The sequence below is a fragment of the Marmota flaviventris genome, chromosome 5 (genome assembly GCF_047511675.1).
Source record: "Marmota flaviventris isolate mMarFla1 chromosome 5, mMarFla1.hap1, whole genome shotgun sequence".
Taxonomy (NCBI): domain Eukaryota; kingdom Metazoa; phylum Chordata; class Mammalia; order Rodentia; family Sciuridae; genus Marmota; species Marmota flaviventris.
Window position 1 is genome coordinate 6,051,235 of NC_092502.1, and position 72,089 is coordinate 6,123,323.

At 37.5% G+C, this 72,089-nt stretch overlaps 5 protein-coding genes across 5 annotated transcripts; all 5 read right to left on the reverse strand.

Moving 5' to 3' along the window:
* Positions 1–4,952: 4,952 nt before the first annotated feature.
* On the reverse strand, positions 4,953–5,764 carry LOC139705871 (olfactory receptor 2L13-like). The gene is made up of 2 exons (XM_071612768.1): positions 5,336–5,764; positions 4,953–5,105 (listed from the first exon to the last, which is right to left on the reverse strand). The coding sequence occupies exons 1-2, from the start codon at positions 5,762–5,764 to the stop codon at positions 4,953–4,955; spliced, it is 582 nt and encodes a 193-aa protein (XP_071468869.1).
* Positions 5,765–18,170: 12,406 nt separating this feature from the next.
* On the reverse strand, positions 18,171–18,812 carry LOC139705872 (olfactory receptor 2L13-like). Its single transcript, XM_071612769.1, has one exon. It carries the CDS (start codon positions 18,810–18,812, stop codon positions 18,171–18,173), a length of 642 nt encoding a protein of 213 aa, XP_071468870.1.
* A 17,836-nt stretch (positions 18,813–36,648) lies between these two features.
* On the reverse strand, positions 36,649–37,458 carry LOC139705874 (olfactory receptor 2L13-like). Its single transcript, XM_071612770.1, has one exon. It carries the CDS (start codon positions 37,456–37,458, stop codon positions 36,649–36,651), a length of 810 nt encoding a protein of 269 aa, XP_071468871.1.
* Positions 37,459–57,690: 20,232 nt separating this feature from the next.
* On the reverse strand, positions 57,691–58,629 carry LOC139705643 (olfactory receptor 2L13-like). The gene has a single exon (XM_071611795.1). The coding sequence runs from the start codon at positions 58,627–58,629 to the stop codon at positions 57,691–57,693; it is 939 nt and encodes a 312-aa protein (XP_071467896.1).
* A 9,807-nt stretch (positions 58,630–68,436) lies between these two features.
* Positions 68,437–69,375, reverse strand: LOC139705875 (olfactory receptor 2L13-like). The gene has a single exon (XM_071612771.1). It carries the CDS (start codon positions 69,373–69,375, stop codon positions 68,437–68,439), a length of 939 nt encoding a protein of 312 aa, XP_071468872.1.
* Between the last annotated feature and the right edge of the window lie 2,714 nt (positions 69,376–72,089).

A 72,089-nucleotide genomic window follows, 5' to 3' on the forward strand; every position in this document is an offset into this window, starting at 1 on the left:
TTTATACCTTCTTATCCAAACATATTTTCTTTTATTTTTGGATGAAACTTTCCTTAGTGAATGTGAAATGGCTTCTTTTTGTGGTTTTGATCTTCAGTTGCCTGATGAGTACAGAGGTCTGTGATAGCTTCATGCCTGTGGCATGCTTGGTGGCTAGGGAGTTTCTGTGCAAAGACACAGTGTGCCAGGCTGCGGGGAAACTTCTATGCAAAGACACAGGATACCTGACTGCTATGGCAATGTCCTTCATGAGGATGCTCTGTGTTAGAGTCTTATCAGCCTCCTCCTTGATCTCAGGCCCACAACTCCTGGGAATAAATGAACACTTGTTAGACAGCCGCAATGTTTCACTGAGCCTAAACTTGAACATAACAGTAACTTTATACAATGGAATTTCCTCAGAGCTACACAGAGCGCCTAACATTGCATATTGCAACTTAGTATGTAACTGAGGAATAAGCTGCATATTGCTGCTAAGTCTGTAACATGCCTAGTAATACAAGGAACAATATGTATTAATGATACTGATATAACCTATTGATATAAATAAAGCTAGCAGCTCAGGTGAGCAGCTTTGCTTTTGCCTTTGCACTTTGCTTCTTTCTCCTTTTATTGTCCTTACACCTGTGGCTCCCTTGGCTACAGAGGAACCATGAGCTGCTCCAAGAAGACTGCACAATGTGAGAAGAACAAGCTAATATTACTGTGTACAAACCGGTATGTAGAGCAAATGTGTAAGTCCTGCTGCTGAGCTGAACTCTGTGCTAATCCTGTCACCAGCTCAGTCCCTCAGCTTTCATGCATGCTCAGAGATGAAATGATGAAAAGCCCACATAGCACAGCACAGCTCTCACATGTCATTTCTGGGTGTGGGACACTGTGTATGTGCACAGGTCTCATGTGCCAAGGCAGCACTGGGAAGGAAAGAACAAGGGGGTAGGAGGGGAAGGGCAGTGCCAAGATACGGAGATTGATGAGAATGTGCTATGGTGGGACTATCTCTCCCCTCCTAATGCATATACCAAGATCCTCACCCTGCATTGATGGTTCTAAGAAGTAGAACCTGTGTGAGGTGAGTATAAGGTCATGAACATAGGGACTCACAAATGGAATCAGGGCCATTGAAAATTAGCTCCTAGTGAGCTTTCTCACCCTCCACCACGTGAGGACAAAGGCACCATGTTTAATCAGGATGCAGCCCTCACCAGGCACTGCATCTGCAATAATAGATTTACATTGCTTACGTGTTTCCTACCTTGAATGCACTAAGGTACAACCACAACTTGGAGGCACTAAGGTACAATTTCTGCTGTTCTTGTCAGGTGCCACCAAGCATGACACAGCATGAAGCTATCAGAGACCTCTGTACTCATCAGGCAACTGAAGATCAAAACCACAAAAAGATACTGAATTCAGCAGACGTTCTGCGTACAGGCCCTGTTCTCATTCCAGGCGGTGAATGTTGGAGGGAAGAGGAGCCTGGTCCACTGGTGTCTGACACTCCATGGTCTTGGGAAACTCATGCATCTCTCTGAACTTAATTTGTTGGAAAGCAAAATGTCAGCATTGTGCCCTGTAATATCAGTAATGCCATCACTGAAACTGAGCAAGCAAATTGAACTCTTGTAACACCCATTTAAGGTTGACCTGAGATGCCAGATGATAAATAATAAAGTCACACCTTCAGGAATTGCCCCAGTAGGTCATGCAAACAGCCTGCTGTCTTTACAACTCTATTTTTTTCCCTTAGCATCTTTTTATGGAACTGTCAACCATGACCATAAGATTGGATTTATACAGTAGCTGGTGAACCCATCCTTAAGTGATTTCCAGTTTTCTTCATGACTTGTGCAGATTCCACTTCAAACTTCTTAAGATTTTGATATGAGGTATATCTGAAAAGATCACATTTGAAACAATGCAAGAATTTTCACAGTGAAATCTAATCATTTTCAGAAATGATTAGATTAGGAAAAGTGTGGCCTTATCAGTGGATGAGGCCACTAGCTAGGTTGTAACTATAAGCAGTAGAGCATGACTGAAGCAAGTAGGTTCCTCTGTGTGTGCCTTTTGAGTTTTTTATATTGCCCTGATGAATGCAGTGTTCTCTCTCTCTCAATCTCTGTCTCTCTCTCCTTCTTGACTCCATGATGTGCTTCCTGACCTTGGAGTCAGAACAATCAAGTTGACTATATAGACTCAGATCTCGGAAACCATGGGTTCCAAATAAAATTTCCTCCTCTGTGGTCTTGACATCAGGTATTTTGGTCATGGCAACACAAAACTGACTAAAACAGAGTTTTAGTATATGGCTCCTCCACATACTAGAATTTACTCAGTCTTTTCACCAAGATTCTGCAAGTCAATCCTATTTTTTATTCCCAGATAAAATTCCTTTGTGGGAGATTCATCTGTCTATATCTAGTTTTTTTTTGCTGTTTTGATGGTTTTCACACTAATATTCCAAAGATGGGAGGCAATGATGTAATTTTCATTACAGTAACTTTTTGCCATCAGTAAATATGGACATGTCCAAAGCCATCAGAAATGATGTTCTGAAATCCTTTCCTAGTAAGTCCTCTGGATCAGGTGAATTATATAGTAGAGCCCACCCACATGAAACTAAACCCAGAAGCTCTCCTTCCCCTCAAGTCCCCGACATTCAGAGAAGAAATGTAGAAATCTGTGGCATTGCTCAGATTTCTGCAATCTGCTAGGTTCTTTATTAGCATCTACTCCTTATAGTCTTGAATGTTGTGCAGTGATGCATCTCAGGGAAACTTATCAAATCATCTTCCTCTCAGCATCCTGGTTCCCTACTCAACATGCATAATTGTGGCCACATTTTTAACCCAATTGCTAACCTTCATTCATTATTTTTCACTTCCTTTCATTCATTTTCCCCTTGCAACTGTTAGATGAAAAAATTTATAGCACATGGTATCTATTCAAAATATTTTTAATGCTCACTGTGTCTTTAATATATTAATTTAGGAAAGTTTGATATGAGGAAAAACAAATGAGTATTTTCTTATCTTTCTCATCACAAATGTAGTTAAGCATTGTGATAACATGGAATGTCTCAACAATTAACTTGTATTATGCACATTAATGCTACTAAGCATTTTTTCTTGTCTTTAAATCTATAGGGAAAAAAGAACTTATGTTAAAGAGTAGATGTATAAGTATCTGAATATTGAGTACTTAAGTTATTTTAGTGGACAAAAAAGATGTATAAATGTCTTGTATGTTGGATACCGGTTTGATATTTGTGCCTTAACCTGAGTTCTTCTATTCCTTTTTCAGAACCCTAAACAATCATGAAACAATTTCACTTTTCAGCCCAATATTAAAATATTGTTTTAATTCTCTTCAAGCCCTGTAGTCACTACCATTAGTTTCTAAAGAACTTCCTAGCCACAGTTAAACTGACATTTACAATCTAATTGTAGCACCCGGGATTCTTAATTCAAGAAATAAATTAATCTCCATTGAGACAAAACAAAGAACATCCTGAAAGATATCTGGTTGCCCATTAAATCTTCAGAAACACGGAGGAAGCAGGCTGGATGTGTACACACCAAGAACAGTGCCAGAACAGGCATGAGGCAGCATTATTAGAAGATGTCACCTGGTCAAACCTCACTCCAGGACTGCCAGGTCAAGGCACCTCAAAACAGCCCATAAGCACAGATTTGGGGGATGTGGACAGCATATAGGATGGACAGTTACTCCGGGAAGGAGCTGGGCATATGGTTGATGGCTCCTGGAACTGACCAGGCAAACAGGAATAATGGGATACAATGATACAAGGCTGCCAAGGAGATGTTTGATGTTGACACCAGTGTGCCCTGTTGGAGGCACAGGAATTACTTAGATTTTAGGGAATCGGAGACCCTATGTGCAGCTCAGATGAGCCACTGATAACAAATGTCAAGGATAATTTTTTAGTAAAAGCAAGGAACATGGCAAATACACAATCACAGAATATGAAAAAGGCAAAGAGAGAAAACTGTGGCCTTGGTACATGTAGCAGAAAGAGCTTCTTTATGTATTATGTGCCTGGAGAAAGATTACAGATGTGAATAATTGTGCTTCCTAGGAGCCATTTGGATTTCAGTATCTCTACAAAAGATAAAACTAAATGTTAGAAGAATACAAACTTCTTATTGTTGTTGTTATTTTTGACTTTTTCCCCCATTGGTACTGGGGATTAAATCCAGGGTGCTTAACCACTAAGCTACATCCCCAGCCCATTTATTTATTTATTTTTTGTTTTGTTTTTATTTTGAGACACATCTGCATAAGATTCTGAAAGCCATGCTAAGTTGATAAGGCTGCCTTTGAATGTACAATCCTCCTGCCTCAACATCCCAATTTGTGATTTTAGGCACCACATTCACGTGAAATAGCTGTGTTAAGAGTATAATTCCTTGTCCCAATAATAATAAGTCATATGTGATCCTGAAGGAGAGGACTACTAGCCACCCAGAAGTGCTGGATATTTGGAGACCCAGGCCCCATGTTGTGGGAAAATTGAAATGTACACAGTGCAAGCTGCTAACAGGATATAACTCTAAAAATATGCAGTGCTGGAAAACATGAAATAAAAACACAGGATACAAGCACAGCAAGAGTATAATGAAAAAAATAGAAATAATATTTCAATATCCGTTTATAATTATTTTAAAATATTATGTGAACAAAGAGCATATTGTATATTACATATAATAGGATAATATCAACATTGTCAATGTTATCATTGAGTTTTCAATTAAATATATAAATCATTAATGTACATATGATAATATATAATTTAATATCACATTTAAACATGTTACTAGAAATCTAATTATATATGTGGAATAACATACATCTATACGTCAGCAGTGCTCTAGAGAGGTCCAGTCTGCATGGAGAGAAGCCATACATAGGAGCAGGGACGGCCGTGCTCATTTCTTCCTGGAGGAGAACATCCCACACACTCTTCTCATGGCCCCCAGCACCTTCTTGTTCCTCAGGCTGTAGATGATGGGATTGAGCATGGGGGTGAGGATGGTGTAGAAGACAGCCAGGTTCTTATCTTCTTCTGGTGAGCGGACATTCTTGGGACGGAGATAAGTGAAGGCAAAAGGAGCATAGTAAAATATCACAACAGTTAAATGTGTGGAGAACGTGGTGAAGGCCTTTCTTCTTCCCTCTTTTGAGCGCATGTGAAAGACCGAAAAAATTACCCATCCATAGGACAAAGTGATTCCAAGGAAAGGAAGGACCAGGACCAGGACTGCACTAAAAAAAAAATCATGTACTCATAGACCCAGGTGTCTGTACAGACAAGAAGCAACATGGCTGGGATGTCACAGTCGAAGTGACTGATGGTCCTGGACCTGCAGTATGGAAGATGAAGAGCATACACAGTGTGGACTAGGCCATTGAGGGAACCTAGTGTCCAGGACCCCAAGAACATCTTCACACACATTCTTTTGCTCATATATATGTGATAATGCAGGGGGTGACAGATGGCCACAAAGCGGTCATAGGCCATCGAGGCAAGGAGTAAGCCTTCAGAACTTGCCATGGTTGCAAAGAAGAAGCTTTGTACACCACAACTCAAGAAGGAGATACTTTTCTGGCCAGAGAGGAAGTTGTACACCATTTTGGGGACAGTGGAGGAGATGTACATCAGGTCCATGAGGGAGAGCTGGCTGAGGAGAAAGTACATGGGGGTGTGGAGCCGTGGGTCCAAGAAGATGAGGGCAGTCATCCCTGAGTTCCCCAAACAGGCGAGAACAAAGACAAAGATGATCAGGAGCAAGAGAAGTAGGCCAGTTTGGTTTTGGGGTAACAGCCCCAACAAAATGAAATCATTTGAAGTTTGGTTCCATTTTTCCATGAAAACCTAGTTCCTCAAATTCCTGGAACGTATGTAAAAAATAAAAATCGAACATTAGACATAAATCGAAACAGTAAAAGAGAATAAAAATGAATTGCCTTTATTAGTGTTTGTTTAAAATTAATTGTTGTTTATTTTTTCAATCTGTACCTTTTTCTTGAATTGATTTTAAGACCTGAATAGAATGTTCCTGCCCCAGTTCTCTCTGGTAACCATCTTAGCACATCCTGGACACATACATGGTCCTGGAGTACAAAGTCTATACCAGGCTCAGGAAACCCAGTGAGGTAGCTGGAGCCTTCCTGCCTGTAACCACTAGCAGGAGCATTCCTAGGACTATGCACCAGGCTCAGTCCAAGAGGAAGCCAGGATCCTGCTCTCCCAGCTCCCCAACTCAGCACTCAGGTTCACCGCAGACATGGCCTGTGGGGCGCAGAAGTGCCCTGTGTGCTTGAGTCTGCATCCTCAGTGACCTCGCCTCCTCCACACCTTTAGTGTCTGCTCTCCCCTCCCCACTGGCACTGCTGCAGCTGAGTAAGCCAGGGTCTTCTCCCAGATGCTGTGCTGTTCACCTCCTAAACAGAAGCTGCTCTGATGGTCCTAGAAGTGGGTTACCATCCAAAGCATTGTTCTAACACTGTGAAGGTACTGTGTATCCTATACAATCCACCATGATTATATTATATTCTTTGAGTATTATCTCCTCCCTATTGAGGTTTCCAATTTCTGAAATTCCAAAAACACATGGTTTTTCTTTGTGCAAGCAAATATCACATGATAAAAAATGACATTAAAATAATGTACAAGACTTTCATTCTAGTTTTCACAGCAGCAAACATAACTTCTGTGGTGGTGGATTTACAACACTGGTTTTGATAATGGAAACACATAGTCAGAGGCTTTTTCTGTGAGTTAGTATGATAATTCAACTAATGAAATGTGAGAAGACAATTTTTAATAAGTTTGTAGTATATGTGCATTAAAAAGCAGAACATGAGAACTTTTTGTGGTATTTTTCCACTTCTTTTTATCCTCCAGGTTTAATTTTATTTTCAGTACCAGGACCTGAACACACCTTATGCTCTAAGTTTATCTTCAATGGTCCCATTATTTATTTGGAGACCTATTTTTACATTTAAATTTGTATGTACTAAGAGTTTAGAGTATCATAAAAAGTTTGATTTTGGTTGCTACACTAATTATCTTTTTTCTTAAGTTGAAAACTTTCATTCTGTCAAACAATGGATAAGATTATTCGCTCTAGTACTCCATATCTAATTAAATTTTAGAACTGGGACATTGGAGTTACATATGGGGGTCTATTTCCATGGATGACCAGCAACTTCCTTTATTGGGTATTTGACTTTATTTCATGTACCAGAATTTCTTGAAAAACCACTCTCTCAGTTACACTAAACTTGGGAAGTACAAGAAGTATAAGGATGATTGTCTCCCTTTGTCATTTTACAGGGCATACTGCTCGAATACTTACAGCAATTCTCCTAAAGTAAATGTTGACTTTGAGGTTTTGTAATAAAATGAGGATTTGGAAGCACAGTGGTTTCTATCAGGTACCTCCAGACACTGACTAGGAGATCAAATTGGAAAAAAAATCCCTTAACACATTTTTTCTCTTGTCAATGTTTTTTTTTTCCCTTTTTGGTACAAGAAGTTGAACCCAATTGTGCTTAAAAAATGTGCCACATCCTCAGCCCTTTTTCTATGTTTTATTTTGAGACAGGATCTCACTAGGTTGCTCAGGGCCTTGCTAAATTGCTGAGGCTGGCTTTAAACTTGTGATCCTGCTCCCTCAGCCTCCTAAGCTGCTGGAATGACAGCATGTGCCACCAACCCTGACAGTTGTCAACTCTTTAAACAAGACCAACTGGAGGGATGTTCTGGGAACTCCATGGAAGTATGCATGCAGATGTTTGCTCCCTGTTGCATGGGTAGCAGTGACAGACAGGATGATCTCTTCCTGTCCTGCAAACCACAGACTGGTACACCAGGGAAGGATACATTTCATGTCACCTGTGGGACTTAACTGTGACCTGGCTCTCATCATATATGAAGAAAATATTCACCCTTTGACTTTCTGAGTCTGTCTTTTTCACAGAGTATGATGTTTTCTTGTTTCATCAATTTACTGTCAAAAGCCATAACTTCATTCTTCTTTATGGCTGAGTAAAACTCCATTATGTATGTATAGCACATTTCCTTTATTTATTCATCTCTTGAGAGGCTCCTTAGTTGTTCTTATAATATGGGCATTGTGAATTTTCCCGCTATAATCATTGATTTTCCTATAGACTTTTGATGAACTTCCACACAGCTTTTAAGTTGGTTTCATTAATTTGCAGTCCCATTAACAATGCATGAGTGTATTTTCCCCATATCGTCACCAGCATTTATTATTACTTATATTCTTGATAATGCCCTTTCTGATTGGAGTGACATGAATTTTCATTGTGGTTTTAATTTCAATTTCCTAGATTCTTATGGATGTGAAACTTTTGTTTTTCATGTATTTTTTGGCCATTTTATATCTACTTTTGAGAAATGTCTGTTTGGTTCTTTACCCATTAATCCATTTGGCTTTTTGCTTTTTGTGGTAGATATTTTGGATTTTAGAAGAATGGCTGGTGAATATTTTCTCTCTTTTTGCAGGCTGTCTCTTCATACTTTTTTTTTTCTTTTCTTTTCTTTTTTGATGTGTAGAACTTTTTATCTTGATGCTGTCCCACTGATTGACTGTTGCTTTTATTACTTGAGCTTTAATTTTCTTTTTAAGAAAGTTAATACCTGTGTTGATGCTTTGGAGTGTTCACCCTATGTTTTATTCTACCTTTGAAAAGTTTCTGGTGTATTTCTTTGATATTTATTGCACTTCAGAGTTGGTTTTTGTATAGAGTAGGGATCTAGTTTCATTCTTCTTCAAATGGACATCCAGGTTTCCCACCATTTTTGATAAACAGTCTGTCTTTTCTCCAATGCTTTTGGGAACTTTGTCAAGTATCTGATGACTTTGTGTATGTCAGTTGTCTCTGTGTCTTCTATCTTATTCAATTGTTCTTCATACCTGTTTTGAGACCAATATTATGTGGATTTTGTATAGTTCTGTTGTATAAATGAAGATTTGATATTGTGACACTTCCTGCACCACTGCTTTTGTGAAGGATGGCTTTGTGTACTCTGGGATTTTTATTCTTCTAAAAGAGTTTTAGGGCTATTTTCTTTTGTTCTTTGAAAAATGTCATTGTTATTTTGTTTTGGGTTCCATTGAATCTGTATATTGCGTTTGGAAATATGGCCATTTTGACCATTTTAATACTACCTACCCAAGAAGGGCAGTCTTTCCATTGTCAATGTCTTCTGGAATTTCTTTCTTTAGTGTTTGTAGTTTTCATTGCAGAGATCCTTCAGCCTCTTGATTGAATTCATTCTAAAGTATTTGTTTTTGAAATTCTTGTGAATGGGATAGTGTTCCTGATTTCTTTCTCATCAGATTCATTATCAGACTATAGTAAAACAATTGTTTATGCATTTTGTTCTTGTGTCTGGCAACTTTGCTGAATGTATTTATCTATGTTAGAAGTCTTCTAGTGGAGTTTGAAGGGTCTTCTAGATATAGGAACATGTCATTAGCAAATAGATCATATGAATTATTTCTTACCTATTTGTATAGTCTCAGTTTCATTGCCTTGTGTCATGTCTCCTGAAATAGATTCAAGACACATGTGGAATAATAGATGTAAGAGTATCCATTCTTGCCATGCTCCTGATTTTACAGAAAATCCTTATTTTTTTTTCCATTCAGTATGATGTTGGCATTGGATTTTTCATTCATTTCCTTTAAACTGTGGAGGTAAATATCTTGTATTCCTTTCACTGTTGTGGTAAGTTTTTTCCACATATTGAACATTAATGAATTCTGGATTTGTTGGATGCTTTTTCTGCATTTATTGAGGTGATTATGTAATAATTGTCCTTAATTCCACTTATGTGGTGGATTATATTTGATTTGTGTGTAGAACCAAACCTGCATAACTGGGGTAAAACTTGTTCATGGTGGCCTTAATGTGATTATCCATGTGATTTAGTCATATTTTATTTTATTGGGGGATTTTTCATGTGTGTTTACTAAGTGCATGCTTCTGAAGTTATCTTTTCTTGATGTGTCTTTGTCTGGTTTTGGTGTCAGGGTGATACTGGCTCCATAGAATGAACTGGTAGTGTTTCCTCTTTTTCTATTTATGGAACAGTTTGAGGAAGATTGGATTATTTTAACTTTAAGGTCTGGTAGAACTACTGTGGGAACACATCCAGTCCAGCAGTTTGTCTTTTAAAAGGCTGTTGTTCTCTGCTTCAATCTCATTGCTTGATATTAGTCTACTTAGTTTTTCTGTATCTTTCAGGCTCAATTTAAGAAGGTCGTATGTGTCTAGGAATGTTTCCATGTCTTCAGTATTTTCCAACTTCTTAGAGTATAAGTTTTTTCAAAATAGTTTCTGATGATCCTCTGGATTTCAGTAGTGTCTGTGGTGATATTTCTTTTTTATGTTAGATTTTGAAATTGAGTCATTCCTTCTTGTTTTTAGTTAGTTTGGCTAAAAGTTCATTAATCAAAAAACCAACTCTTTTTTTCATCAACCGTTTTTAAAATCTTAATTTCATAGTTTTTGTCTCTCCTTTCAATTATTACCTGTTTTCTACTGAATATGGTGTTGGTTTGGTCTTTTTTTATGTCCCAGAGTTGTAAAGTTAGATTATTTATTTGGTGTCTTTCAAACTCAATGACATGAATTTTCCGCTTAGACCTGCATTTATACCTTCGTAGAGATTTTGATAAATTGTTTCACTAATCTCATTTATTGCTCAGTATTTTCTAATTTCTCACCTGATTAATTCTGCTATCCATTTATCATTCAAATGCACATTATATAATCTCCAGGTCTTATTATAGTTTCTGATTTTTAATGTATCATTGATTTTTAATTTTATTACCTTAAGGTATGCTTATATAAACATACCATAGTGAATCTCATCACCACGTACATCCACAAGACAGCAATTTTGAAATTACTTAATGAAGAAACAGAAAGATCAGTGGAGTAGAGGGAAGGGGGATTGTAAGGGGGGGGGGCAAGTAGGGGAAGTACTGGTGACTGAATTAGAACAAATTATATTTATGTTCTTATAATTATGTCAAAATGAACTCTATTGTCATACATATCTAAAACGAATGCACACAAATAAAAACTATTTAGAATCCTTAAGAAACAAAGACAACTAAAGGAATGCACAAGCTTTTCAATCAAATAATAGCAAAAAAATCCAAACTTTAGGAATGAAATTGAAATTCAAATGCAAGGTATATTTAGAATCCTGAATCAGAAAGATTGAAAAAATCCACTTTAAAATAAAAATGCCTAAAAGATATAATAAGGATATAGTTTTAAAAGCCACAAGAGAAGAATACAGATCACATATACAGGCAAGCCAATCAGGATTTAAACTGATTTTCTTGCCCAGAGAGTAAAAACAGGTGTCCAACAAGAATGTCATACCGAGAAAAACTACCTATCAAGCTTGAAGATGAAATAAAAGTTTTCCATGACAAGAAGAAATAAAAACAATTCACAGCGACTAAGATTGCATTCCCAAATTATATGTTGAAATATTTCATCCTAAAGAAATGAAAAATAGAAATCAGAACCATCCTAGGATCCAATTCTACTAGAAGAAAGTCAATTATAAGAATCAAATCTGAATTAACCATTAGAAATAAATCAAATTGGCAGAAAATACAAATCATCTCTCTATAATAATATTGAATATAAATGGTCTACGCATTCTAGTGGAAGACTTAAATTGGCAGAGTGGTTTTACAAGAAACAAAACAAAACAACAACAAACCACCTTCAGTATGTTTTAACAAGAGACTCACCTTAAAGACAAAGATACCCACAGAGTGAAGGTGAAAGGGTGGAAGAGATATGTGAAGCAAACAGAACCAAAAGCAAACAGGCATTGCTACTCATATCAAAGTAGATTTTAAGCCAAAAATGATCAGGAGATACACTTTCTGCTTATTAAAGAAATTATCCAAAAGAAAGATTATGATTGTAAGTATTTATGATCCAAATGTTGATGTACATATGTAGATAAAACACATCTTTTCAATATGACAAATTAAATAGACCACAATAATACACTACTGGGTGATTTAACATGCTTTCTCCAATAGATAAGTTATCTAGATATAAACTAGGTAATGGCTCTTCAGAACTAAAAATACTTTTAGTCACATGAACCTAGCAGACATCTGTAGAACATTTCATTCACTGGAAACTGAATTCATTTTTTTTTCTTGGAGACACATGGAACCAATTCTAAAATAGATCATAATATTGGGCATAAGTCAAGTCTTTGTTAATAATTGACTTACATCTCACGTAGACACTCCTACTCATGGATAAGACCATGTCTGCCAGATGAGGCTTTCCTTTTCCTTATTACATGTTGCGTAACTACTAGTTGCATAAAGGAAAGTCAACATGTAAGGACCAAGAGGTGTCAGTCATTCTTAGCAAATGTTAGAGGATAATTTTAATTACAATTATTTTGGGGAAAAAAAATTCAGTTTATTTTTGTGGAGTGGCCTGGAATGTTTGTAAGCTGAAAGATCATGTTTTGTAGTACACGCTAAGCAATTATATTAATTTAATTTCAGCTGTACGTAGAAAGCTTTTTTTTTCAACTTTTATTCTGAAGGACCATTTTTCTGGCCATAGCAGGTCATCCAGCCTCCAGATACCAAAAAGAGAGGGTTCTCTTTATTGCTGGCATCTCATAACAGCCATTGGGAAGACACCAATAATGGTCACACTGGAGCATCTGCAGCCCAGGGGCTGGTTCTGAGTAGTTCACATCCAGAATGGTGAATGTAAAGTCTGTGGAGGATTAGAATCTGCACTCTAAGAGTGGAATTTATGAAAGGCCCTGAGAACAGAAATCCAGCAAAAATGGATAACTCCCAGGAATAAGGGATGGGATCAAACCTAAAGCACCCACCTACAGAGCTCCAAAGGCCAGCCAAGACTAAATTCCAACAACCAGAACTTCTGAATTAGAACTCTACCCCACCTCCTCTACTGGAGTACACAATTTTCTAGCAATCCCCAATCTATTTTATTCTACACTGGGAAACAGCAAGCTAAGAGCTATTACTTTGTTTTGTTTTTTTTTAACTATCCATGCTGAATTTTCTTTTTTTTTAATTTTTTTATTGTTGGTTGTTCAAAACATTACAAATTTCTTGATATATCATATTTCACACTTTGATTCAAGTGGGTTATGAACTCCCATTTTTACAGATTGCAGAATCACATCAGTTACACATCCATTGATTTACATATTGCCATACTAGTGTCTGTTGTGTTCTGCTGCCTTTCCTATCCTCTACTATCCCCCCTCCCCTCCCCTCCCCTCCCCTCTTCTCTCTCTACCCCCTCTACTGTCATTCATTTCTCCCCCTTGTATTATTTTTCCCTTTCCCCTCACTTCCTCTTGTATGTACTTTTGTATAACCCTGAGGGTCTCCTTCCATTTCCATGCAATTTCCCTTCTCTCTCCCTTTCCCTCCCACCTCTCATCCCTATTTAATGTTAATCTTCTTCTCCTGCTTTTCGTCCCTACTCTGTTCTTAGTTACTCTCCTTATATCAAAGAAGACATTTGGCATTGTTTTTTAGGGATTGGCTAGTTTCACTTAGCATAATCTGCTCTAATGCCATCCATTTCCCTGCAAATTCTATGATTTTGTCATTTTTTAATGCAGAGTAATACTCCATTGTGTATAAATGCCACATTTTTTATCCATTCATCTATTGAAGGGCATCTAGGTTGGTTCCACAGTCTTGCTATTGTGAATTGTGCTGCTATGAACATGGATGTAGCAGTGTCCCTGTAGCATGCTCTTTTTAGGTCTTTAGGGAATAGACCGAGAAGGGGAATAGCTGGGTCAAATGGTGGTTCCATTCCCAGCTTTCCAAGAAATCTCCATACTGCTTTCCAAATTGGCTGCACCAATTTGCAGTCCCACCAGCAATGTACAAGTGTACCCTTTTCCCCACATCCTCGCCAGCACTTATTGTTTGACTTCCTAATGGCTGCCAATCTTACTGGAGTGAGATGGTATCTTAGGGTGGTTTTGATTTGCATTTCTCTGACTGCTAGAGATGGTGAGCATTTTTTCATGTACTTGTTGATTGATTGTATGTCCTCCTCTGAGAAGTGTCTGTTCAGGTCCTTGGCCCATTTGTTGATTGGGTTGTTTGTTCTCTTATTGTTTAATTTTTTGAGTTCTTTGTATACTCTGGATATTAGGGCTCTATCTGAAGTGTGAGGAGTAAAGATTTGTTCCCAGGATGTAGGCTCCCTATTTACCTCTCTTATTGTTTCTTTTGCTGAGAAAAAACTTTTTAGTTTGAGTAAGCACCAATTGTTGATTCTAGTTATTAACTTTTGTGCTATGGGTGTCCTATTGAGGAATTTGGAGCCCGACCCCACCGTATGTAGATTGTAACCAACTTTTTCTTCTATTAGACGGCGTGTCTCTGATTTGATATCAAGCTCCTTGATCCATTTTGAATTAACTTTTGTGCATGGCGAGAGAAAGGGATTCAGTTTCATTTTGTTGCATATGGATTTCCAGTTTTCCCAGCACCATTTGTTGAAGATGCTATCCTTCCTCCATTGCATGCTTTTAGCCCCTTTATCAAATATAAGATAGTTGTAGTTTTGTGGATTGGTTTCTGTGCCCTCTATTCTGTACCATTGGTCCACCCGCCTGTTTTGGTACCAGTACCATGCTGTTTTTGTTACTATTGCTCTGTAGTATAGTTTGAAGTCTGGTATCACTATACCACCTGATTCACACTTCCTGCTTAGCATTGTTTTTGCTATTCTGGGTCTTTTATTTTTCCATATGAATTTCATGATTGCTTTCTCTATTTCTACAAGAAATGCCGTTGGGATTTTGATTGGCATTGCATTAAACCTATAGAGAACTTTTGGTAATATCGCCATTTTGATGATGTTAGTTCTGCCTATCCATGAACAGGGTATATTTTTCCATTTCTAAGATCTTCTTCTATTTCTCTCTTTAGGGTTCTGTAGTTTTCATTGTATAAGTCTTTCACCTCTTTTGTTAGGTTGATTCCCAAGTATTTTATTTTTTTTGAAGATATTGTGAATGGAGTGGTTGTCCTCATTTCCATTTCAGAGGGTTTGTCGCTGATATACAGGAATGCCTTTGATTTATGCGTGTTGATTTTATATCCTGCCACTTTGCTGAATTCATTTATTAGAAGAGCTACGACTTTGGATCCTAGCCACAACAGCTGACTATGACCAAAGACTTGGATTTAACACCCCAGCCCCCAATTAGTGAAAGGACAAAAATCCATCTTTGCCAGTGCTTTAGTCTGCCTTGGCAGAAACAAACCCTTTATTTCCCAGTAAGTTTTTTAAAATTTATTTCATATATAAAACCATTTTTTAAATTTTTTTTTCAACTTAATTTAGTCTTTCTTTACTTTTTAAATTCTGCATTTGTGTGTGTGTGTGTGTGTGTGTGTGTGTGCTTGTGCTCTACTTCTCAGAGGTTCAAGTATATCTATATACATATATATGTGTTCAAATATATGTTTGTGTATGTTTGAATAGATATGTGTGTGTATATAATATATATATATATATATATATATATATATATATATATATATATATATAATGAAACAATGAAACATTGTATATATATATACATATACACTGTGTATATATATACATATACATTGTGTATACATATGTATATATATATATATATATATATATATATATATATATATATATACACATATATATATAATGATTTTCTTTCTCTTTGATTGCTTTCTTCTTTACCCATTTACTAGGTAACCATGGTTTGATGTAGGTGGGGTAAAATTATTGGTGGGATTGAGTTGTAATAATGTAAACTTATTTCTTTGTTCCAAACTTTTTTTGGCTTTTGTTCCTCTTACTGCACTGTCTTCACTCTATTCCCCCAGTAAAAACTAATTTTTTCTGCTTTTTGTCTGCCTCTCTTTTAATATTTTATTACTTTAAGTTATTTTTTCTTCCTTTTTAACAGCCATTATCTGCTTCCTATCTCTACCCCTCCTCTGTACACTTTTCACAAATTCCAAACTTTCTTTTGCCTTCCTACACTATCTTCTTTGCAATTAACAAACTATAATTCCAGTATCTGAAAAAATTATATAGTTTATGTAATTCCTACCCCATACATGTTGTTGGCATTATTAATACATTGGATGATGTGGTAGATTCCTGCTGTTGAATGTCTGATCTAGTTCACAGTTTCCTATTGCTAGTGATGATGTTAAATGCTGACCTCACCATTCCTACATAGGTGGCAATTTGGGTTATAGATGTCATAGTAGACACAAAACATTTATTCTAATGAAGACTTTTTTGTGTCATCTCTAGCTGAGATTCATACACAGTCATTCTTCCTACAGATGGGCACAGAGCTGTGATCAGCTTTCTGAAGGACTTATTCTGGCTCTATGGAATCTATCACCTAAAGCTTCCTGATAAAAGTGACCTGCACCTGGTTTATTCTGAAAGGTCAGGACCCTCATGATATCTCAGGTAGAGAAGAGAAGAATTCATTCCAAATTCTGCAAAGCATGATAAAGAGTGGTGAAGACCTTAGAGGAAGGCATTTTTTGTGTATGTGTTAAATCTATCTTTATTAGTTCATTTCATTTAGAGGCTTCAAAGTCCAATCAGATTTCTTAGAAAACTTCCTGCAAAATCAACTTTAGGAGGCTCTATTATAAAATCCCCACCCTGTGTGCACCTGGCAGATAGTCAGACAATGTTTAATAACATCAGACTCACTTTGTAATGGTCTTTATTCAAGAATCACTTTGATTCAAGGGAGGAGTTTGTAGGGAGAACATCTGTGCTTCAGTGAATGCTGCATGACCTGGGCTCTGCAGGACTCTCCCCCTTGGTCCTCAACTCCTACCCTAGGATCCGGTGTGCTTTTGAGTAGATCTTCAAATCTCTGTGATTCAGTTACTCACAGACCTGGGTGTGAGGCCACGTATTATGATCCCAGCGCTTGTTCTATGGCATGCTCCTTGATTGGATGCTGCAAGGACAATTGGCCAGAAATTGCATTGGTGGCTGTGTGTAATCTGCTTAGCTACCGCCGGAGTATATAGACATGGTAACTGCTTCTTGCTTGATCTCTGGAGGTTTTGATTCATGACTCCAAAGCCACACTCTCCTCCACCCTGTTACATGCAAATAATTTGTCAAAGAATTCATAAAAGAGAACAGTATTATTTCGTCCCCATGAAAGAAAGAACATTTTTCCATATTATATTGCAAGGAGAATAATTAGAGCTGTAATAATGGTGAATTCTAGGAACCACTTCAACTTATTTATTTCTGCAAGTATTAAAACTAACTTTTACAAGAAAAACAAATGGCTATTTTTAAGAGTTTGGAGTACAATTGTTTATCCCAAGAACAGGGAACAGAGAACAACAAGGCACATTAGGTCCTAAAGGAGAGGACTGCAAGTTACCAAACGGTACTAACTTTAGTTGACACTGGCCACATGTGACATTGGGACACTTGATATTTGAAAAGTTCAAGTTGCTATGGTTTATATAATTGACACAACGCTGAGCAAAATTAGAATAAAATTATATATACAAGCACAGTAATAATTCATGTAAGATATGTATAAATGATAAATATCAATAAGAGTACCAATATTGTATTATTATTACTCTATGAAACAAGATACTATATATAATATAGTATAATGTGAAATTAATTAATTGATATTATTCATATTAATTGTAACATTTTAACCAAATATATAATAATTATTATAGTTATATATAGTAATCAATATATCATCTAATGAATTTTAACTAATGAATATCTCAGTAGAAATCTAGTTATATGTGTGGATCATATTATACATCTAAAGGTCAGCATTGCTCTAGAGATTTACAGTCTGCAAAAAAAATAAAAGCAATGCAGAGAAGCAGGGACAGCCATTCTCATTTTTTCCTGGAGGAGAGCATCCCCCACACTCTCCTCATGGCCCCCAACACCTCCTTGTTCCTCAGGCTGTAGACAATGGGATTGAGCATGGGGGTGAGGATGGTGTAGAAGACAGCCAGGTTCTAATCTTCTGTTGGTGAGCGGACATTCTTGGGACAGAGATAAGTGTAGACAAAAGGAGCATAGTAAAATGTCACCACGGTTAAATGTGTGGAGCACGTGGTGAAGGCCTTTCTTCTCCCCTCTTTTGAGCGCATGTGGAAGACAGCAAAAAGGATCCGTCCATAGGAGGCCTTGATGCCAAGGAAAGGAAGGAGGAGAAACAGGCCTGTACTCAAAAACCGAATATACTCAAAGATCCAGGTGTCCATACAGACCAGAGGCATCATGGATGGGACCTCACAGAAGAAATGATTGATGGCCCTAGACCTGCAGTAAGGAAGATGAAGGGTATAGGTGGTATATGCCAGAGAGTGAATGGACCCCAGTATCCAGGTTCCTATGATCATCTTCAAACACTTTCTTTTACTCATGCGGACAGGATAGTGGAGGTGGTGGCAGATGGCCACAAAACGGTCATAGGCCATGGAGGCCAGGAGTAAGCCTTCAGAACAGGCAATGGTGGCAAAGAAGAACATTTGCACACCACAGCCCAGGAAAGAGATGCTCCTCTGGCCAGAGAGGAAGTTGTATGCCATCTTAGGGACAATAGAGGAGATGTACATCAGGTCCATGAGGGAGAGCTGGCTGAGGAGAAAGTACATGGGGGTGTGGAGCCGGGGGTCCAAGAAGATGAGGGCAGTTATTCTGGAGTTCCCCACCAAGGCAAGAACAAATGCAAATATAATAAGGAACAAAAGAAGAAGGCCAGTTTGGTTTGGGGGTAATAGCCCCAACAACATAAAATCCTTTGAAGTTAGGTTCCATTTCTCCATGGAAACACACTCCTTTAATTTCTTTGAAATATAAACAAAATAAGAACTTAACCTGAAATGAAACAGAAAAGGAAAAGAAAAAGGAATCATCTTTATTAGTGTTTGTAAAGAAGGGATTAATTTTTCTCCAACAGTGTAGCTTTTGTTGAATTGATTTTGAGACCTAAACTCAATGTCCCAGTCCCAGTTCTCTCTGGTAACCGCCTCAGCAAGTCATAGACAAATGTAAGGTCTTAAGATATAAACTCGAGTACCACTTGTGTCAAACCCAGTGAGGTAGCTGGAGCCTTCCTGCCTGATGACTCCCGGCAGGAACATTCCTAGGACTTTGCACCAGGCTCAGCTCCGAGGAAGCCAGGATCCTGCTTTCCCAGCTCCCCAACTCAGCACTCAGGTTCACCACAGACATGGCCTGTGGGGCGCAGAAGTGCCCTGTGTGCTTGAGTCTGCATCCTCAGTGACCTCGCCTCCTCCACACCTTTAGTGCCTGCTCTCCCCTCCCCACTGGCACTGCTGCAGCTGAGTAAGCCAGGGTCTTCTCCCAGAGCTGTGCTGCTCACCTCCTAAACAGAAGCTTCTCTGCTGGCCCTCAAAATGGGTCACCACCCCAAAGCCTTGTCCTTCAATATAAAATTTTTTTGTGTCCTGTAAGATCTACCATAATTATAATGTGCCCTCTGATAGTTTCTCTTCCCTCCATATTTCTACTTGCTTATCCCCTACGAATTCTAAATCAATCATAGAAATTCATGCATATGTTTTCTTTTCTTCATATAAGAAATAATACATGATAAAAGTGACAGATCAAATAATGTGGAAAGTAGTTTTCCCCAGTTTTTTTAACATGCAGAATTTAATATGACTTATTTATACAAACATGGAGTGCATCTTTTTTGAATTAAGATTCCAGTCTTATGGTTGTACATCTTGTGGAGTTTCACTGTGGTGTATTCATATGTGAACATAGCAGCCTTAGGTCAGATTCATTCCACGTCTTTCTTATTCCCTTTTTTCTACCTTGACTTGGTTCACTTTTGTCTAAGCCACCAAACTTCTATTCTTCCTCTGCCCCCTTGCTGTGAGTTAGTATTTGCATACAGAGAGTACATCTGATCTTTGAATTCGAGGTATTGCCTTATTTCACTTAGCACATTATCTCCACTTTCATCCATTTACTGGCAAAACTCACCATTTTTTCAGAGCACCATTTAGAATCTGCATGGTAAAGAAAAATGTAGCATGAGTATAAATAAGGGAGATGCACACTCAGATATTCTTGTTTCTATAGGAATCTTAGATGTACCGGCTTTGTTTACTAGTCTTCTTATTACATCATTTATTATAATGTATTCATAGCCCCAATTCTGTAAATTCAGGCATTAATAACCTCATTTTAAAAATATGAACAATAGAATTTATTGATGTGAATAATTACATTTTCAAATTAAGTCATTTAAGTATCATACTATGAGTCTATGTGCCTACTTCTTAAACACTTGCTGATCCCTTAGAAAATGCTTAATCTGTATCCTACAATTCACTCAATTCAATTTGTGTTAGTCTTGATCTCCTTTAGAGATCATACCTAATTACATGTTTGAGAGGAGGTAGGAGCACATGGATCTTGGGCTGTTGGTTTTATCTCCCTGTGCTATAGTTTAGTTCTCACCCAGTACAGGCAGGAGGGTGGATCTTATGCTGAGCTGTGCAAGTAGGAAGCATGTGAGCAGTGGTGCCTTAGGAATTATAGCTAACGAGTTTGAATTCTCATCTTCAGAGTTAATCATTAAAGTAAACGGCATTAATCATTTAGAGTGAAAACCAAAGCTAGATAAAATGAGCAAAATTCCCTTCCTAAATAATACTGTTTTGCTTTTTGTGCCCATGCTTTTACTTGGGAATTCATACCTGTAACTTCACTCTTTAGACCCTCTCTTTACTCTTTGTGTCATTCCAATTCTGGCTCTTATTCTTTCTATCATTATTCTTCCAAATATTCATGAATTGTGATTTATATTTCCAGTCTATGTGTTTTGACATCTTTATTTATCTAGACTTGGTATGAGATTTTCCATTTTATGTGTTTGTATTTTTCCACCTTAAAGAAATATTGACTACACACCCTGTCGAAACTATTAATCTGGATAGTCATCTTGCATTTCAATTTTTCAAAAGAAAGAAAAGTTATTAAGAGTTTGATGTCATCATTCACATTTAGTAACTTAAAATGAATTGCCCTACATATACCTCTGGTAAAAATAAATGAAAGTAGAAAGTGAGTTTATTGGGAAAATGTGAAGGCATGTTGATAGTTGTCTAATTGACAAATAGCAATAGGTAAATATACATGGTCAGGAGCTCAACTGGAGCACAGAATCACAAGACAACAGGAAAGTTGGGTGATTGGCTTCCTAACTTTATGAACAAAATTCATGACCTCATAGAGAGGATAAACACAAGATCCTCAGCATGGGACACATTTGGTTGTTCAAATTATGGATTGATTAATGGCAGTGTTCTTGGCTATTGACTTTGTTTATGGTTAAAATAGACAACATTCCACACTCTGGAGCTCATAGTTAGTGGGTGACACAGACAACAGAGCAGCAGATCAAATGAATGCAATGAGGTATGTGCACATTAGTAATAGCAAGAATTATAGAGCAGGGAGGAAGGACAGAGGGACAGCTGGGCAGAAGCATTGAGGAAGCCACTCCAAGGAGGTGCTGCTAGAGCCCTCAGGCTCTAGAATACTCTGCACAAACTGAAGATCTGGGCCAGCACTGGAGGGAGCCTGCCTGGGTCATCAGGACAGCAGCAGAGACAAGAGGGCTCTGGCAGCTCAGGCCCTAGGGCAAGTGTGCAGGAGGAGTGAGGACTTAGACTCTGCTCTGGACCAGGTGAGAGGCCAGTGAGTTTGACATGAGGTCAGGTCCCCTTCTGGAGCTCACACAGGAGGCTCTGGTTGAGAAGAGAGCTGAGAGGAGGAGCCCACAGCAGAAATGGGGCAGTGGGCAATGAGGACAGCTAGGACTACCTGGGTTTAGCAAAGGAAGCCAAGCATGCCAGGGACCCTGAGGCCTGAGCACATCAGCAAACTGGGTGCTGCTTAGGGACTGGGTGGGACCCATTGAATCTTCTGTCTCTGCCCCCTGACTCGGGGTCTATTGCATAGTAGGCTCTCAGCAGTTTTGCTGATTAACTGAACCAAGTAATAGCCTCAGAGTAAATTAATATAAGAGTTCAAACTAATGAAATGTCAGTATATAATTTTTTTGGGGGGGGATCAGTCTATAGTATCTGTGCTTTGAAAAACAGGACATGAAAGACTCCTGTGGTAATTCCCCCCTTCATTAAATCATCCAGGTTCAATTTCAGAGGAATAAAGGTGTCAGCATAGCTGGTAGTACGAAGATCTGTATACACAGTCTCCTGCAAGTTTATGTCTTCCATGGTCCAGTCATTTATTAGGAATACCTATATTTTTATTGAAAGTATCACATACAGAGTGTTAAAAGATGTTCATGGCAATTGGTATGTTAATTTCTTTTTACATTGATTGAAACCATATGATTAGAAAACCTTACCACCCAAATATCTTCTAATTTAAGTTAATACAGATTAACTTATCACAATAATAGTATTTTGACTTACATTATGTAAAATTCTTGAGACTGGGGTCTGAGAGAAAAAGTTGTTTTTATTTACAACATTCCCACCAAATAGTCCATTGAATTCTTTAAATTTTTAAACCCCAAGCTGTGCTCACACTCTGCCAGGCTAAACAACTAGGTCCTGACACTGAGCAGCTGGTCTGGATCTCACCCAGCTCTCCTGATGTGAGGAGCCAAAGGCACCAGGAGGGAGTTCTCAGAACACACTCAGTGCCCACAGCTCCCACCTCTAGTATTCTCTTATGCTGAACTCTCAGAGCTCCTCACCTTGAGAGCTGCTTCCTTATTGCTTTGCTCAGTCATCTCCCTCTGCTCTTCCCTTGTTCCAGTAAAACAGACTCAAACATGCCACACTTACTTCTGGAGAGTGGACAGAAGGATGAACTGCTGCCTCTGATGCACAGAACCTTCCTCCTTCAAGCCTTACATGTCCTTCTTCCTCTAATGGATCCCAAGGATCCAAGCCCATGGGAGAGAAACTTGGTCATTTCACCTGACTTTGCTAGCTTCAAGGTGAACTTGGTTGAAGTGTGGAATAAATCAGCCAATCTACTCAGCTGCCACCCTCTCCTGCTGCCCAGAATTAGTCTCAAGAGGGATGAGCTCAGTCATTCCAGAATAGGATGAGGAGCTGTAGGGGTGTTAGGTCATGTCTACTAAAACCTCCCATTTGGTAAGTTAGAACTGAGGATCAACAAGAAGCAGTGTTGTGCTGGGTGATATCAGCAATAGTAGTGAGAGCAATTACCTTCTATAGTCTAGGCAGATTCTTAAGCAAATTATTGGCTGTGGTGTCTGAATTAAATTATGATATGACAAAATATCTTTTTCTATATGAGGAAAGATATTAATTGATTTGTGAAAATGTGAATGAAGAAAGCAATTCTCCTAAAGTAAATGTTGACTTTGAGGTTTTGTAATAAAATGAGGATTTGGAAGCATAGTGGTTTCTACTAGGCAGCTCCAGACACTGACTATGAGATCAAACTGGAAAAATCCCTTCACACTTTTCTGTCTTGTCAATGTCTTTGTTTTTAGTTTTTGGTATAAGAGGCTGAACCTAGTGATGCTTAAACAATGTGCCACATCCTCAGCCCTTTTTCTATGTTTTATTTTGAGACAGGATCTGACTAGGTTGCTCTGGGCCTTGCTAAATTCCTGAGGCTGGCTTTAAACTTGTGATCCTGCTCCTTCAGCCTCCTAAGCTGCTGGAATGACAGGCATGTGCCACCAACCCTGACAGTTGTCAACTCTTTAAACAAGACCAACTGGAGGGACATTCTGGGAACTCCATGGAAGTATGCATGCAGATGTTTGCTCCCTGTTGCATGGGTAGCAGTGACAGACAGGACGATCTCTTCCTGTCCTGCAAACCACAGACTGGTACACCAGGGAAGCGTACATTTCATGTCACCTATGGGACTTAACTGTGACCTGGATCTCATCATATATAAAGAAAATATTCACCCTTTGACTTTCTGAGTCTGTCTTTTTTAGAGAGTATTATGTTTTCTTGTTTCATCAATTTACTGTCAAATGCCATAACTTCATTTTTCTTTATGGATGAATAAAACTCCATTGTGTATGTATAGCACATTTCCTTTATTTATTCATCTCTTGAGAGGCACCTGAGTTGTTCTTACAATATAGGTATTGTGAATTTTCCCGCTATAATCATTGATTTTCCTATAGACTTTTCATGAACTTCCACACAGCTTTTAAAGTGGTTTCATTAATATACAATCCCGTTAACAATGCATGAGTGTATTTTCCCCATATCTTCACAAGCATTTATTATTACTTATATTCTTGATAATGCCTTTTCTGACTTGAGTGAAATGAATTCTCAATTTTCTATTTCCTAGATTCTTATGGATGTGGAACTTTCTTTTTCATGTATTTGTTGGCCATTCTATATCTACTTTTGAGAAATGTTTGTTTGGTTCTTTTGCCCATTAATGCATTTGTTTATTTGGTTTTTGGTGGTAAATATTTTGATTTTTTTTACACATTCTTGATATTAGAAGAATAGCTGGTGAATGTTTTCTCTCTTTTTGTAGGCTGCTCTTCATACATTATTTTTTAAAATTTTTGATGTGCAGAGCTTTTTAATTTGGTGCTGTCCCACTGATTGACTCTTGCTTTTATTTCTGAAACACTAATATTTTGGTTAAGAAAGTTAATACCTGTCATGATACTTTGGAGTGTTCAACCTATGTTTTATTCTAGCATTTTAAAGTTCCTGGGGGTAATTTGTTGATATCTATTGCACTTTGAGTTTGTTTTTTTCATAGTAGGCATCTAGTTTTATTCTTCTGCAAATGGACATCCAAGTTTCCCACCACTTTTTGTTAAACAGACTGTCTTTTCTCCAGTGCTTTTGGGAACTTTGTCAAGTATCTGATGACTTTGTGTATGTGAGTTGTCTCTGTGTCTTCTATTTTATTCAATTGTTCTTCATGCCTGTTTGAGACCAATATTATGTGGATTTTGTATAGTTCTGTAGTATAATTGAAGATTTGATATTGTGACACTTCCTGCACCACTACTTTTGTCAAGGACAGCTTTGTGTACTCTGGGTTTTTTATTCTTCCAAAAGAGTTTTAGGGCTATTTTCTCTTCTTATTTGAAAATGTCATTGTTATTTTGTTTTGGGTTCCATTGAATCTGTATATTGCATTTGGAAGTATGGACATTTTGGCCATAATAATTCTACCTATCCGACAAGGGCAGTCTTTCCATTGTCAATGAGTTCTTGAATTTCTTTCTTTAGTGTTTATAGTTTTCATTGCAAAGGTACTTAAGCTTTTTGATTGAATTCATTCTAAAATATTTGCTTTTGAAGTTATTATGTATGTGAAAGTGTTCCTGATTTCTTTCTCACAAGATTTATTATCAGACTACGGGAAAGCAGTTGTTTATGCCTTTTGTTCTTGTGTCTGGCAACTTTGCTGAATGTATTTATCTGTGTTAGAAGTCTTCTGGTGGAGTTTGAAAGGTCTTCTAGATATAGGATCATGTCATCAGGAAATAGATAATATGAATTATTTGTTACCTATTTGTATAGCCTCAGTTTCATTGCCTTGTGTCATGTCTCCTGAAATATATTCAAGACACATGTGGAATAGTAGATGTAAGAGTGTCCATTCTTGCCATGTTCCTGATTTTAGAGAAAATTCTTAGTTTTTCCATTCAGTATGGTGTTGGCATCGGATTTTTCATTCATTTCCTTTAAATTGTGGAGGTAAGTAAGTATCTTGTATTCCTTTCACTGTTGTGGTAAGTTTTTTCCACATATTCAACATTAATGAATACTGGATTTGTTGAATGCTTTTTCTGCATTTATTGAGGTGATTATGTAATAATTGTCCTTAATTCCACTTATGTGGTGGATTATACATATTGATTTTTGTGTAGATCCAAACCTGCATAACTGGGGTAAAACTTGTTCATGGTGGACTTAATGTGTTTTTACATGTGATTTGGTCATATTTTATCTTATTGGGGGATTTTGCATGTATGTTTACTAAGTACATTCTTCTGAAGTTTTCTTTTCTTGATGTGTCTTTGTCTGGTTTTGGTGCCAGGGTGATACTGGCTCCATAGAATGAACTGGAAGTGTTTCCTCTCTTTCTATTTATGGAATAGTTTGAGTAGGATTGGATTATTTTAACTTTAAGGTCTGGTAGAACTACTGTGGGAATCCATCCAATCCAGCATATTGCTTTTTAAAAGGCTTTTGTTCTCTGCTTCAATCTCATTGCTTGATATTAGTTCTATTTAGGTTTTCTGTTTCTTTCTGGCTCAATTTACGAAGGTCATATGTGTCTAGGAATGTTTCCATGTCTTCATTTTTCAAACTTCTTAGAGTATAAGTTTTCAAAATACTTTCTGATTATCCTCTAGATTTCAGTAGTGTCTTGGTGATATTTCCTTTTTATGTTAGATTTTGTAATTGAGCCATTCCTTCTAGTTTTTAGTTAGTTTGGCTAAAAGTTTATGAATTTTATGTGTCCTATCAAAAATCAACTCTTTCATTAACATTTTATGTTGTTGTTGTTGTTGATTATCTTAATTTAATAGATTTTTGTCTCTCCTTTCAATTATTTCCTGTATTCTACTGAATTTGGGTGTTGATTTGGTCTTTTTTCATGTCCCAGAGATGTAAAGTTAGATTAGTTATTTGGTGTCTTTCTATTCTTTTAAGGTATGAACCCAATGCCATGAATTTTCCTCTTAGAACTGTATTTATACTTTCTCAGAGATTTTAATAAATTGTATCACTATTCTCATTTAATTTTCAGTATTTTCTAATTTCTCCCCCGATTTTTTCTTCTATCAATTTATCATTCAAAAGCATATTATTTAATCTCCACATCTTACCATAGTTTCTGATTTTTAAGCTATCATTGATTTTAATTTTATTACATTACTATATGCATGTATAAATTACCACAGTGAATCTTATCACCATGTACATCCAAAAGACAGCAATTTTTAAAGACTTTAATTAAGTAGCAGAAAGATCTGTGGATGGGACAGAGGGACAAGTAGGGGAAGTACTGGTGACTGAATTAAAACAAATTATATTCTGTTCTTTTATAATTATGTCAAAATAAACTCCCATCATGCATAATTAAAAGGAATGCACACAAAATTTTTGAGAATCTTTATGAAAAACAAGACAACTAAAGGAATGCACAACCTTTTCAATAAAATAATAGCAAAAAAATAAATTCCAAACTTTTGGAATGAAATTGAAATTAAAATGCAAGATATATTTAGAATCCTGAATAGGAAAGATTTAAAAAATCCTCTTTAAAATAAAAATGCCTAACCAATATAATAAAGATATAATTTTAAAATCCAAAAAAAGAAAAAGTACATGTGCATTTAGAGGCAAGGCAATCAACTGATTTTCCAGGCCAGTCAATAATAACCAAGGGGAATTGGAGAAATTCTGAACAAAATAGGTACCCAACAAGAATGTCATGCCCAGGAAAACTACCTATCTATCAGGCTTGGAGATGAAATCAATCTTTTCAATGACAAGAAGAAACAAAAACAATTCACAATGATTAAGCCTGCATTACAAAATTATATATTGAAATATTTCATCCCAAATAAATGAAAAATAGACATCAGAGCCATCCTAGGGTCCAATCCTACTAGAAGAATAGCAATTGTAAGAAGAAACAAATCTGAATTAATTATTAGAAATAAATCAAAATGGCAAAAATACAAATCATCTCTCTATAATAATACTGAATGTAAATGGTCTAAGCATTCCAGTCAAAGACTTAGATTGGCATAGTGGTTTCACAAACAAACAAACAACAACCAAAAATCACCCACAATATTTTAAAAAGCCTTAACTGTGAAGACAAATCTCTCAAGTTGAAGAATAACCCATGTGTGTTGTTGTCAGTATAAAAGAGGAAATGCTAGCATGGGTCACTGCATAACTGGGTCATTCTACCCAAGAGCTGGCCACAGCAGTGAGGACATGTATGCCTGCACACTGTATCCTGCCACCTGAGATTTTCCAACTAATAAACCTCAGCATTTCTCTTGGAATCCTTACATAATAGCTTGAATTTTATTTAATATCACTTATAGTGATTATTTATTAGAACATCATTCTCCAACAACAGATTTTTCAGGTGTAAAAATGGATAGAAATGTTTTTCAGAAGATTAAAATTATCTCACAAGGGATTCAGGGGACAGAGGAGGGGAGAGAAAGGGGGGGGGGGTACCAGGGAACAACTTTGACCAAAATATGTTGTTATATTATATGAATGAATGAAAATACACTATTATGTATAATTAAAATGTGTCAGTGAAAAAAGAAAATAAACAAGAACTAAAAACCTTGTGGTTATATAAAACCTGATATGCAATATAACCTTAATTACTGAATAGTTTACAAAAAGCTGTAATAAAAAAAAAAGCTTTCAATTCTTATATAATGGAAAAAACTTCTTATTTAATGGAAATTTTCACAATAAAACTATTTGAGCATACATACTACCTAAAATTAGGTAATAAATACAATATATCAAATACTCAAACTTTTACTCATGGTTTTCTTAGGCTCATTTTATTGTAATTTTGCTATTGAAAAGCAAATGGAAAAGAAATTATTATATTCAGAGACATTACTATGTGCCATTACTGTGCATATATTGAATAACAACACATGAAATACAGATTTCAGAAACTACCAGGCACTGAGCAACATTGTGGCGATCTGAATGAAGACCTTTCTTCCTTGCCACACCAATGCAGCCCTTGACTGAGGCCCTATTGTGTCATTACTGATGTGGCCTCTGTTGTCCACATCTCAGGGATGCCCTCATCAAGAGAAACAAATCATTACCCTCAACACACAGGAGGTTGTCCCCTGGCTGATCCTTAGTCTCCACAGAGGTCTCCATGGTGTGAAGAGGAGAGGAGTGATAAAAATATTCATTTCAAAAATATTCAAGCAGTTTCCTCAGAAAAATGCTTTGTTTAGGGATGACTTCAGGACACACTGCTCAGCAAGGCAGTGAGTGAGTAAGTGTGCTGAGGCCATAAAAGGTATGAGCCTATTTATTTGTTATTTTTATGTATTACCTAGGAAAACTTTGCTTCTGAAATGGACTTGAAGTTGACTTTGAGGTCAAGAGCTCTACTTTTAATAGCTCTGTGTAGTGGAAATCCTGGGCATGAAACACAGAAAAGAGTAAGTGATTTTGAGCTAATTGATAATTCCATTGTCAGGAAGGGAAGGGAGGTGAGGTAATGGAAGGGCAGCACATGACACCTGTGAGGAAGCTTCTGACGGAAAGTGAAGCTGGAGACTGACTAGGCCCCCAGAGCCCATGTTCACAGTAAGGAGTTGATGTCCCATTTCTCACTTGGATTTTCCTTTACTTGGTTTTTGCTTTAAGTTTGTTTGCTTTGCCATAGGACAATTGATTACATAACACCATTTGTAATCTTTTTAAAAATATATATTAGTTGTAGTTGGACACAATACCTTTATTTATTTATTTATTATTGTTCCTGAGGATGGAACCCAGCTCCTAACACGTGCTCCATGAGTGCTCTACTGCCACAATCTGGCTGGGCACAAATCATGAGCCACTGAAGCAGGAACAAACTTTATTTCTGAACTCCACCAGCACACTCCACACACACTCCCCAGGAACTCTCCCGAATGCCACTGGGTTCCTCTAGGAACCAACAACCGGAAATATCCCTCCTCCGGCACTTCCCCAACCAATGGGAACTCTCTGGGAATCCCCAAGAGAACTCATAAGGAACTCAACGGGAAATCTGCCAGAACTCAAAAGTCATCATCTTAATGGCTCACTAGCTTCACCTCTCAACCACTACTACTGGCAAAAATGCCATGTGTCATCCTGACTGGGCTGTGGCCCTCAACACTCTACTTTGAGCCACAACTCAACAGTAATCTTAATGCTGTTTTCCTCTACTAAATTTCCTACTATGGCTTCATGGTATTGCAATTAACTACCTTGAAACTACTATTGTTGATTGTATGTGAAATTAATATGTTCGTGGTTGTATGAGCTAATTGACAATAGTTAGAATTACCAATGTATGGAACATTGACCAGCTTTTTTAAAGTAAAAGGCACATGAAAATGATACAGGTAAATTTGTGATTTGCACTTGGGTTAAGTTTTATCAAGATTTTGTCTGTAAAGCCAATATGTTTCAATTGTGAAGCGTTGTGCTTTCAACTTTTGTACCTCGCTTGTTTTATCCTTTGGTGCAACAAGAGAATATATTAAGAAGTAATAGTAATATGTATACTAGAAACCACTAAGATTTCTTTTTCAGAATTGAATTGGCACACTTTTCAGAAACAATTTGGCAACTATGTTACTGTACAAGCTGTGTGGTTGACAGCATAGGGATATACATGATGATAATTACATCAATGCTCTGATCTAGTCAGTCATGGAAATTCTAAGTGTGGCAGCTACATGTGCAAGATATTCATAAATATTTTCACAGACACAGAGTGTATAAGTCATCCGGTTCCTCTGTGTTCTACTTCTAAGGTACACACTCCAGTATTACATTCACCAAACATGTGGACATTCCTTTTAAATGAAGGGCTAGAATTAGATTAAATATAAAACTAAATGCATTCTCCAGTGAAGTTGTAAAATAAAGCAGAATAAGCCCAACTTCATTTCAAAAGAAAATTCAAAGGATATGTTCTCAAAATTGGTTTTTATCTCTCCATGAAAATACTTGTTTACCTACTTACTATTCATCTATTAATGGTGCTTCAACATTCTGGAAAATCATGGGGCTATGTAACTTTGGAACACAGAAACATTTACTGGTGTCTTGGAGTTTTGTGCCCTCTATAAAATATGATTCTTCAACATTATACCCTTCTGAATGGCTGAAAATTCATATTATTTACATCTTTCATCACGTTGGTTTTCTACGTCCATCTACCCTTTCTAACAATGGTTAGACAATGTTTAGAACTATTACTGTATGGAGAGCTGTGAACACATATGAAGGGAGAAACTTCTCACAGAATCCCTGCAGGGATTCTAGGACTATCTGTGTCCAGAAACCAGGGGACACTTTGTAGTGCAGTCTTCTAGAGTTTCCAGGACAGTCAGCACACAGTGCTGTGAACTGTAAATAACTGAGGTAATGCAAAATGGTTCTTCTCTATTTACAGATGCATCTGCAAACAGCTTCTTTAAGGACTGACTCTAGCTCTATGGGATCCATAACCTAAATCTTCCTAGTAAAATAGACCTGGCTCCAGATTTACTATGCAAGATCCCATTCATTTAGAAACAGGCAGCCCTTAGTGAGATTAATTCATATTTATCCCCTCCTGGGGACAATTTGTTATTGGGAATAACACAAATTATCACATAGATCCCTCAAATCCTTTGAAGATAATTATGATAGTTTCAAGTCTAGTGAAAGGAGAGTAAAGCAGGTGATACAGGAAGCAGGAGGATGCTGAGACAAGTCCCTTTTCAACACTAGGATATCACCATTTGGGCTTAAGGAAGTCTTTCATATTCTTTCTCCACAATTTGTTAATTGAATGCCATTTCTATTTTAATAAATTTTGTTTCCTTTTCTTTTGTAACATTTTATGCTTGATTTAAAACTGAGAAACTCAGTTTTTTTTTTTTTTGATTCATTACCTAAACAACATGTCTACACTATAAGATGTACCTGGCAGTTATCAAAAGCTTACATGTTTAAATCTTTATATAATGTAACATAAGCTTGTGTTGATAAGGATAATACCACATGTGTGTATCGACATGTAAATTATAGGTGATTTCATACATATGTGTAGATCTTAATAGCTGGAGGGCTGGGAAAGTTCATTGAAAGTTTCTGAATCTCATTTATGTCATTGTAAAGTGGAATATCCACACAAGGTCCTGTTAATGAGATTAAGTCTTGTTGCATATTGGAAGGAACCCTGTTGCATTCAAGGAGCCAGTATGAGTCAACATTTAAAAAAAAAAAAATCCCATGCATCTGACCTTCGTATCATACAGTACACAATGCAGATTTGAAGCTCTTTTCTGTACTTACTATGAAAACTTTGGATGCCTACATTTTCTCCTGTGTGCAGGCTATTATTTCAGGGTTCAAGACTGTACAATTCTAGGGGAACTTAAGAAAATCAAATCAAGTTAAAATATTATCAAGGGCAGCAAATAAATTCTTACAGCTATTTAGATGTCTAAAACTTAAATTGTCAAAATATCGCAACAGGATTCATTTTCAAATAAGAATAGATGTCCTCTTCACATCATTAAAGTAAATGCACTGTATTGAAAGGTGCTCTCCTGTCAGACACAGGTTTTTTATTTACATACTACTACATGGTAAGTGTCATTTTGGAAAACTGGAACATGGATAATGAAGGTGCTGTACTGACAGCTGTGTTTCACAAGGTCAGACATCAGTTCTGATGCTGCTGACATTTGTCCCTGTGGCTGTATGTGCCACCTGCTCTCCTCTGAAGCCCTGAATGATTTCCACTGAGTGTGCCACCCCATTCTGCTCATCATCTCTCCTGTGGACTCCAGACTACTCTTTAGTGTCTGCTCTGCTTTCTCGAGGTGCATCTCAGAGGTGGAAGAACTTGATCACTTAATGATAGCAGCCTTAATGTTTCAAAGAATCACTAAGCTCTTTTTACTCAAGAACAAGGCCTTTTCACATTGCTGCAAAAACAATGATGTCTCTAATTTCTCTGCACCTTTGTCAAAATATATTCTCTGCTTTGTTTCCTGATTAACTTTCCAAGTGAATTGAAATTAGTGTCTCTTTGAGTTTTATGTGCATTTCTTTTGTGATTTTAGAGAAAATACTTTTAGTTTTTCTCCATTTGGTATGATGCTGGCTTTGGATTTGTTTACAATATTGAAGTAAATCCCTCTATGTCTCATTTTTCCTGCATTTTTAATATGAATGGGTGCTGGATATTTTGTAGTTTGCATCTATGGAGATGATTATTCTTTATTGAATTTAAGTGGTGAATTACATTTATTGGTTTGCTATTTCAAATGAACCTTGCATCTATGTGATGAAACCCTCTGGATTGTGGTGTATTACCGTTCTAATATGTGTTTGAATGTAGTTTGCTCATATTTTATTCATAATTGTTTCTTCTCTCTCCCTCAGGACATTGGTCTGTAATTTTCTTTCCTTGATGTGTCTTTGTCTGGTTTTGGTATCAGAGTAATACTGGATTCATGAAAAGTGTTGGAGAGTGTTCCTTTTAATTTCTTGAAGAATTTGAGAAAGAATAATGTCAGTTCCTCTTAAAGGTCTGCTAGAACTCAGCTGCAGATCCCTTTCATCTTTGGCTTTTCATTCTGGATTTTAATTGCTATTTCAATCCCATTACTGTAAATTTTTCTGTTTATGCTTTCTATATCCACATGGTTCATGTGGGATATATCCTATGTATCTAGAAATTTGTAAAAGTCTTTTAAATTTTCCAGTTTCCTGTAGTATAAATTTTCAAAAGAGTTTCTAATGATTCTCTGGAATTAATAAGTCTCTGCTGTGAAATCTCCTTATTAAGCTTAATTTTACTTCTTGCATTTTGTCTCTCTATTTTTGGTTAGTTGAGGGTTTATCAATTTCTTAATCTTTATCAAGAACCAAATCATTACATTGATCTTGTGTATTTTATTCTGAATCTAATTAATTTTGACTTCAATCTTATGTTGCAATTATTTGTTATTCTTTTCTAAGGCTTCAAGATGATATACAGGCTAATTTCTTTGGAGTCTCTATTTTAATGTAGGCATTCAATGGTATCAATTTCTCTCTTAGAACTGCTTGGATAATTTTGTAATATTTTGATATTTGTGGGTTTTTTCTCCTTGTTTCCTAGAATTTCTTGATTATTCTTCTTCTATTATCAATTGCTAATTGAAAATAGGAATTGCTCACTCTCCAAGTTTGTATGATTTCTATTCTTTTTTGTGTTTCTAGTTTCATTCCAATATGATATCATAAGGTGCACAGGATGATATCATTTTCTTTGTATTTTCTAACACTTCCATGATGACCTAGAATGTGATCTATTTTAGAACAGGGCTGGGCTTTTTAAAATCCAATGTCTCTATGCTCCTCACTCAGTTGCCAAACTTTGTGGCTGGGAATTTGTAAAGCTGGTTATACTAGCTCTCAGCTTCCTGTCTCCCCATGTAGGGTGGGATGATGGGGAATAATGATAAACTGTTCTGATAGCAGGATGGTGCAGTCCTCAGTTAGAACTTCCACTAGTTGGGGTTTGGTCTTGGCTGGGTTTTGGGTCTCTGTGGGTGAGTGTTTGAGATTTGATCCACACACTTGTGGCCAAAAAAGAAATGAATATTTTCTTCCTATCTTTCTTATCACAATTGTGGGTCAGCAGTGTGATTCATGTGGGATGAAGTAACAATTAACTTATAAGTATTACCTCAAAGTCTTTACGTGTTTTTTCCTACCCTTAAATCTAGAGGGGAAAAAAAGCACTTCCTTTAAGTAGTAGATGTTATATCCATCTCTGAACACTGAGTACTTAAGACATTGTAGTGGACACAGATGTGGAAGTGTCCCATAAGTTTGAAGCCAGATTGATATTTGGGCCTTAAACTGAGTTTTTTTGTACTCCTTTTACAGAACTCTAAACAATCGTAAAACAATGTTACCTTTCAGCCAAATTTAAAACATTTTTTAATCCTCTTTTAGCACTATAGTCACTGCCCTAACACTCCAAAGGACTTCCTAGCCACAATTCAACTGATATTTACAGTCTAATTGTATCACCCAGGATTTTCAAGTGAAAGAGAAAGAAATTAATCTGCATTGAGACAGAAAAATGAACATCCTAAAATACACTGGTTCATAAAATCTTCAGACACACAGAGGAACCAGGCTGGATGTGTACACTCCAAGAACAATGCCCAGGCAGGAGGCAGAACTAATAGCAGATGTCACCTGGTCAAACCTCAGCTCATGGGGTGTGGATCCAGGGGTCCAAGAAGATGAGGGCAGTCATTCCTGAGTTCCCCAAACAGGTGAGAAGAAACACAGAGATGATCAGGAGAAAGAGAAGTAGGCCAGTTTGGTTTTGGGGTAACAGCCCCAACAAAATGAAATCATTTAAAGTTTGGTTCCATTTCTCCATGAAAACCTAGTTTCTCACTCCAGGACTGTCAGGTCAAGGGACCTCAAGACAGCCCATAAGCACAGGTTTGGGGTGTGGGGGCAGGGCATGGGTTAGGAAGGAGCTGGGCATATTCAAGGAACTGGGTGTTGCTCACATCCTGGGCATAGCTCCTGGAATTGACCAGGCAGATAGATTAGAGAGGATGGGTCACAGTGACTCTATGCACATGGCTGTACCTGAGATGTTGGATGTTAAAATTAATGTGCCCTCTTAGAAGTAAAATAACTATTTAGATATTAGGACATCAGAGACCCCATGTCCAGCTCATATGAGCCCCTGCTGACAAAGGCCAAGGAAGGTCTTTCGGTGAAGGCAAGAACCATGGCAAGTATTCCATCATGGAGTATGAAAAAGGCAAAGAGAAAACTATGGCCTTGGTAGCTGTGCTAGATATAGCTTCTTTATGTATTGTGTGCCTAGAGAAAGATTACATATGTAAATAACACTACTTCCTAGGAGCCATTTGGATTTCAATATCTCTAAAACAATCAAAACTAAAATTTAGAAGAGTAGAAATGGGTTTTTGCTGTTGAGTTTTCTGATTTTTTATTGGTACTTGGGATTGAACCTAGGGGTGCTTACTGGCTAGCCACATCCTCAGCCTTTCTTTTTTCTTGAAACAAGGTCTCCCTAACATACTGAGTGAAATATCTATTTGAAAGTGTTCAGAGTATAATTCTTTGTTCCAAGATTAGGAATCATGGTGAGAATAACAACCCATATGTGATCACGAAGGAGAGGACTACTAGGCACCCAGAATTGCTGGATATCAGGAGACTCTGGCCCCATGTGGTTGTAGGAAACTTGAAGTGTATGCAGTGCAAGATGCTAATGGGATATAACATAAAAGTCACGCAATGTTGGAAAAGGTAGAATGAAAACAAGAGATATAAGCAAAGCGAGAGTATAATGTCAAATATACTAATTACAATATTAAATATCAGTATGTTACTACATTAAAATATGTGAACTAACATTATATTGAATATTATATATAAAATAATATAATGTCAACCTTGTTAATGTTAACATTTGTGTTTTCAACTAAATAAATATATTAATTATTAATGTAGATAAATCTATATAGTAATTAATATTTCCTTTAATTTGATTTAAACAGGTCACTAGAAATCTAATTACATATGTAGAAGCACATTATAATTCTATTGTTGAGTGCTGCACTGGGGTGCCCCAGTCTGCAAGGAGAAAAGCCATACAGAGGAGAAGGGATGGCCGTGCTCACTTCTTCCTGGGGGTGAACATCCCACACACTCTCCTCATGGCCCCGAGCACCTCCTTGTTCCTCAGGCTGTAGATGATGGGATTGAGCATGGGGGTGAGGATGGTGTAGAAGACAGCCAAGTTCTTATCTTCTTCAGGTGAGCGGACATTCTTAGGACGGAGATAAGTGTAGACAAAAGGAGCATAGTAAAATGTCACCACGGTTAAATGCGTGGAGCACGTGGTGAAGGCCTTACTTCTCCCCTCTTTTGAGCTCATGTGGAAGATAGAAAAAATGACCCGTCCATAGGACAAAGTGATGCCAAGGAAAGGAAGAAGGAGAATCAGGACTGCACTAAAAAAAATCACATACTCATAGACTGAGGTGTCCGTACAGACAAGAAGCAACATGGCTGTGATGTCACAGTAGAAGTGACTGATGGTCCTGATTCTGCAGTATGGAAGATTAAGAGTATACACAGTGTGGACTAGGCCATTGAGGGAACCTAGTGTCCAGGACCCCAAGATCATCTTCACACACATTCCTTTGCTCATATATATGTGATAATGGAGGGGGTGACAGATGGCCACAAAGCGGTCATAAGCCATCGAGGCGAGGAGTAAGCCTTCAGAACTTGCCATAGTTGCAAAGAAGAAGCTTTGTACACCACAACTCAAGAAGGAGATACTTTTCTGGCCAGAGAGGAAGTTGTACACCATCTTGGGGACAGTGGAGGAGATGTACATCAGGTCCATGAGGGAGAGCTGGCTGAGGAGAAAGTACATGGGGGTGTGGAGCCGGGGGTCCAAGAAGATGAGGGCAGTCATCCCTGAGTTCCCCAAACAGGCGAGAACAAACACAAAGATGATCAGGAGCAAGAGAAGTAGGCCAGTTTGGTTATGGGGTAACAGCCCCAACAAAATGAAATCATTTGAAGTTTGGTTCCATTTCTCCATGAAAACCTAGTTCCTCAAATTCCTGGAATGTATGTAAAAAATAAAAATCGAACATTAGACATAAATCGAAACAGTAAAAGAGAATAAAAATGAATTGCCTTTATTAGTGTTTGTTTAAAATTAATTGTTGTTTATTTTTTCAATCTGTACCTTTTTCTTGAATTGATTTTAAGACCTGAATAGAATGTTCCTGCCCCAGTTCTCTCTGGTAACCATCTTAGCACATCCTGGACACATACATGGTCCTGGAGTACAAAGTCTATACCAGGCTCAGGAAACCCAGTGAGGTAGCTGGAGCCTTCCTGCCTGATGACTCCTGGCAGGAACATTCCTAGGACTATGCACCAGGCTCAGCCCTGAGGAAGCCAGGATCCTGCTTTCCCAGCTCCCCAACTCAGCACTCAGGTTCACACAGACATGGCCTGTGGGGCGCAGAAGTGCCCTGTGTGCTTGAGTCTGCATCCTCAGTGACCTCGCCTCCTCCACACCTTTAGTGCCTGCTCTCCCCTCCCCACTGGCACTGCTGCAGCTGAGTAAGCCAGGGTCTTCTCCCAGAGCTGTGCTGCTCACCTCCTAAACAGAAGCTGCTCGGCTGGTCTTTGAAGTGGTTCACCATCCAAAGCATTGTTCTAACACTGTGAAGGTACTGTGTATCCTATACAATCCACCATGAATATATTGTTTTCTCTGAGTATTGTCTCCTCCCTATTGAGGTTTCCAATTTCTGAAATTCTAAAAACACATGGTATTTCTTTGTGCAAGCAAATATCACATGATAAAAATGACATTAAAATAATATATAAGACTTTCATTCTAGTTATCACAGCATCAAACATAACTTCTGTGGTGATGGATTTACAACACTGGTTTTGATAATGAAAACACACACTCAGAGGCTTTTTCTCTGAATTAGTATGATAATTCAAATAATGAAATGTGAGAAGACAATTTTTTAAATAGATTTGTAGTATATGTGCATTAAAAAGCAGGACATGAAAACTGTTTGTGGTACTTTTCCACTTCTTTTTATCCTCCAGGTTTAATTTTGTTGTTAGTACCAGAACCTGAACACAAGTTATTCTCTAAGTTTATCTTCAATGGTCCCAACATTTATATTGAGACCTATTTTTACATTTATATTTTCAGATACAAAGAGTCTAGAGTATCATAAAAAGTTTGATTTTGGTTACTACATTCATTATCTTTTTTTCTTAAGTTGAAAACTTTCATGCTGTCAGACAAGGGATGATATTATTCACTCCAGTACCCCATTCATTTCTAATTAAATTTTAGGATCTGGGAAACTGGAGTTACATATGAGGGTCTATTTCCATGGATGACCAGCAACTTTCTTCATAGGTTATTGGACCTTATTTCATGTGCCAGAATTTCTTGAAACCCCACTCTCTTGGTTACACTAAAACCTGGGGAGTACTGCTTCCGTGACTACAAGGGTGTCAGGATGATGGTCTCTCTTTGTCATTTTACTGGGCATACTGCTCAAATACTTAGAGTTGAAAGAAATATCCTTCACTTGACAGAACCCAACACATATCACTGCATCAAGTGTAGGTGGCTGAGTTCATTTTGCAAAAGAAAGCAATAATAATTAATACAATGAGACTTAATGTACTTGAAAAAGAGTTAGACAATCAGCCCACAACCAATAAGCCAATTGTTTGTCTGAGCCTCAGCTAACTCATTCCCAACAACCACACCTGAGATCTGTGATAATGCAATTAACTGAACACTGTGTTTAGCACAGAGTAGGTCTCACTCTCTTTTCTTCTCTTTTCAATGGAGAAGACTCCAAAATTTAGACCTTAAGTGGGGAAGACGCAGTGAAATGAAGATCACACTCAGAGTGCATCACATTCTGGAATTTTAACAGGTTCACACCAATTGATTTTACATTTAAACTGACTCCTGTGTTTTACAATTTGTTATGGCATGGCCTATTCTTTGCGCAAAATAAATGTTTCCTTATGAAAAGAAAACCTCCAAAACATCTTCTTAGTTAAAGCTAACCCAAATCAACTTAGTACAATGATAGTATTTTGACTTACATCATCTGAAATCTGGTACTGAGTTTGAGAGAAGTAGTTGTTTTTATTTACAATATTCCCACCTAATAATCCATTGAATACTTTGAAATATTTAAACCCCAAGCTGTGCTGACACTCTGCCAGGCTAAACAACTAGGTCCTGACACTGAGCAGCTGGCCTGGATCTCACCCAGCTCTCCTGATGTGAGGAGCCAAAGGCACCAGGAGGGAGTTCTCAGAACACACTCAGTGCCCACGGCTCCCACCTCTAGTATTCTCTTATGCTGGACTCTCAGAGCTCCTCACCTTGGAAGCTGCTTCCTTATTGCTTTGCTCAGTCATCTCCCTCTGCTCTTTCCTTGTTCCAGTAAAACAGACTCAAACATGCCACACTTACTTCTGGAGAGTGGGACAGAAGGATGAACTGCTGCCTCTGATGCACAGAACCTTCCTCCTTCAAGCCTTACATGTCCTTCTTCCTCTAATGGATCCCCAGGGTCCAAGCCCAGGGAGAGAAAACTTGGTCATTTCACCTGACTTTCCTAGCTTAAAGTGAACTTGGTTGAAGTGCGGAATAAATCAGCCAACCCACTCAGCTGCCGCTCTCTCCTGCTGCCCAGAATTAGTCTCAAGAGGGATGATCTCAGTCATTACAGAACAGGATGAGGAGCTGTAGGGGTATTCGGTCATGTCTACTAAATCCTCCCATTAGGTAAGTTAGAACTTGAGGATCAACAAGAAGCAGTGTTGAGCTGGGTGATAACAACAATAGTAGTGAGAGCAATTACCTTCTATAGTCTAGGCAGATTCTTAGGCAAATTATAGGCTGCATTGGCTGTATTGTATTATGATAAGACAAAATATCTTTTTCTATATGAGGAAAGATATAAATTGATTTGTGAAATTGTGAATGAAGAAAGCAATTCTCCTAAAGTAAATGTTGACTTTGAGGTTTTGTAATAAAATGAGGATTTGGAAGCACAGTGGTTTCTATCAGGTACCTCCAGACACTGACTAGGAGATCAAATTGGAAAAAAATCCCTTAACACATTTTTTCTCTTGTCAATGTTTTTTTTTCCATTTTTGGTACAAGAAGTTGAACCCAATTGTGCTTAAAAAATGTGCCACATCCTCAGCCCTTTTTCTATGTTTTATTTTGAGACAGGATCTCACTAGGTTGCTCAGGGCCTTGCTAAATTCCTGAGGCTGGCTTTAACCTTGTGATCCTGCTCCCTCAGCCTCCTAAGCTGCTGGAATGACAGCATGTGCCACCAACCCTGACAGTTGTCAACTCTTTAAACTAGACTAATTGGAGGGACATTCTGGGAACTCCATGGAAATATGCATGCAGATGTTTGCTCCCTGTTGCATGGGTAGCAGTCACAAACAGGACGATCTCTTCCTGTCCTGCAAACCACCTATAGGTACACCAGGGAAGGGTATATTTCACGTCACCTATGGGACTTAACTGTGACCTGGATCTCATCATATATGAAGAAAATATTCCCTTTGACTTTCTGAGTCTCTCTTTTTCACAGAGTATGATGTTTTCTTGTTTCATCAATTTACTGTCAAATGCCATAACTTCATTGTTCTTTATGGCTGAGTAAAACTCCATTGTTATGTATAGCACATTTCCTTTATTTATTCATCTCTTGAGAGGCACCTGAATCTTTCTCACAATATGGGCATTGTGAATTTTCCCACTATAAATCATTGATTTTCCTATAGACTTTTGATGAACTTCCACACAGCTTTTAAAGTGGTTTCATTAATTTGCAGTCCCATTAACAATGCATGAGTGTATTTTCCCCATATCGTCACCAGCATTTATTATTACTTATATTCTTGATAATGCCCTTTCTGACTGGAGTGACATGAATTTTCATTGTGGTTTTAATTTCAATTTCCTAGATTCTTATGGATGTGAAACTTTCTTTTTCATGTATTTTTTGGCCATTCTATATCTACTTTTGAGAAATGTCTGTTTGGTTCTTTACCCATTAATCCATTTGGTTATTTGCTTTTTGTGGTAAATATTTTGGATTTTAGAAGAATGGCTGGTGAATATTTTCTCTCTTTTTGCAGGCTGTCTCTTCATACTTTTTTTTTCTTTTTTTGATGTGTAGAACTTTTTATCTTGATGCTGTCCCACTGATTGACTGTTGCTTTTATTACTTGAGCTTTAATATTCTTGTTAAGAAAGTTAATACGTATGCTGATACTTTGGAGTGTTCACTCTATGTTTTATTCTACCTTTGCAAAGTTTCTGGTGTATTTCTTTGATATTTATTGCACTTTGAGTTGGTTTTTGTACAGAGTCGGGATATAGTTTCATTCTTCTGCAAATGGACATCCAGGTTTCCCACCACTTTTTGTTAAACACACTGTCTTTTCTCCAATGCTTTTGGGAACTTTGTCAAGTATCTGATGACTTTGTGTATGTCAGTTGTCTCTGTGCCTTCTATTTTATTCAATTGTTCTTCATGTCTGTTTTGAGACTAATATTATGTGGATTTTATATAGTTCTGTAGTATAACTGAAGATTTGATATTGTGACACTTCCTGCACCACTACTTTTGTGAAGGATGGCTTTGTGTACTCTGGGATTTTTATTCTTCTAAAAGAGTTTTAGGGCTATTTTCTTTTGTTCTTTGAAAAATGCCATTGTTATTTTGTTTTGGGTTCCATTGAATCTGTATATTGCATTTGGAAATATGGCCATTTTGACCATATTAAAACTACCTACCCAAGAAGGGCAGTCTTTCCATTGTCAATGTCTTCTTGAATTTCTTTCTTTAAGATCGAACCCAGCACCCCACACATGCCAGCCAAGGGCGTTACCGCTTGAGCTATGTCCCCAGCCACATCCCCAGCATCATGAATTATTTCTTACCTATTTGGATAGTCTCAGTTTCCTTGTCTTGTGTCACGTCTCCTGAAATAGATTTAAGACACATGTGGAATGATGTAAGAGTGTCCATTCTTGCCATGTTCCTGATTTTAGAGAAAATCCTTTTTTTTTTTTTTCCATTCAGTAGGATGTTGGCATCGGATTTCTCATTCATTTCCTTTAAACTGTGGAGGTAAATATCTTGTATTCCTTTCACTATCGAGGTAAGTTTTTTCCACATATTCAACATTAATGAATACTGGATTTGTTGAATGCTTTTTCTGCATTTATTGAGGTGATTATGTAATAATTGTCCTTAATTCCACTTATGTGGTGGATTATATGTATTGATTTGTGTGTAGAACCAAACCTGAATAACTGGGGTAAAACTTGTTCATGGTGGACTTAATGTGTTTTTGGTCATTTTATTGGGGGATTTTGCATGTATGTTTACTAAGTACATTGTTCTGAAGTTTTCTTTTCTTGATGTGTCTTTGTCTAGTTTTGGTGCCAGGTTGATACTGGCTCCATAGAATGAACTGGTAGTGTTTCCTCTCTTTCTATTTATGGAATAGTTTGAGTAGGATTGGATTATTTTAACTTTAAGGCCTGGTAGAACTACTGTGGGAATCCATCCAGTTCAGCAGTTTGTCTTTTAAAAGGCTGTTGTTCTCTGCTTCAATCTCATTGCTTGATATTAGTCTATTTAGGTTTTCTGTATCTTTCTAGCTCAATTTAAGAAGATCGTATGTGTCTAGGAATGTTCCCATGTCTTCATTTTCCAACTTCTTATAGTATAAGTTTTCAAAATAGTTTCTGAGTGATCCTCTAGATTTCACTAGTGTCTGTAGTGATATTTTCTTTTTTATGTTAGATTTTGTAATTGAGCCATTCCTTCTTGTTTTTAGTTAGTTTGGCTAAAAGTTTATCAATTTTATTTGTCCTATCAAAAATCAACTCTTTCATTAACATTTTATGTTGTTGTTGTTTATCTTAATTTCATAGATTTTTGTCTCTCCTTTCAATTATTTCCTGTTTTCTACTGAATTTGGGTGTTGATTTGGTCTTTTTATATGTCCCAGAGATGTAAAGTTAGATTACTTATTTGGTGTCTTTCTGTTCTTTTAAGGTATGAACTCAATGCCATGAATTTTCCTCTTAGAACTGTATTTATATTCTCAGAGATTTTAATAAATTGTATCACTATTCTCATTTACTTTTCAGTATTTTCTAATTTCTCCCCTGATTTTTTTCTGCTAGCCAGTTTTCATTCAAAAGCATATTATTAAAACTCCAAGTCTTAACATAGTTTAACATAGTTTCTGATTTTAAGCTATCATTGATTTTAATTTTATTACTTTATTATATGCATGTATAAATTACCACAGTGAATCTTATCACCATGTACATCCAAAAGACAGCAATTTTTAAAGACTTTAATTTAAAGTAGCAGAAAGATCAGTGGATGGGACAGAGGGACAATAGAGGAAGTACTGGTGACTGAATTCGAACAAATTATATTCTGTTCTTTCATAATTATGTCAAAATAAACTTCCATAATGCATAACTAAAAGGAATGCACACAAACAAAATTTTTGAGAATCCTTATGAAAAACAAGACAACTAAAGGAATGCACAACCTTTTCAATAAAATCATAGCAAAAAAATGAATTTCAAACTTTTGGAATGAAATTGAAATTCAAATGAAAGATATATTTAGAACCCTGAATAGGAACGATTAAAAAAATCTTCTTAAAATAAAATTGCCTAAAAATAGTATAAAGATATACTTTTAAAATCCAAGAAAGAAAAGCACATGTCACATTTACAGGCAAGCTATTCAACTGATTTTCCAGGCTAGGCAATAAAAACCAAGGGGAATTGGAGAAATTCTGAACAAAAAGAGGTACCCAACAAGAATTTCAGCCCAGGAAAACTACCTATCAGTCTTGGAGATGAAATCAATCTTTTCGATGACAAGAAGAAACAAAAACAATTCACAGTGATTAAGCCTGCATTACAAAATTATATATTGAAATATTTCATCCCAAATAAATGAAATATAGATATCAGAGCCATCCTAGGGTCCAATCCTCCTAGAAGAAGAGCAATTGTAAGAAGAAACAAATCTGAATTAATTATTAGAAATAAATCAAAATGGCAAAAAATACAAATCATCTCTCTATAATAATACTGAATGTAAATGGTCTAAGCATTCCAGTCAAAGACTTAGATTGGCATAGTGGTTTTACAAACAAACAAACAACAAACAAAAACCACCCACAATATTTTAAAAAGGCTTAATTGTGAAGACAAAAACTGTCAAGTTGAAGAATAACCCATGTGTGTTGTTGTCTGTATAAAAGGGGAATTGCAAGCATGGGTCACTGCCTGACTGGGGTCATTCTACCCAAGAGCTGGTGACAGCAGTGAGGACATGTATGCCTGCACACTGTAGCCTGCCACCTGAGATTTTCTGACTAATAAGCTTCAGCATTTCTCTTGGAATCCTTACATAATAGCTTGAATTGTATTTAATGCCACTTATCAATAGTGATTATTTATTAGAATATCATTCTCCAGCAACAGATTTTTCAGGTGTAAGAATGGATAGAAATGTTTTTCAGAAAATTAAAATTATCTCATGAGGGGTTCAGGGGACAGAGGAGGGGAGAGAAAGGGGAGGTACCAGGGAAAAACACTGACCAAAATATGTTGTTATATTATATGAATGAATGAAAATACACTATTATATATAATTAAAATGTGTCACTGAAAAAAGAAAATAAAAAACATCTAAAAAAATTTGTGGTTATATAAAACCTGATATGCAATATAACCTTAATTACTGAATATTTAACAAAAAGCTGTAATAAAAAAAGCTTTCAATTCCTATAAAATGGAAAAAAAATTCATTATTTAATGGTAATTTATACAATAAAGAAACAATTTGACCATACATAATACCTATAATTAGGTAATAAAAACAACATATGAGATACTCAAATTTTTACTCATGGTTTTATTAGGCTCATTTTATTGTAATTTTGCTATTATAAAGCAAATGGAAAAGAAATTATTACATTTAGAGTCATTACTATGTGCCATTACTGTGCATGTATTGAATAACAACACATGAAATACAGATTTCAGAAACTACCAGGCACTGAGCAACGTTGTGGCGATCTGAATGAAGATCTTTCTTCCTTGCCACACCTCAGCAGCCCTTGACTGAGGCCCTCTTGTGTCATTACTGATGTGGCCTCTGTTGTCCACATCTCAGGGATGCCCTCATCAAGAGAAGCAAATCATTACCCTCAACAAACAGGAGGCTGTCCCCTGGCTGATCCTTAGTCTCCACAGAGGTCTCCATGGAGTCAAGTGGGAGAGAAGTTATAAAAATATTCATTTCAAAAATATTCAAAGAATTTCCTCAGAAAAAAAAAAATGACTTTGTTGGTGGATGACTTCAGGACACACTGCTCAGCAAGGCAGTGAGTGAGTAAGTGTGCTGAGGCCATAAAAGGTATGAGCCTATTTATTTGTTATTTGTATGTATTACCTGGGAGAACTTTGCTTCAGAAATGGACTTGAAGTTGACTTTGAGGTCAAGAGCTCTACTTTTAATAGCACTGTGTAGTGGAAATCCTGGGCATGAAACGCAGAAAAGAGTAAGTGATTTTGAGCCAATTGATAAATCCAGTCAGGAAGGGAAGGGAGGTGAGGTAATGGAAGGGGCATCTCATGACACCTGGGAGGAAGCTTCTGATGGCAGGTGAAGCTGGAGACTGACTAGGCCCCCAGAGTCCAAGTTCACAGTAAGGAGGTGATGTCCCATTTCTCACTTGGATTTTCCTTTACTTGGTTTTTGCTTTAAGTTTGTTTGGCTTTTCCACAGTGACAATTGATTACATAACACCATTTGTAATCTTTATTAAAATATATATTAATTGTAGTTGGACACAATACCTTTATTTATTTATTTTTTATTGTTCCTGAGGATGGAACCCAGCTCCTAGCACGTGCTAGGTGAGTGCTGTACTGTTGAGCCACAACTCAACAGTAATCTTAATGCTGTTTTCCTCTTGCTAAATTTCCTTCTATGGCTCCATGGTATTCCAGTTTACTACCTTGAAACTACTATTGTTGGTTTTATGTGAAATTTAATATGTTCGTGGTTGTATGAGGTAATTGACAATAGTTAGAATCACCAATGTATGGAACATTGACCAGCTTTTTTAAGGTAAAAGGCACATGAAAATGATACAGGTGAATTTGTGATTTGCACTTGGGTTAAGTTTTATCAAGATTTTGTCTGTAAAGCCAATATGTGTCAATTGTGATGCTTTGTGCTTTCAACTTTTGCACCTTGCTTGTTTTATCCTTTGGTGCAACAACAGAATATATTAAGAAGTAATAGTAATATGTATACTAGAAACCATTAAGATTTCTTTTTCAGATTTAAATGGGCACACTTTTCAAAAAAAATTTGGCAACTATGCTATTGTACAAGCTGTGTGGTTGACAGCATAGGGATATACATGATGATAATTACATCCATGCTCGGATCTAGTCAGTCATGGAAATTCTAAGTGTTACAGCTACATGTGCAAGATATTCATAAATATATTCACAGATACAGAGTGTATAATTCATCCCGCTCCTTTGTGTTCCACTTCCAAGGTACACACTCCAGTATTACATTCACCACACATGTAGACATTCCTTTTAAATGAAGGGCTAGAATTAGATTAAATTAAAGCTAAACGCATTCTCCAGTGAAGTTGTAAAATAAAGCAGAATAAGCCCAACTTCATTCCAAAAGAAAATTCAAAGGGTATGTTCTCAAAATTAGTTTGTATCTATCCGTGAAAATACTTGTATATCTATTTACTATTTATCTATTAATGGTGCTTCAACATTCTGGAAAATCATGGGGCTATGTAACTTTGGAACACAGCAACACTCACTAGTGTCCTGGAGTTTTGTGCCCTTTATATGATTCTCCATCTTTATACTTTCTGAATGACTAAAAATGCACAATATTTAAATCTTTCATCACATAGGTTTTCTATGTCTGTCTGCCCTTTGAAACAATCGTTAGATATTTAGAACTATTACTCTATGGAAAGCTGTGGACACATAGGAAGGGAGAAACTTCTCACAGAATCCCTGCAGCGACTCTGTTGGACTATCTGTGTCCAGAAACCAGGGGACACTTTGTAGTGCAGTCTTCTAGAGTTTCCAGGACAGTCAGCACACAGTGCTGTGAACTGTAAATAACTGAGGTAATGCAAAATGGTTCTTCTCTATTTACAGATGCATCTGCAACCAGCTTCTTTAAGGACTGACTCTAGCTCAATGGGATCCATAACCAAAATCTTCCCAGTAAAATAGACCTGGCTCCTGGTTTACTCTGCAAGATCCCATTCATTTAGAAACAGACAGCCCTTAGTGGGATTAATTCATACTAATCCCCTCCTGGGTACAATTTGTTATTGGGAATAACACATTACCACGTAGATCCCTTAAATCCTTTGAAGATATTTATGATGGTTTCAAGTCTAGTGAAAGGAGAGTAAAGCAGGTGATACAGGAAGCAGGAGGATGCTGAGACGAGTCCCTTTTCAACACTAGGATATCACCATTTGGGCTTAAGGAAGTCTTTCATATTCTTTCTCCACAATTTATTAATTGAATGCCATTTCTATTTTAATAAATTTTGTTTCCTTTTCTTTTGTAACGTTTTATGGTTGATTAAAAACTGAGCAACTCAGGTTTTTTTTTTTTTTTTTTTTTTGGTTCATTACCTAAACAACATGTCTACACTATAAGATGTACCTGGCAGTTATCAAAAGCTTACATGTTTAAATCTTTATATAATGTAACATAAGCTTGTGTTGATAAGGATAATACCACATGTGTGTATCGACATGTAAATTATAGGTGATTTCATTGTCATAGTAGGAGCAAATGTGACTCCATTTTGTTTTATGACTTCATCCTGTAAAACAACCATGCCAAGTAGAAGAGTCATGACTGGAGCAAGATGTTCTTTTCCTTTTGCTATAGAAACCTTTAAGAACACGGAACTACCTAATGAGGTATTGTTTCTGTAACTAGGGTAATGGGGCTCTGTTTCTGTAACTGGGGTGACTGGGCTAACTGTGATTGGTTAGGTTAGGCTTCCCTTCGCTTGACTGCACTCTCCCACTTCTGTAACCTGGCTTGCTTGCATTGGCCGGACCCTGAACATCCCTTTTACGGTTTTCAGGCTTATAAGGAGTGCCCTTGCAATTGTTCAGGGCTGATCAGGGGAACAGCTTTATGTTCTGGTCAGCTGCCACCGGTGTGCTTCAATAAAGGCTTGATTCGATTATAAGTGAGTGGTCTGGAAGTCAGTTTATGAAACCCTGGGACAAAGCTTTAACTATAACAATTGGGGGCTTGAACAGGATCCATTTCTTCCCTACCCTCACGCCAAATTTGCCTCCACCGACAGGCCTTTGGACCTCGGCCCCAGAGTAGAGGGGAGCTCCTGAGAGACGTTCCTCAGCCTCACTTCGAGGACGACTCCAATCCGTTCTAGGATGCTCTGAAAAGCCTCCTGCCGGCTGTCAGTTCTGGTGAGTCGACTCTTCTCTGCTGGAAAAGGTCAGATTGGACACAGTCGCTTACACCTTCCATGGGACAGGACGAGACGTTGTCACTGTCTCCCTGGAGGTCTCCCTGTGAGACCTCATCTGTCTGTATCTGGGGCCCACTGGAGGCCTCCCTGGGAGGCCTCATCTGTCTGGGGGCAGGACGAGATGTCGTCTCTGTCCCATTAGAGGTCTCCCTGTGTGACCTCAGCGATTGTTGCTTGTCCTGTGTCTGTTCTGCTGTTTGTCATTTCTCCAGTGTCTTCTGCTGTTGGTCATTTGTCCAGTGTCAGTTTCGCTGGCCGTTTGTTCTGTTTGCGGGGTCTCTACCCCATTAGAGGTCTCTCTAGGTGACCTCAGCGATTGTTGCTTGTCCTGTGTCAGTTCTGCTGTTTGCCGTTTCTCCAGAGTCTTCTTGCTGTTTGTCATTTGTCCCGTGTCTGTTCTCCGGCCGTTTGTCCTGTGTTTATCTGTCCGTGTGTTGTATGCGGGCCCTTTTCTTGTTCTCATAACCGCTCTTCTTTCATCAGGACTCCTTCGCTCCACTGACATCAGAGACAAGGAAACGCTACAGAGATCTCTACCTGGACCCCTTTAACTTGTTTTCTTAACAATTTTCAGGACTTTGTCTGTTAGTTGGTTTTTGTTTGTTCCCTTTGTGTTCTGTGTTAATTTCTACCTCAGTTTGTTTCTAATGGAAAAAAAATGGTTAAAACGGTTTTAACTGTGCTCACTACAGCTTGCATTAAAATGTAAAGTGCTGCCAACAGGACTACAAGAATTGTCAAAAGTAAAAGCTAAAGGTAAAAAGAAAAAGACATTCTAGAGATTACCTTCATTTAGGAACTGGGCCAGGTGGCCAACTGGGTAAATCATGTCAGTTCCTATAGAGGACAGATTAAAACTAAAGTGTTTTATAAAATTATTATTCCTAAATTGTATAACAAAAAACATGATTTTGTCTAGAAAATTTGGCTTTTGTCTCTCAGTATTTACAAGCATGAATAACTCCCAACTATTAAAAAAATGGTCTAAAGATTTTTCAATGTCAGGCTAAAAGTTGGTGGCTGCTATCCAAGAAACCAGAAAAAACAGTTTAGAATGGGACCCCAACCTGGGGGACTCTCCCAAGAAGACCAATGAAGCTGCATCTTTGGGAAGTTCCTCCAAGGAAAAATAAACCCCCTTCATTAGTCTATGTTCCCTCAACTCTTTTCAGCTTTCATGAACAGGACCACCTCAGGAAAAAGGTCAGAAAACTTTTAAAATTCTATATTTGTTAAACTCATAATTTTGATCCAATATGCCTAGGTTAATATGTTTTTCTGATTACACTCTGCTTTATTCTAATGCCATTTTACAAAGGTTAACTCTCAATCTAATAGGTTTTTAAAAAATAAACTACAAGGCTTTTGTTTGTCTGTTTGCTTTGTGTGGGTGCACTGGTGTACTGTCTACATGTATTGCCATGTCTACATATATTTGGTACAAAAAAATTGACATACGAGCTCATAAATTAAAATTTTACAAAAATGGATCCAAATACTTTTGGTTAATATAATTTAAAAGGTTCAATTTAAATTGGGGAAATAGATAAAAGTACAAATGTCTTTAAAGTTACTAATGCACAGTTTTGTTTCTAGATGGTTAAACAGCTGTTAAAATGTTAATGTCTATAATGTGTCTGATATCCATTGTCTCTAGGATTTTTATTCAACAACAACAACAAAAAAAAAAAAAGATTACTAATACTATTCAATACACTTGTGTGATACCTTGTTTTTAAAAAAAGATATGTAAATTTCATCTAAATGTATATGAAATTAATCATGGATTAGTTTGTTAGAGACATCTAACTGGTTTACAAAGTTAAAATGCTGACTGTTAAATATAATATCAAGTACTTTTAACTCCTTAAATTCCATAAGGTAAAATACTTAAACAATGTTGGTGTTTTCATAAATTGGTAAACTAAAAAGGAAATTTGTAATCATTTTGTGTTATTATAAAAACAAGGTTACTCTAAATTACAAAGTCCCAACAGGTATAATTCTACATACAAGGAGTCAAGAGGTTTCAACTGTATTTCAATTAAAGTACTGTAAGTAACAAATATTTCATCTTATTAAAATAGATCAATTTATCTAAATTCAAAAATTTATAAGGGTTATTTCAAGATACAAACAAAAAAGGGTCAATGGATTAAAAATTATTAAAAAGTTCTAAATATAAAAATATATTTAATAAAAAAAAACGTTTCCAGGTAAAAAGGCTTTATGTGATAAAGTATAATTATAATACATCTAAGTAAACAACAAAAGGGTCTAATTAAGTAATATAAAGGTGTATAAATAAAAGACAAATATTAAAAGGTTTATATGTAACTAAGTTGGTTATATATGTAACACAAATAGTTAAAACTATTCAAGGTTGTTCCCTAAGGACAAATAATAATGTACTGATATATTTATATGTTAAATTGACAAAAACTTCTAAAAATATTAATTACATTATGTCTGTTAAGTTTTATCCCCTAGAACAAGTAATCTTGGAAAAACTAAGGTTTTTACATCTGTGGCTAAACAGCAACTGTTATTTTAAAGTATTGTCCTACATTACAAAGTCTAGACTTTCCTTTAAAAGCTAACCTTGGTTAATATAAAAACATCAATAAAAGTGTGGTACATTACTCTTCTTTACAGATTAAATGTGTTCATATCTTTCAGGTATACAAGTCTTTAAGGTAAAATGTTTAAAGGAACATTTTATCAACCGAGTATTCTCCAAACTAAAATTGTTTGTAATGGTAATTTAAACTTATAAAGATAATAAATTTTATTGGGGATTTATTTATATTATTTGATGTTTTATAACCAAATCTTATGTTAACTTTTACTCTGAGATATAAAAATTTAAAGGCATTTTAAAAGATAATAAAATCCTGATCTGTTTAAAAATTAATATTATAAAACATTTTGCCATTTTCCACATGGAAAAAAAATGTTAAGGGCTCTCAGCCTTTCCTTAATTAATGTTTCAAATATATGTCATATTGTGGTAGCTAACATTCATACAGTCAAAAAAAATATATGTAAACTTTATAAAATGATATCTAAAAAAGAGACAAAGATCAGCTTTAAAACTAAGACACTTTACCTAAGATTTGTAAAAGGCCCTGCCTTACCTGAGATAAGGCTCTGCCTCCCACCTTATAGCATGTCAAAATAACTTCAAAGTAGGCCAGATTTCAGTTAATTTAAAGTTAAAGACCTTTACTGTGACAGTGTCTGATTAACACAAAGAGAGAGAGAGAGAGGGAGAGGGAGAGGGAGAGAGAGAGAGAGAGAGAGAGAAGGAAAAAGAGAGAGGAAAAATGTGAATGAGAGACAGGGAAAGTGAGAGAAAAAGGAGAGAGCAAGAGAGGAGGACCTGGCAAGAGAGAGTTTTTATAGCCAAAATCTAATGGGGTCTCTGGGTCTGCAAGCTGCCTTGTTGGTGTACAGTGATTGGATCATACAGTAGATGCTAAGGTGTCATCTTCTGCCTTCAGGCAGATCTTCAGCATTACGTAAATTAATAAATGAAATTAGGATATTGTATTATGTAAAAATAAACTGTGAAGTTATAAAGATTAAAGTTAAAGCCCAGCATTCTTACTTTAAAACTGGTAAAACTGACTTGCTGGATATTTAAGGCCAAATTTAAATATTAAGGTTAAAATAAAGGGGCCAAAGAAACCAATATTTGGCTCTTGCCCTCTAAGTCAGCCTGAACCCAGGACAGGGGAAAAAGCTTTGCAACTCTGGCCCACATAACCTCCAGGCCACATAACCTCCCGATTAATGAGACCAATGGAAAACAGAAAGCCAATAAGTGTACATGCTGCAAAACAGGAGGGTCATTTAAAAAGGAGACATGCCTGATGCTTCCAAGGGAAGCCATATGGTCAGCAAGACCTTGACCCATCCTAATGCAGATGACACTAACAGAGCTAAAATGCTACTCACACATTCCCCAAGAATGTCCTCCGAGGAAACTCAGCTGACTCTTACCAATAGATAGAAACAAGGTCAGTTTGACCAGCTTGGTCTTAAACACCTAGCAAAAACAGTTAAAACCAAAGCACAGCCATTCCTGGACATTTAAAAATAAACAACAGTTATTTTAATATAACTTAAAATGTACACTAGTGTTAGCATCCCCCTAAATAAGTAAGACTGGAGGCAACAAAAGAAAAATTCTTAGGCAAAAATGCCTGATAACTATCAATAAAAAACTGCCAGAAGTTTTTAGTCAGTTCAAGGCCTACAGATCTTCCTAACTTCCTACACAGGTAGATGTAATCAATATTTATTAATATAATTATCTAGCCTTAAGTAACAAAAGGATCTTTACTGAACACAGTAGTCATGCCAAAAAGGTATTTTTACAAAAATCAGATGACATTAACTAATTTACTTAATGTTGTGTCTACATTCCTGATAATTCTGACGTCAGATCTGATGCTGCTGACATTTGTCCCTGTGGCTGTATGTGCCACCTGCTCTCCTCTGAAGCCCTGAATGATTTCCACTGAGTGCAGCCACCCCATTCTGCTCATCATCTCTCCTGTGGGTGGATATGGAGTCCAGAATGCTCTTTAGTGTCTGCTCTGCTTTCTCGAGGTGCATCTCAGAGGTGGAAGAACTTGATCACTTAATGATAGCAGCCTTAATGTTTTCAAAGAATCACTAAGCTGTTTTTACTCAAAAACAAGGCCTTTTCACATTGCTGCAAAAACAACGATGTTTCTCATTTCTCTGCACCTTTGTCAAAATATATTCCCTGCTTTGTTTCTTGATTAACTTTCCTAGAGCATTGAAATTAGTGTCTCTTTGAGTTTTATGTGCATTTCTTTTTGATTTTAGAGAAAATAATTTTAGTTTTTTTTTCCATTTCGTAAGATGCTGGCTTTGGATTTGTTTGCAAATCCAAACTGAAGTAAATCCCTTTATGTCTTGTTTTTCCAGCATTTTAAATATGAATGGGTGTTGGATATTTTTGTCTTTTGCATCTATGGAGATGATTATTCTTTATTGAATTTAAGTGGTGAATTACATTTATTGGTTTGCTATGTCAAATCAATCTTGCATTACTGTGATGAAACCCTCTGGATTGTGGTGTATTACCATTCTAATGTGTGTTTAAATATAGTCTGCTCATATTTTATTAATAATTCTTTCTTCTCTCTCCATGAGGACATTGGTCTGTAATTTTCTTTCCTTGATGTGTCTTTGTCTGGTTTTGGCATCAGGGTAATACTGGCTTCATGAAAAGTGTTGGAGAGCTTTCCTTTTAATTTCTTGAAGAATTTGAGAAAGAATGATGTCTGTTCCTCTAAAAGGTCTGCTAGAACTCAGCTGCAGATCCCTTTCATCTTTGGCTTTTCATTTTGGATTTTAATTGCTATTTCAATCCCATTACTGGAATTTTTTCTGTTTATGCTTTCTATATCCTCATGGTTCATGTGGGATATATCCTATATGTCTAGAAATTTGTAAAAGTCTTTTAAATTTTGCAGTTTCCTGGAGTGTAAATTTTCAATTAAGAGTTTCTAATGATTCTCTGGAATTAAGAAGTCTCTGCTGTGAAATCTCCTTATTAAGCTTAATTTTGCTTCTTTGCATTATGTCTCTCTACTTTTGGTTAGTTTGAGGGTTTATCAATTTATTAATCTTTATCAAGAACCAAATCATTACATTGATCTTGTGTATTTTATTCTGAATCTAATTAATTTTGACTTCAATCTTATTTTGTAATTATTTTGTTATTCATTTCTAAAGCCTCAAGATGGAATACAAGCTTATTTCTTTGGAGTCTCTATTTTAATGTCGGCATTCAATGGTATCAATTTCTCTCTTAGAACTGCTTTGATAGCTTTGCAATATTTTGATATTAGTGTTTATTTTCTCCTTGTTTCCTAGAATTTCTTGATTATTCTTCTTCTATTATCAATTGCTAATTGAAAATAGGAATTGCTCACTCTCCAAGTTTGTATGATTTCTATTATTTTTTTGTGTTGGTTTCTAGTTTCATTCCATTATGATATGATAAGGTAAACAGGATGATATCATTTTCTTTGTATTTTCTAACACTTCCATGATGACCTAGAATGTGATCTATTTTAGAACAGGGCTGGGCTTTTTAAAATCCAATGTCTCTATGCTCCTCACTCAGTTGCCAACATTTGTGGCTGGGAATTTGTAAAGCTGGTTGTACTAGCTCTCAGCTTCCTGTCTCCCCATGTACAGTGGGATGATGGAGAGTGATGATAAACTGTGTTCTGGTAGCAGGATGGTGCAATCCTCAGAAGTTCCACTAGTTGTGGTTTGGTCTTGGCTGGGCTTTGGGCCTCTGTGTGTGAGTGTTTGAGATTTGATCCACACACTTGTGGCCAAAAAAGAAATGAATAGTTTCTTCCTATCTTTCTCATCACAATTGTGGGTCAGCAGTGTGATTCATGTGGGATGAAGTAACAATTAACTTATAAGTATTACCTCAAAGACTTTACGTATTTTTTTCTTACCCTTAAATCTAGAGGGGGAAAAAAAAGCACTTCCTTTAAGGAGTAGATGTCAGATCCATCTCTGAACACTGAGTACTTAAGACATTGTAGTGGACACAGATGTGGAAGTGTCCCATAAATTTGAAGCCAGATTGATATTTGGGTCTTAAACTGAGTATTTTTTACTCCTTCTACAGAACTCTAAACAATCGTAAAATGATGTTACCTTTCAGCCAAATTTAAAACATCATTTTAATCCTCCCTTAGCACTATAGTCACTGCCCTAACACTCCAAAGGACTTCCTAGCCACAATTCAACTGATATTTACAGTCTAATTGTATCACCCAGGATTTTCAAGTGAAAGAGAAAGAAATTAATCTGCATTGAGACAGAAAAATGAACATCCTAAAATACACTGGTTCATAAAATCTTCAGACACACAGAGGAACCAGGCTGGATGTGTACACTCCAAGAACAATGCCCAGGCAGGAGGCAGAACTAATAGCAGATGTCACCTGGTCAAACCTCAGCTCATGGGGTGTGGATCCAGGGGTCCAAGAAGATGAGGGCAGTCATTCCTGAGTTCCCCAAACAGGTGAGAAGAAACACAGAGATGATCAGGAGAAAGAGAAGTAGGCCAGTTTGGTTTTGGGGTAACAGCCCCAACAAAATGAAATCATTTAAAGTTTGGTTCCATTACTCCATGAAAACCTAGTTTCTCACTCCAGGACTGTCAGGTCAAGGGACCTCAAGACAGCCCATAAGCACAGGTTTGGTGTGTGTGGGCAGGGCATGGGTTAGGAAGGAGCTGGGCATGTTCATGGAACTGGATATTGCTTATATCCTGAGCATTGCTCATGGAATTGACCAGGCAGATCGATTAGAGAGGATGGGTCACAGTGACCTTATGCACATGGCTGTACCTGAGATGTTGGATGCTAAAATTAATGTGCCCTCTTAGAAATAAACTAACTACTTAGATATTAGAAATCAGAGACCCCACGTCCAGCTCAGATGAGCCCCTGCTGACAAAGGCCAAGGAAGGTCTTTTGGTGAAGGCAAGAACCATGGCAAGTATTCCATCATGGAGTATGAAAAAGGCAAAAGAAAACTGTGGCCTTGGTAGCTGTGGTAGAATGAGCTTCTCTATGTATTGTGTGCCTGGAGAAAGATTACAGATGTAAATAACTGTACTTCCTAGGAGCCATTTGGATTTCAACATCTCTAAAACAATCAAAACTAAAATTTAGAAGAGTAGAAATGTGTTTTTGTTGTTGAGTTTTCTGATTTTTTATTGGTACTTGGAATTAAACCTAGGGGCGCTTACTGGCTGGTCACATCCTCAGCCTTTCTTTTTTCTTGAAACAAGGTCTCCCTAACATACTGAGTGAAATATCAATTTAAAGTGTTCAGAGTATAATTCTTTGTTCCAAGACCAGAAATCACAGTGAGAACAACAACCCATATGTGATCACGAAGGAGAGGACTACTAGGCACCCAGAATTGCTGGATATCAGGAGACTCTGGCCCCATGTGGTTGTAGGAAACTTGAAGTGTATGCAGTGCAAGATGCTAATTGGATATAACATAAAAGTCACACAATGTGGGAAAATGTAGAATGAAAACAAGAGATATAAACAAAGCAAGAGTGTAATGTCAAACATACTAATGATAATATTAAGTATCAGTATATTACCACATTAAAATATTATGTGAACTAACATTATATTGAGTATAATATATAAAATAATATAATATCAACCTTGTTAATGTTAACATTTTTGTTTTCAACTAAATAAATATTAATTATTAATGTAGATAAATCTATGTGATAATCAATATTTAATTTGATTTTAAACATGTCACTAGAAATCTAATTACATATGTAGAATCAAATTATATTTCTATTGATGAGTGCTGCACTGGGGTGCCTCAGTCTGCAGGGAGAAAAGCGATACCTAGGAGAGGGTCCACTATGCTCACTTCTTCCTGGGGGAGAACATCCCACACACTCTTTTCATGGCCCCCAGCACCTCCTTGTTCCTCAGGCTGTAGATGATAGGATTGAGCATGGGGGTGAGGATGGTGTAGAAGACAGCCAGGTTCTTATCTTCTTCTGGTGATCGGACCTTCTTGGGACGGAGATAAGTGTAGACAAAAGGAGCATAATAAAATGTCACCACAGTTAAATGTGTGGAGCACGTGGTGAAGGCCTTTCTTCTCCCCTCTTTTGAGTGCATGTGGAAGACAGAAAAAATGACTCGTCCATAGGACAAAGTGATGCCAAGGAAAGGAAGAAGGAGAATCAGGACTGCACTAAAAAAAATCACATACTCATAGACCGAGGTGTCCGTACAGACAAGAAGCAACATGGCTGGGATGTCACAGTAGAAGTGACTGATGGTCCTGGACCGGCAATATGGAAGATGAAGAGCATACACAGTGTGGACTAGGCCATTGAGGGAACCTAGTGTCCAGGACCCAAGGATCATCTTCACACACATTCTTTTGCTCATATATATGTGATAATGGAGGGGGTGACAGATGGCCACAAAGCGGTCATAGGCCATGGAGGCCAGGAGTAAGCCTTCAGAACATGCCATGGTGACAAAGAAGAAGCTTTGTACACCACAGCCCAGGAAGGAGATACTTGTCTGGCCAGAGAGGAAGTTATATGTCATCTTGGGGACTGTGGTAGAGATGTACATCAGGTCCATGAGGGAGAGCTGGCTGAGGAGAAAGTACATGGGGGTGTGGAGCCGCGGGTCCAAGAAGATGAGGGCAGTCATCCCTGAGTTCCCCAAACAAGCGAGAACAAACACAAAGATGATCAGGAGCAAGAGAAGTAGGCCAGTTTGGTTTGGGGGTAACAGCCCCAACAAAATAAAATCATTTGAAGTTTGGTTCCATTTCTCCATGAAAACCTAGTTCCTCAAATTCCTGGAAAGTATGTAAAAAATAAAAAGTGAACATTAAACATGTATTGAAACAGTAAAATAGAATAAAAATGAATTGCCTTTATTAGTGTTTGTTTAGAATTATTTGTTGCTTTTCTTTTCAATCTGTACCTTTTTCTTGAATTGATTCTAAGACCGGAATAGAATGTTCCTGCCCCAGTTCTCTCTGGTAACCATCTCAGCACATCCTGGACACATACATGGTCTTGGAATACAAAGTCTATTCCAGACACAGGATACCCAGTGAGGTAGCTGGAGCCTTCCTGCCTGATAACTCCCAGCAGGAGCATTCCTAGGACTATGCATCAGGCTCAGCCCCAGAGGAATGACATTAAAATAATATACAAGACTTTTGTTCTAGTTTTCACAGCAGCAAACATAAGTTCTGTGGTGATGGATTTACAACACTGGTTTTGATAATAGAAACACACACTCAGGATCCTGCTTTCCCACCTCCCCAGCTCAGCACTTGTGTTCACCACAGACATATCCTGTGGGGCGCAGAAGTGCCCTGTGTGCTTGAGTCTGCATCCTCAGTGACCTCGCCTCCTCCACACCTTAGTGCTTGCTCTCCCCTCCCCACTGGCACTGCTGCAGCTGAGTAAGCCAGGGTCTTCTCCCAGAGCTTTGCTGTTCACCTCCTAAAAGGAAGCTGTTTGGCTGGTCCTAGAAGTGGGTCACCATCCAAAGCATTGTTCTTGTCCTGTGAAGGTACTGTGTATCCTATACAACCCACCATGATCATATTATATTCTCTGAGTTTTGTCTCCTCTCTGTTGAGGTTTCTAATTTCTAAAATTCTAAAAACAAACAAAAAAAAATAAATAAAATTCTAAAAACACATGTTTTTTCTTTGTGCAAGCAAATATCACATAAAAAAGACATAAAAATAATATAGAACACTTTCATTTTAGTTTTCACAGCAGCAAACATAACTACTGTGGTGGTGGATTTACAACACTGGTTTTGATAATGGAAACCCTCAGAGGCTTTTTCTGTGAATTAGTATGATAATTCAACTAATGAAATTTGAGAAGACAATTTTTTTTACATAAATTTGTAGTATATGTGCATTAAAAGCAGGACATGAGAACTGTTTGTGGTACTTTTCCACTTCTTTTTATCCTCCAGGTTTAATTTTGTTGTTAATACCAGGAACTGAACACACATTATGCTCTAAGTTTATCTTAAATGGTCCCATCATTTATATTGAGACCTATTTTTACATTTACATTTGCATGTACAAAGAGTCTAGAGTATCATAAAAAGTTTGATTTTGGTTGCTACATTCATTATCTTTTTTCTTAAGTTGAAAACTTTCATGCTGTCAGACAATGGATGATATCATTTACTCCAGTACCCCATTCATCTCTAATTAAATTTTAGGATCTGGGAAACTGGAGTTACATATGAGGGTCTATTTCCATGGATGACCAGCAAATTTCTTTATTGGGTATTGGACCTTATTTAATGTGCCAGAATTTCTTGAAACCCCACTCTCTTGGTTACACTAAAACCTGGGGAGCACTGCTTCCATGACAACAAGTGTATCAGGATGATGGTCTCCCTTTGTCATTTTACTGGGCATACTGCTCAAATACTTAGAGTTGAAAGAAATAACCTTCACTTGACAGAACCCAACACAAATCTCTGCAGCAAGTGTAGGTGGCTGAGTTCATTTTGCAAAAGTTATATGAAAGCAATAATAATTAATACAATGAGACTTAATGTCCTTAAAAAGGAGTTACAGATAATCAGCCCATGACCAATAAGCCAATTGTTTGTCTGAGCCTCAGCTAACTCACTCCCATCAACCACACCTGAGATCTGTGATGATGCAATTAACTGAGCACTGTGTTTAGCACAGAGTAGGTCTCCCTCCCTTTTCTTCTCTTTTCAATGGAGAAGACTCAGAAATTCACACCTTAAGTGGAGAAGACCCAGTGAAATGAAGATCACACTCCCAGAAAGCAGCATATTCTGGAATTTTAACAGGTTTACACCAATTAATTTTACATTTAAACTGACTCCTGTGTTTTACAATTTGTTATGGCATGGCCTATTCTTTCTGCAAAATAAATGTTTCCTTATGATAAGAAAACCTCCAAAACATCTTCTTAGTTAAAGCTAACCCAAATCAACTTAGTACAGTGATAGTGTTTTGACTTACATCATCTGAAATCTGGGACTGGGTTTTGAGAGAAGTAGTTGTTTTTATTTACAACATTCCCACCCAATAGTTCATTGAGTTCTTTAAAATGTTTAAACCCCAAGCTGTGCTCACACTCTGCCAGGCTAAGCAACTAGTGCTCAGACTGAGCAGCTGGCCCTGATCTCACCCAGCTCTCCTGATGTGAGGAGCCAAAGGCACCAGGAGGGAGTTCTCAGAACACACTCAGTGCCCAGGGCTCCCACCTCTAGTATTCTCTTATGCTGAACTCTCAGAGCTCCTCACCTTGGGAGCTGCTTCCTTATTGCTTTGCTCAGTCATCTCCCTCTGCTCTTCCCTTGTTCCAGTAAAACAGACTCAAACATGCCACACTTACTTCTGGAGAGTGGGACAGAAGGATGAACTGCTGCCTCTGATGCACAGAACCTTCCTCCTTCAAGCCTTACATGTCCTTCTTCCTCTAATGGATCCCCAGGGTCCAAGCCCATGGGAGAGAAACTTGGTCATTTCACCTGACTTTGCTAGCTTCAAGGTGAACTTGGTTGAAGTGTGGAATAAATCAGCCAACCCACTCAGCTGCTGCTCTCTCTTGCTTCCGAGAATTAGTCTCAAGAAGGATGAGCTCAGTCATTCCAGAACAGGATGAGGAGCTGTAGGGGTGTTAAGTCATGTCTACCAAATCCTCTTGTTTTGTAAGTTAAAACCTGAGGATCAGCAAGAATCAGTGTTGAGATGGGTGATATCAGCAATAGTAGAGAGAACAATTATCTTCTACAGTCTAGTCACTTTCTAAAAAATGTGAGTAAATTAAATTATTTTGCAACAAAATACTCTCTTACAAATGCAGAAAGATAATTAACTGATTTTTGAGAATATTAATGAAGACAGAAATTCTCCAGAAACATTCCTATGAATGTGGTAATTACTCTTACAGATGTCAAAGTAGAAAAAAAAAATTATTCTAATGAGCACTCTTTGTTTCATCTGTACAAGATTCCAGAAGAGTCACTTTACAGTGCTGTCAACTCTAGGTACCTGAGGGTCATGCACAATAATTCCTCTTGCTGGTGGCCGGATAAAGCTGCAACCAGTTTTCTTAAGGACTGCCTCTGGACCTACAGAGTCCATAATCTAAAGCTTCCTGATAAAACTGACCTGATTCCTGGTTCACTCTACAAGGTCAGGACCCTTAGGATATCTCAGGTGGAGAAGAAAAAAAGCAATTTCAATTTCTGCAAAGCATGGTAGAGAGTGGTGAGGATCTTAGAGGAAGACATTTACTTGTTTATGTGTTAAATATTTAAATATCTATCAGTTCATTCTAGTTAGAGGCTTCAAAGTACAATCAGATTTCTTAGAAAAAATTCCTGCAAGCCAACCTAGGAGTCTCTAATGGAAAATTACCACTCTTGCTGCATCTATACAGTCAATTAGACCAAATTTAATAACACCACACTCACTTTGGAATGGTCTTTCTTTGAGAAGCATTTTGATCCAAGAGAGCAGTTTGTAGGGAGAACATCTGTGCTTCAATGGAGCTGCATTACCTGGACTCTGAGAACTCTCTCCCCCTTGATCCCCAGTGCCTATCTTAGGACCCTGTATGTTCTTGAGTACATATTTAAATCTCTGTGATTCACTTATTCATCCCAATGATGATGATGATGCCTTTGATAAATCTATACTTTATCAATATATGAATCACTAAAATCAGGCATTTGCAGTATCCCATTTTTATCTCTAATTAAAAGTAGAAGATTAGAGGTCTATGCAATGAAATGAGGCACTGTGTCTCAAAATGTAGAAACACATCCTTCATTTTGAAGCAGGCAGTACTTAAGAATATTAATCCTTATGTAGAATGTGTGCATCCTCAGCTTGATCTACAGAGTAATAAACTTATTCAGGTGCTTCTCTGTCAAAATATTCTCTGAGTAAGGACAATTTTCTATTGGAAATAACACAAATTCTCAGGTTGTCAGAACTATTTTTCACGAAGATATTTATGATCTGATCAAGTTCAAGGTAAGCGACAATAAAGCCAGGTGTACAGGAAGCAAGAAGTTGTTCAAATAAGCACTACACACAAGAATAATATCGATTGTGCTTCTCCTTTCCCAGAACAATAAATCAGGACAATATTGACTGTCTCATGGCAAGTTTGTCCTTGGCACACAGATATAAAACACAAATTAAAGAGGTTTATAGTGTCAGTTGAGTTACTAATTTCAAATACTCTTTTTAACCTGCTAATAACTAAACAATTTAAGCTCTTTATATAAGTTATACAGAATAGTGTCTTTGTAATCCACTGGCCTCTAATTAATTCAGAATTACATTTACAAAAATAATTTTCTCTCCTCAAGTTTTCTTTGCAAATTATCAGCAGCCTACTGTCATGGAATATCAATTGCTACATACAGACTCAGGATTCTGCCTTAATTTTACTAAAATACATTGGGGGAATAAGATTTGAAAATGTTCAGCTTATTAAATGTTTTGGCTTTAAGGTGGAGGTGAGATACTAAGATAAAGTGTGCATCTTACCACCTTTGAGTGTTCAGTTCTGTTGTGTCTCAAGGGCATTCATGGTGAGCACAGCCATCAGCACCAGCCATGCCCAGAGGATTTTCATCAGCCCAAAGTGGAACTGCACCTAATAAACCGTACCTCCCCCTCTCTCCTTTGTCCCAGCCCCTGGTTACAACCTCTACCTGTCTCCATGAATGTGATGACTGCGTATTTCATGGAGTGAATTCATTCAATACCTGTCCTTTTGTAACTGGCTTATTTCACAGACTACACAGCCATCAGCGTTTGTCCTTGTTGCAGTACTTGTTAGCACACACTTCTCTCTAACCCTGAATGGCTTCCGCTGTGTGTGGACACCACAATCTGTTCATTGTTTCTCTTGTGAGTGGACATAGCTTACACAGAGCAGTTTCACAACCTGCCTTGGTTTCTCTGATACACCACAGAATTGGAATCACTGAGTCATTTACTAATGATAGACTTACTATGTTAAGATTCACTCTGCTGTTTTCCACAAGGGCAATATCACTTCAAATAGCCATACAGCCATACAAAGTTTCCAACTTCTCACACCCTTCTCAGAACATGTATTCTGCTTTGTTTCTCGAATGTGTGAAAGGGTGTCTGATTGTGAGTTTCATGGGCATTTCTCTAGTAATCCTTGATGGTGAGCATTTTTAATGTGCTTATTACCCATTTGTGTGTCTTCTTGGGTGAAACCAAAGCCTGTTTGGGTTCTTTGCTCACTCTCTGATCGACGCTGTCTAAGGTGTGGGTGTTGTGTCTTCTGCATTTCACTTCTTACTCGGTGCTAGAAATCGCTCCCTGTGCTGCGTGCTGCATTCTCACTGACTCTGTTATTTTTCCTTGTGTTATTTGTTCTTCTGGCGTCATATCCACCAAATCACTGTGAAGGACAGCACATTAAGTTTGCCTTTATGCTTTTATTCAACACTTTTTAGCTTCCACATATTGATCTTTAACCCATTTGGACTTGTTTTTTTTTTCCTATATGGTATAAGGTAAATATGAAGATTCAGTATTTTCAAAATAATAACCAATCTTCCCATCAAATTTTATAGAAAAGACTTTCCTTCCCACGTAGATGTTCTTGGATCCCTTTACAATGATAATTTGGTCACGTATGGGAGGGTTTATTTCTTGGCTCTACTATTTTCCACTGGCCTAAATATCTACCCATATGCCACAACACACTGAAAATTTAGCGGTTAGCAACTCTTGAGATCAGGAAGTTTCAGTGTTGAAATATTATGCTCCTGCTGCCCTAACTGCCATCATCTGAACCCAGTCCCAACCCTGTGTCTCAAGAGGGTGCAGTGAAACCATGAGCTTCTCCAAGAACTGTGTTTGTGTTCATGAAAAGGAAAAACTAATATCTCTGTCAACAGTTTGCTTGAGAGTAAGTGTGTGAGTCCTGCTTCTGAACTAAACGGTAAGCAATGCTGCCACCAGCTTAGCCCCTCAGCTTTCATGCATGCCTAGATAAAATCATTTAAAATTTCAACATGGCAATAGCACAGCCATAAAACATAAACTTGGCCCTTCTATTTTGAAGAAGGGGGTGGATGAATATGTAGCATGCTCGGAAACTGCCCTGGGAAGGGTAGAATCAGAGGATAAGAAAGGAAGAACATTATGTAAACCTGGGTACTGGTGAGAATGTGCTATGGTGGGAAGGTTTGTGTTCTCTCCCAAACAAACATGCCACAATCCTAACCCCAATGTAATGTTATAGGAGGTAGAATGTGTGGAAGGTGACTATTCAGTCATAAAGCTCAGGTGTCATAAATGGAATCAGTACTTTTGGAATATAGCTCAGTGGGAGCTGGTTCACCCTCCACCATGTGAGGATGCAGCAAGAAAGCACCATGTTTAACAAGGACACAGCCCTTACCATGCACTGAATCTGCAGCCCTCATGATAGTGGGCTTCATAGCGTCCAGGGCCATGAGAAATTGATTTACATTGCTTCTATGCTCCCTACCTTAGGAAGTCATGTTATCACAGCTTGAATGCACTAAGGTACAACCTCTGCTGTTCATCTCGATTGCTGTCCTTGGAAAGAAGCTGAAGGATACTGAATTCAGCAGAAGTGCTGAGTGCAAGCCCTGTTCTCATTCCAGGCACTTAATAATGGAGGGATCCAGGAGCCTGGCCACTGTTCTCTGAAACACCGTGGCCTTGGGAAATTTATGCATCTCTCTGAACTTAGTTTAGTGGAAAGAAAACTGGAGGGAATGTGTTCTATAATGTCAGTAATGGGCTCCATGAGGCCCTTCTTGCCAATGTGGAAGCTGAGCTTGCAAAAGAGACAGACAGATCAACTCCTGGAATGTCCAGCTAAGGTACAGCTGAGATGCCAGAAGGACTATTCTGGAAACTGTCTCAGAAGGCCAAGCCCTTTGCTTTGAGACTCTAATTCTGTTCTTAGCATCGTTTGATGCAATTGCTGACATTATATTTAGAGTAATTTTACAATTTGCTGCTGGACTCATTTTTCAAAGTTTGCCAGGTTCCTGAATAACTCCTGAAGATTCCTCTTCTTAATAAACCCTCAACCTTTACTGTGTTCCCCAGACACCATAACATACACTGTTCATGAATCAGTATCCTGCAGTGCAATCCTATTTGTATTCTCAAATAGAAATCCTTTGTTAGAGATTCAACTATTTTTTTAATTGATTTTTACGCTGACATCCCTACAAAGCTCAGAGACAAAGTAAGTTTTCATGCCACTAACTCTTTACTGTCTGTAAATATGGAGAACTCCAAGACAATCAGAAATGACTTTCTGAAATCTTTTACCCTTCTAGGTCCTCTGGTTCAGGAAAATAATATGTTAATGCCACTGTCATGTAACTGTACCCAGGAGTTCTTCTTACCTGGAATTTCCTGACATTAGCCTGTGTCATGTAGAAGGAGTTAGCAGTGTTAACATTTCCCTAACTTCTACCACATTAACAGATTCTACTCAAAGTGGTCTTGACTGTTGGACCCCGATGCCTCTTGGGGAAAATTATCCAGTTCCTCTTCACCTCACAGTACCCCATTTCCTATGGCTTATGCATCATTTCAGTCATTTGTAAAACAACTGTAAATCTATAGTCTTTATATTTTGTTTCATGTTATTCATTTTTTCACCTCCCACTATGACAGGAAGATTTTATAGCACCTGGTGTCTCTTTAGATGATTTTTTAATGCACAGTGTATGTATATACATTTTATCATATATTAATTTAGGAGAATTTGATTTAGGAAAAAAACAAATGAGTACTTTTTTCCTATCTTCTTTTGAAGGAAGATTATCTTTCTCTTCACAATGTGGTTCAGCAGTGTGATAATGTGGACTGTAGTAATGATTAATTTTTTGTTATATGATTTACCTCAACACTACAACTCATTTTATTACTTCTCTTTAAAGTCTGGAAGAATAGCAGGTACTTCCTACAGTAGATGCTTTTGCAGTCACTAATACTGAGTGCTTGCATCATTTGAGGTGACACAGTGCGCATACAAGTGTCCTGTAAATTGGAGGCCATAGGCATTTGGGCCTAAAACTGAACCCTTCAATATCATTGCTTCATATCTAAATGATTATACAATTTTTTTTCATTTACTCCTAAATATTTAAAGATGAGATCATCCTCCTCCGTCACTATTATCCTTCTCTTAACTTTCCATAGGATTTCTGAGTTATGTGCAATCTGACATTTGCATCTGATTGTCTCAGCCCTGGTTCTTAAACAAAAGGGAATTAAAAAAGGAATCCTTGCTGAAAAAGAAAAGAAAAACATTGAAAATATCTGGTGGCCCACAAAATCTTCAGACACACAGAGGAATCAGGCTGAATGTGTACATCAAAAACAATGCCAAGCACATGCATGAGATAGAATTCATAGAAGTTATCACCTGTCACACCTCAGCTAGATGTGCTGACTCACTCTAGGACTGTCAGGTCAAGGGACCTCAAGACAGCTCATAAGCCCAGGTTTGGGGAAATCGGCCAGGACATGGGATGGAGAGTTACCTTTAGGAAAGAGCTGGGCTTGTGGCTGATGGCTTATGGAATTGACAGGCAGACGGATAAGAAAGGATGGGACACAGTGATACCTGCAGACACAGGCTGCCTGTGAGGCTGGGGAGGGACAGCCATGCACCTGAGAGAGGCACACTGTGTTGACTCCCCAGATGGTAGGAAAGAAGACCCCAAAGAGCTGCTCAGAAGAGCCAGTGGTGATAAGAGCCAAGATGCTTCTCCTACTGAAGTTAAGGATCAAGGCCTGTAATGCATCAAAAAATTTTTAAAAGACAATGAAAAAAAAGTATAGTATCAAAGAAAGAATGTTTTTTCCATATTATGTGCAATGAGAATAATTAGAGATGTAATAATGTTGGACCCTAGGGGCCACTTGAAGTTCATTTTTTCTACAAGCATTTAAGCTAAAATTAAAAGAAAACAAGTGGCTTTTTCAAAAGAGTTCAGAGTAGAATTCTTTATCCCAAATAAAGGAACATAGAACATTAAGGCACATCAGTTCCTAAAGGAGAAGAGTGCAAGTCACCAAGAGGTCCTATTGTCCATAGACAAAGGCAAATATGACCTTGGGATATTTGAAATACATTAAGTGCAAGTTGGTATGGGTTCTAAAACTCCCACAAGGCTGTGCAAATTTAGAATGAAAATAAGGTATTCAGGCACAGTAATAATTCATGTCAAACATATAAAAATTATACTTGTCAACATGAGAACAAATATTTTATTAATATTAGTATATGAAAAAAGAAATGTATACTATATAGTACAATATAAGATTAATTTGTTAGTAGTAGCATTAACAAAAACATTTTCTCTCTAACACATGTAATAATTATTATATTTATACATTATAATCAATGTATCATCTAATTAATTTTACTGATGAATATCTCAATAGAAATCTACTTATATGTGTGGATCATATTATACATCTATAGGTCAGCAGTGCTTGAGAGAGTTACAATCTGTGTCAAAAGAGGCAATCCAGAGAAGCATGGACAGCCATGATCATTTTTTCCTGGAGGAGAGTATCCCCCATACTCTGCTCATGGCCCCCAGGACTTCCTTATTCCTCAGGCTGTAGACAATGGGATTGAGCATGGGGGTGAGGATGGTGTAGAAGACAGCCAGGTTCTTATCTTCTGTGGGTGAGCAGACACTCTTGGGCCGGAGATAAGTGTAGACAAAAGGTGTGTAGTAAAATATCACCACAGTTAAATGTGTGGAGCACGTGGTGAAGGCCTTTTTTCTCCCCTCTTTTGAGCGCATGTGGAAGACAGCAAAAAGGACCCGTCCATAGGAGGCCGTGATGCCAAGGAAAGGAAGGAGGAGAAACAGGACTGCACTCACAAACAGCATGTACTCATAGACCGAGGTGTCCATACAGACCAGAGGCATCATGGATGGGATCTCACATAAGAAATGATTGATGGCCCTAGACCTGCAATAAGGAAGATGAAGGGCATAGGTGGTATATGCCAGAGAGTGAATGGACCCCAGTATCCAGGTTCCTATGATCATCTTCAAACACATGATTTTACTCATGCGGACAGGATAGTGGAGGGGGTGGCAGATGGCCACAAAGCGGTCATAGGCCATAGAGGCCAGGATTAAGCCTTCAGAACATGCAATGTTTATAAAGAAGAACATTTGCACACCACACCCCAGGAAGGAGATGCTATTGTGGCCAGACAGGAAGTTGTATACCATCTTAGGGACAGTGGTGGAGATGTACATCAGGTCCATGAGGGAGAGCTGGCTGAGGAGAAAGTACATGGGGGTGTGGAGCCGGGGGTCCAAAAAGATGAGGGCAGTTATTCCGGAGTTCCCCACCAAGGCAAGAACAAATGCAAATATGATAAGGAACAAGAGAAGTGGGCCAGTTTGGTTTGGGGGTAATAGACCCAACAAAATAAAATCCTTTGAAGTTTCGTTCCATTTATCCATGAACACACACTTCTTTAATTCTTTGAGATGTAAACAAAATAAAAACTAAGAACTAACCTGAAGAAAATAGAAGAGGAAAATAAAAAGAATCATCTTTGTTAGTGTTTGTTTAGAAAGAATTGTATTTCTCCAACAGTAGCTTTTGTTGAATTTAAGACCTAAACTCAATGTTCCTGCCCAGTTCTGTCTGGTAACCATCTCAGCAAGTCATAGACAAATGTAAGGTCTTAAGATATAAACTCAAGTACCACTTGTGTCAAACCCAATGAGGTACCTGGAGCCTTCCTGCCTGCTGACTCCTAGCAGGAGCATTCCTAGGACTATGCACCAGGCTCAGCCCTGGAGGAAGCCAGGATCCTGCTTTCCCAGCTCCCCAACTCAGCACTCAGGTTCACCACAGACATGGCCTGTGGGGCACAGAAGTGCCCTGTGTGCTTGAGTCTGCGTCCTCAGTGACCTCGCCTCCTCCACACCTTTAGTGCCTGCTCTCCCCTCCCCACTGGCACTACTGCAGCTGAGTAAGCCAGGGTCTTCTCCCAGAGCTGTGCTGCTCACCTCCTAAACAGAAGCTGCTCTGCTGGCCCTCAAAGTGGGCCACCATCCAAAAGTTCTTGAAGGTAAACTTGTTGTGTGTCCTGTGAGATTCACCCCAATTTAAATGTGTTCTGGATAGTGGCTCTTCCCTGACGACATTCTATTGTTGATGCCCTACAAACTCTAAAACAAACAAAGTAAGTCATGCATGTTTTTATTCTTCATATAAGCAAATAACAAATGACAATAGTGACAAATCAAATAACGTGCAAAGTAGTTTTCACCCTGATTTTTTTATTTCCTCTTTTAGTTATACATGCAGAGTTTAATTTGACTCATTTATACAAACATGGATTGTATCTTCTTCTATCCAGGATCCCAGTCTTGTGATTGTACATGAAGTTGGGTCTCATGTGGTGTATTCTGATGTGAACATAGCAGCCTTAGGTCAGATTCATTCCAAGTCTTTCCCATTCCCTTCCACTCCCTTGTCTTGGCTCACCATTGTGTAACCACTGGTCTTTTATCCTTCCCCTGTCCTCTTGTTGTGTGTTAGCACCCATGTATCAGAGATAACATTCAACTTCTGGTTTGGGGGGATTGCCCTTATTTCACTTAGCATGATAGACTCCAGTTCCATCCATTTACTGGCAAAACTCACCCTGTTTTTCAAAGCAGCAGTTAAAACTATCATGGTAATAGACATGTAGCATAGGTATAGATAAAGGAGAAACACACTTACAGATATTCTTATTTCTATAGGAATCTTTAAATGCCCTAATTTTGTTAATTATTCTTTATATTACATAATTTATTATAATGTATCCATAGCCCAAATTCTATAAATTCAGGCATTTGTGTCCTCATTTGAAACATATATACAATAGACTTCATTGATGTGAATAATAATATTTTCAAATTAAGTTATGCTGCATATCAGACTATGAGCCTGTGTGCCTACATTGTATTTTTAAGCATTTAGTCATCCATTGGAAAATGTCTTACTCTGTACAGAACAATTTGTTCAATTCAATTTGTATTAGTCTTGATCTCTTTAGAGATCATGCCTAATTACATGTTTGAGACGAGGTAAGAGCACATGAATCTTGGGCACATGAATCTTTATCTCCCTGTACTTGTAGTTTAGTTCTTACCCAGTACAGGCAGCAGGGTGGATCTTATGCTGAGCTGTGCAAGTAGGAAGCATGTGAGCAGTGGTTCCTTAGGAATTATAGCTAAAGTGTTTGTAATTCTCATCTTCAGAGTTGATCATTAAAGTAAAAGTTGTTAATCATTTAGAGTGAAAATCAAAGTTAGATAAAATGAGCAAAATTCCCTTCCTAAATAATATTGTCTTCATTTTTGTGCCCATGCCTTTACTTGGGAATTTATAACTGTAATTTCACTCTAAATAACCTCTCTTTTATCCTGAGTCATCCCAGTTCAGGAAATTAGTTTTTCTATCATTCATTCTCCCAAATATGGAGAAATTATGATTTATATTTACAGTCTATGTTTTTTACTTCTTTATTTATCTAGACTTGGTATGAGATTATCGACTTCATATCTTTGTGTTTTTCCATCTTACAGAAATACCAATGCCACATTATGTCCCAGGTATTAATTGTATAAGCAATTTGCATTATTAATTTTCCAAAGGAAAGAAAAGCTATTAAGAGTTTGTTGTCATTATTTATATTTAGTAACTTTAAATCAATTGTCACAACATATAACTCTGGTAAAAATGAATAAAAATGTGGAAGAGAGTTTATCATAAAAATGGAAGAGCTTTTTGATGCCTATCTTATTGAGACACACTGAGAATTAAATATGCATGGTCAGGAACCCAAAAGGAGCACAGAATCACAAGGCAACTGGGGAGGTAGGATAGTCGGCTTCTCTGCTTCTAACTACACTAGGAAAAAATTTCATGACCTCACAGAGAAGATGAACACAATATCCCCATCAAGGGGCACATGGTCCTTCGAATTATGTAATGATTGATGGCAGTGCTCCTGGCTCTAGTGGTTAAAATACACAAGATTCCACAGTCTGGAGCTCATATTTAGTGAGTGTCACAGACAACAGAGCAGCAGCTCAGACACATGCTGTGGGCTGTGTGGACATTAGTGACAGCAAGAACCATAGAGCAGGAAGGAAGGACAGAGGGACAGCTGGGC

Excerpts from the sequence above, each read along its gene's own strand:
- LOC139705872 (XM_071612769.1), bottom strand. The coding sequence starts at position 18,812 with ATGTACTTTCTCCTCAGCCAGCTCTCCCTCATGGACCTGATGTACATC.
- LOC139705874 (XM_071612770.1), bottom strand. The coding sequence starts at position 37,458 with ATGACTGCCCTCATCTTCTTGGACCCCCGGCTCCACACCCCCATGTAC.
- LOC139705643 (XM_071611795.1), bottom strand. The coding sequence starts at position 58,629 with ATGGAGAAATGGAACCAAACTTCAAATGATTTTATTTTGTTGGGGCTG.
- LOC139705871 (XM_071612768.1), bottom strand. The coding sequence starts at position 5,764 with ATGACTGCCCTCATCTTCTTGGACCCACGGCTCCACACCCCCATGTAC. Across the intron at positions 5,106-5,335 it reads TCCCAGCCATGTTGCTTCTT|AATGTCCGCTCACCAGAAGA; the intron begins GTCTGTACAGAC and ends CTCCGTCCCAAG.
- LOC139705875 (XM_071612771.1), bottom strand. The coding sequence starts at position 69,375 with ATGGATAAATGGAACGAAACTTCAAAGGATTTTATTTTGTTGGGTCTA.